The 69,266-nt window shown below is 43.9% G+C and overlaps 6 protein-coding genes across 8 annotated transcripts; 5 read left to right on the top strand and 1 right to left on the bottom strand.

The window, feature by feature from the left end:
* The first annotated feature begins 15,728 nt into the window (after positions 1-15,728).
* Positions 15,729-28,344, top strand: LOC114848341 (serine palmitoyltransferase 2-like). Its single transcript, XM_029138765.3, has 12 exons — positions 15,729-16,171; positions 17,209-17,400; positions 18,265-18,419; positions 18,858-19,006; positions 19,644-19,768; positions 20,127-20,220; positions 20,988-21,093; positions 21,483-21,702; positions 22,709-22,835; positions 24,371-24,506; positions 24,673-24,802; positions 26,625-28,344. The coding sequence occupies exons 1-12, from the start codon at positions 16,016-16,018 to the stop codon at positions 26,730-26,732; spliced, it is 1,698 nt and encodes a 565-aa protein (XP_028994598.1). The 5' UTR covers positions 15,729-16,015; the 3' UTR covers positions 26,733-28,344.
* Positions 28,345-29,281: 937 nt separating this feature from the next.
* On the top strand, positions 29,282-32,205 carry LOC114848345 (alcohol dehydrogenase 1-like). The gene is made up of 9 exons (XM_029138766.2): positions 29,282-29,435; positions 30,071-30,172; positions 30,372-30,513; positions 30,625-30,712; positions 30,855-31,074; positions 31,178-31,438; positions 31,514-31,646; positions 31,728-31,866; positions 31,959-32,205. Exons 1-9 carry the CDS (start codon positions 29,418-29,420, stop codon positions 31,990-31,992), a joined length of 1,137 nt encoding a protein of 378 aa, XP_028994599.1. The 5' UTR covers positions 29,282-29,417; the 3' UTR covers positions 31,993-32,205.
* Positions 32,206-36,619: 4,414 nt separating this feature from the next.
* On the top strand, positions 36,620-39,501 carry LOC114848175 (alcohol dehydrogenase 1-like). The gene is made up of 9 exons (XM_029138467.3): positions 36,620-36,772; positions 37,179-37,280; positions 37,744-37,885; positions 37,964-38,051; positions 38,149-38,368; positions 38,472-38,732; positions 38,806-38,938; positions 39,027-39,165; positions 39,252-39,501. The coding sequence occupies exons 1-9, from the start codon at positions 36,755-36,757 to the stop codon at positions 39,280-39,282; spliced, it is 1,134 nt and encodes a 377-aa protein (XP_028994300.1). The 5' UTR covers positions 36,620-36,754; the 3' UTR covers positions 39,283-39,501.
* A 797-nt stretch (positions 39,502-40,298) lies between these two features.
* LOC114848176 (alcohol dehydrogenase 1-like) lies at positions 40,299-43,565 on the top strand. 2 transcript variants are annotated; one of them, XM_029138469.3, is made up of 10 exons: positions 40,299-40,372; positions 41,220-41,276; positions 41,524-41,625; positions 41,782-41,923; positions 42,027-42,114; positions 42,243-42,462; positions 42,545-42,805; positions 42,876-43,008; positions 43,151-43,289; positions 43,381-43,565. In XM_029138469.3, exons 2-10 carry the CDS (start codon positions 41,259-41,261, stop codon positions 43,406-43,408), a joined length of 1,131 nt encoding a protein of 376 aa, XP_028994302.1. In that variant the 5' UTR covers positions 40,299-40,372; positions 41,220-41,258; the 3' UTR covers positions 43,409-43,565. The 2 variants fall into 2 exon arrangements, with proteins under 2 accessions (XP_028994302.1, XP_028994301.1); XM_029138468.3 differs by having other exon boundaries at positions 40,324-40,426.
* Positions 43,566-45,957: 2,392 nt separating this feature from the next.
* metap1 (methionyl aminopeptidase 1) lies at positions 45,958-55,231 on the bottom strand. The gene is made up of 11 exons (XM_029138466.3): positions 55,097-55,231; positions 54,154-54,205; positions 53,870-53,979; positions 53,615-53,675; positions 50,140-50,231; positions 49,548-49,631; positions 49,245-49,383; positions 48,471-48,602; positions 48,223-48,366; positions 48,070-48,135; positions 45,958-47,602 (listed from the first exon to the last, which is right to left on the bottom strand). Exons 1-11 carry the CDS (start codon positions 55,211-55,213, stop codon positions 47,439-47,441), a joined length of 1,161 nt encoding a protein of 386 aa, XP_028994299.1. The 5' UTR covers positions 55,214-55,231; the 3' UTR covers positions 45,958-47,438.
* On the top strand, positions 55,212-61,138 carry eif4eb (eukaryotic translation initiation factor 4eb). 2 transcript variants are annotated; one of them, XM_029138470.2, is made up of 7 exons: positions 55,212-55,370; positions 56,255-56,358; positions 58,316-58,411; positions 58,514-58,577; positions 59,440-59,553; positions 60,270-60,409; positions 60,484-61,138. In XM_029138470.2, the coding sequence occupies exons 1-7, from the start codon at positions 55,212-55,214 to the stop codon at positions 60,596-60,598; spliced, it is 792 nt and encodes a 263-aa protein (XP_028994303.1). In that variant the 3' UTR covers positions 60,599-61,138. The 2 variants fall into 2 exon arrangements, with proteins under 2 accessions (XP_028994303.1, XP_028994304.1); XM_029138471.2 differs by lacking the exon at positions 55,212-55,370 and adding an exon at positions 55,462-55,481.
* Positions 61,139-69,266: the final 8,128 nt, after the last annotated feature.

Genomic DNA, 69,266 nt, shown 5'->3' with positions numbered 1-69,266 from the left:
GCTGCTATTTCTATCAAAGGCTGCACCTGTCGACAGGACGCTCTAAAGACTCCGTCTTCTCATCCTGCTCCCGCCCTCCCCGCGCCTTGCTCTCCATACGTCTCCCACCTCTTGGGTTTTCAACCCTGCTCATTAATTCACTACCTGCAGCGATGAGAGCGAGAGAGAGAGAGAGAGAGAGAGAGAGAGAGAGAGGGAGAGAGGGAGAGAGCAGAATATGAGGAGTGAAACAGAAACACAAAGTTCAGGAGTTTAGGGAACAGCGATGCACTGTGATAGCCAAGTGTGTGTGTGTGTGTGTGTGTGTGTGTGTGTGTGTGTGTGTGTGTGTGTGTGTGTGTGTGTGTGTGTGTGTGTGCGTTTATTACCACATTTTCTTTAGTTTCTCCTAAAAACACTGTGCAAACATGCTCCTCGTTCGTATTTTAGGCGCAGCTCTGTGGGTTCTGTGCGACGACACAGGGGAGGGAGCTGCAAAACGTGCGGCGCGATGATCAAGGTGGCGTCGCCTGACAGGTGCAATGACCCAGAAGTGCCAGTCAAGCGCATTCAGCGATGGCAGAACGGCCTAGAGTGGGATTCAGCCATGGAATGCTGGTTTTGTTACTCAGTTTCACAGTGTGAGAAATAAAACGTCTTTGTGTGTTAGACAGTCCGTCAGACCAATCAGTTGTTCTGAAGGTGTTGCCTCTGGCTGGGGGAAGTTTTGGAATAGTAAATTGCTTCAGACCTTGGAGATGAAGCTGTCTAACCAGTCATTTTGCTCATAAGGCTTGAAATAATGGTGGTAACTGTGTAACTGTTCTCCACTCAGTCATGAATGCAGTCCTTATAACTGAACAGCGTCATATGTTAATAGCTGATATGAAACAACATCATGGCTACAGTACATATGAAAAATATTTAGGCTGAAAAAAAATTGAAATTGCTCAATATTTTGAGCTCAGATAATGAATCGCAGAACAGGTGAAACTGAAAATGTGGTCTATTGATGTCTACTGTAAGTGCATTAGCACCTCACAAGCATAAAGACGCGTTTGATCGAAAACATAAATGTGCACGTTTCTGTGTGACTGATATCTTTTTCTATTTCTGCGACATCACGCGTCAGAGCATCTTTTGCTCTCGCTGCTCATGATTCGCAGAGCAACTCAAATATTGACTGGCTGCCTGTCGTTCCAGCTTTTTATTGACCAACCTCTGTTGTTTCAGATTTAAAATTGGATTGTTCTTGAGACTGTCTGAGCCTCAGAACTCCCCAACTCTTAACCCTTCGTGTGCCCAACATGTTTAGTCTACAGAAGTTAAGGCAATAGAATATTCTGCATAGTAATCACAACTAAGGTTTAGTTCCAGGATGTCAGAGAATCCCAGGAGTGCGTAACAGGCTGTAAAACTTTGCTTTGAGGTTTTGTATCCTAAGCCTTAAATTTGGTTTGGCAGGTCTGTAAACTGGCAAAACACAAAGTGACTAAGTGTGCAGAGCTCGCATTAAATGACACATGAAAGTCTGCAGCAGCAGAAGCGAGAGAGATTATGTTGCTGTCATAATGTACTTAAAGACGCTACTTATAGCTTCCAGATGATGCCATTTAAACAGTGTGACCCTCCGCCCACCTGCGTTTACCATAAGCTCACTGCGGCAGGTTGCCAGTGATTGACGAGTAAAAGTGCAAACGGGGACTGATCCCACTTTGAACTGGGCCCAGCTTTTCTCCAAATGACCCGTCCACGAGGCCAATGACCGTTATTAGCTCCGACCCGTCGCTGGGCTCACGCAGAGCAGGAGTAAAGAATCAAATGTGCTGATTCCTCCTCAAATGTAATAAAATGGTTTGCATTTGACTCATGCCTCGGCTTTAAATGCTTTCCTATAATGTTTTTAAGCTGAGGTTCATTTGTCTGCCCTGGTTCTGGTTCTGCCCTGAGTCTCCTCCCGTCTGTTTGGCCATTTCAGGCTTTAATTTCCCCTGAAACTCCGTCACCTGTTCCTTTCTTTTCCCGTCATCCCCTGTTTCCAGCTGCTTTTATCCAGGTCATTATCAGTCTCATCCACTTCCTCATATGTGCTGCTTCCATCCTGCTCACCTAAAAGTGGGAGCAGCGATATCCCAGAGGACACACATCCTTCAAGTTCTGCTGTTCGATATGTTAAACTTGCCTGAAAAGCTTTTTCAGACACTGATGACACTTTTCACCAGCTTCATGTCCTACTTTGGATTTCAGAGAAACAATGTGCCTGAAAAAATAAATGCTGGATTTTGCTCCTATTTACTTCAGCGTATACAGTAGTACTATATGTTCTAAAATGCAGTACAATTATAATGAACTACATATTTTTATAAGTAGCGAAAACATTACATGCGTTTGCTTCCTTTCCATTTATGTAAGATTATGTAAGATTATAACAGATTCACCTCACGCCCTAATGCAGCGCTGGTGCTGTCACTCACAGCAAACAGATCTAATCCAGTGCATCAGTAACAGACTGCGTTTGCTAATCGCGGGTTGTGTCTTTATTATGGCACAGAACACAGATGCCCAGTGGCATCGCTCACATGCTCTCACAGAGAGCTTGTGACGTTGTGTAACTCAATTAGAGCCGAGCACAGAGCGGTCGGGACAGAGGGCAGGATGTTTACCACCACGTTGCATCACTCCATCAACCACACACTTTCTCGCTTCCCGTTCAGCGCTTCCAGAGAGGACAGGTCGGGACTTCGTTGGCACTTATTATGGAGTCAGAGCTGTGTTCGCAGAGTTCAAGTCAGCAGGAAGTGCCCTGAAAAGGCAATTGTGACCAGCATTTAGGAGCGTGAATGGATCTGCATACAGACTCCCAGCACCCTGAGGACAGGCCACATGCTCCGTCTGCTGTTTGTCGTGAAGGAGGGACCGTCTTTAACCCGGCGGTTTTCTGTCTTCCTCGCAGTTGTCTCAGACGTGTGATTCAGTGATTTTCACCACAGTCTGCTTTTAATGCACGGCTGCCTGAGGGACAGAAGATCGCAGACACTCTGGTGGAATCAGCTCTGGATGAGAGTTTGAGAAAAATATTCTGCAGGCATTGAGGGCACATTTTGCACAGTAATGAACCTCACCCTGTCCTGGTGTCGTTACCCTCAGACTCATATGAGTTAATTATCATCAGACTGGCAAATACACTAATAATAGTAACAATACATGATGTGATACATGAGTGAATATATAATGTAATATTTCATCCAGATGTTCTGAGTGAACCTGAACTGGGAACTGCTTCTACAGGAATAGATCTTTGCAGCTCACAGATTCAAACCTATATTTTCAATTTCACAGGGACCCAGTGGAGATTGGGTTCCTGGGGGCTAATGTATGACGACCATGATGTTAGACACACACCTGGAGGCATACTGTATTGTCAGGTTTTAGGGGACTTTGACAGAATAAATGGCTTAATTTAAAATTAGCATTAGAGTTTTTTTTTCTTTTGTCATTGCATTGTGAGAAATGTCCATGTGTTTGCTTCTGTCATGTTGTGTTTTGTACCTCCAGGCCCCTGTAATTAACTTTTTCTCAAATATCCTACGCCATCACTGAGAAGAACCATATCAAATAACAACTTCCTTCCTCTATTTTTCATTATGTGCCCTGGTGTGAAACAGAAACCATAAATCACTGTGACCATGGTCTCTTTGTTTACTTTACTCATACTTGGGAATCAAAATGAACTTTTGACAGTGATTTATAGTTAATACCTGACACAAGTAGCAGGTTTACTTGCAAACATATATATGGAACTATGCAACATTAGCTCCTTATGCAACATCTTCTTTAAATGAGTCAATGTGCAGTAATACAGCAGACCAATTGAACGTGCTGGGCAGTGGAAACCTCCGTTCATCATCTGTGTCTCTACATCAACAGACCTTAGTTGTTCTGCACTGACCTGCTTCACACAGTGAATCAGACACAAAGTTTAATACTTAGTCTACAACTGTCATTTTCTCCACAGTGTGTTGTGTTCTGACTTTGGCAGTAGATTAGCATCATACTGTACCTATTTACCTGTTTGTGGAAGTGAAGTTTGATTTTATAGTCTCACACTAAGATATTGTTATAATCTTTTATAATAATGTTATATTTTCTATTATTAGAATATCTTCTACTATTTTGCCATGACGATTCTCAATGTTGCCATTGGTTATCATTGGTTAACAAATGAATGAATCATAAAAGTGTCAAAGACAGTGAATTAATTAATTTATTGGCCATAATTTACATTATTTTTACTTTTCTTTTTTGCTCAGTCTGCAAAAATAACATTTCTGGTGTGTAACTGTCCCACAGCCTGTTGTTTACATCATTACACATGGACAGTCTGAGCTAATGGACTCTACTGTTGGCTTATTACATTTCCATTTGTCTAGAGTGAGACGAGCTCAATATTACAAATCAGATGCTCAATGTAACTACTGGATATACAATGAATTACAGATTAGAGGTGACAGCAAAGGGCCCCTGCAGGGCTGCATTTGTTTACACTCATTACAAGTGTGATATACAGAATTAAACTAAGTAGCAAAAACCGCAGTGGAGTCATGGGAGAGTCCACAACACAACATGCTGCATGACAAGACTTTCAAAAGCAAAGCCCACAATCCACACAATAAACTGGCGGATGTAATATGTGAATACAGGATAATGAAGCTACAGCGTAGTAACGTTAGACTCAACATGTTCCCTCTGCCTCAGATGCACAAACACTGACACAGACAAACAAAAATAGATGATTTAATAAAGTAAAATGAAAAACGCAAAAGAGTAACCGGACCCCAAAGGAAAATAAAAACTAAACTTTACTGCTGAAGCAGAATAAGATGTAGAGCACAAATGCTGAACTAAAGCCCACTGCTCATGAAGGACAGGAAACAGCAGCACACACTGACCAACACACAAGCCATGAACACGCGCCGGGACACATCTGATGAACCGACAAAGACGCAACAGGCAAATGAGAAACACACCAAACCGTCAGGTGAAAGTCAGGTGTTACGACCTCTGACCGGACTCTGCCTCCACTCATTCACACTCACCCCCTCTGTCCACGGCCCTGACTCTGGCCCACCTCCTCCCTCCTCCTCCCTTCTGCCTCCTGTCGCCTGATTGATTGACTCATTCCACTCACCTCTTCCACTCGCCAGCTGCTGCAGTAGTTGGTCACCGTTACCGTCACCGGTGCCATGCTGTGTTCTCTCTGCCGCTCCTCCCCTCTGATCCCACATCATCCATTGTTTTGCCATTGTTTCACAGCCCTCTCCTGTTAGCCATGCTCACCTGTAACCAGGCTCCTTGTGGGCCACCGGATCCAACAAATACTGAAAATGTTTTGTCTTTGCGTGTGGGTGTTATTCACTGGTGTATATTTCTTGGATTATTGCCTAATATAAAAGGAACTTTACTGTAATTGCACAGAGATGAGCCCTATTCTTTACATTCAGATTATGTCACCTGTAGAACTGTATGCTTGTACTGAGGTAAAAGGATTTTGAAATATGAACTACATACAGTACAAACACCTTTTTTTGAATGGAATCTGTTGCAGAAAGACTGGAAACAACCAAAGTAGATTTTTACTTTTAAGGACTCTAGAGGCCGACTCCACAACATTCACTTGTTTTTTTAAAACTGCATGTAAATAAACTGTAAATTTTATTGTTTTTGATTGTATGTTAACTGTGAAATATCTTGGGCAGAACTCATTTTTAGTAAAAGAGGTTGTTAGAGGTATTTTTCCTGGTAAATAACATCTAGGTAGTGATCTTACAAAGATGAGACAAAACGAACTGCAACTACAGTAAAGTCACTAAACCATTGCAACACCCCTTTGCACATTGATCCCCCAGTGGTGATGAGCTCTGAATCTGCCTGGCTTCAACATGCACACAGTGGTTGTTCATGCTTCCACACACACGCACTGGGCTTCAGAGAGGAACAAATCCTCTTGTGTTATTAAAGAGTCGGCCATTTTAGTCAGGCCCAGAGATTCACTATCTCTCGGTCACAGCTGATGGGCATCATAGAACGATCTCCAACGCTGCGCTCGCATGGCTGCCGCCAGTTTGAGGCCGCCTGCGTCAGTGTGATGGATGAACTTTGCCTCCGACTCGCAAATGGGACCCCCTGAATCAATGCTGTAAAACGGGTTATGACGTTATTTGTGGTTTTGTCTTTGCACGCTCCTTTTTCCAGCCTTGTGTGTATTCTGCTGTGCAAACCTGAAAGGTGTCATGACTGCTATAAATGAGAATGTAATGGAGAAACGGGGTTAAAGCATTCCTGAGCATATGTTGCAGATAAACAAAACTCACCAACTTTGTGGTCCTCTGCTAAATGGGACTCTATCATTATTTACAATGGCTTGTGACTGAATGACAGTTTTATAGCTTTATTATTTTCTGCACTTTTACAATCTCGCACCATGAATCACACACCATATATTAGTCAGCGCACCCACTAAGGGTTAACAATCACTACAAAATGATTGGGCTGCACTGACTCTCGAGTCTCTGTGACCAATGCATTAGATTCTGCTCTCTCTCTCTCTCCCCTCCCCCTCCCTCTCTCTGAGGTGACCACGCAGGTGCACATTAATGGACAGGGAAGATTTGTTGGATTAGAATGAGGCTGACTAGATTGGATTTCCAGGGGAATCTAATTTCAGTCAACTCTAATCTGAGGAGAAAGGGGAAGCGATGGAAGGAGGGGAAGGCATACCAACCGTTACCGCGGTTACCAAGGGACGTGTGGGAGTGTGTGATGGGAAAGGCGGTGCAGAGGATCAAACTTTCCACGGTGGTGCTTTTTAACTGTGCCACTTGGAGTGTGCATCTGAAATGTGGTCGTGTGCGCGGAAGTGGATTTGGTTCTGTGAGGATGGTTGTGAGGTTTCGAGGAGACTTGGTCTGACCCCTGCTGCCAACAACTGGTGCCTGGAATAACATTAGATTAGAAAAACCCACAAACTCCTCTGCAGCACAGCAGCTCCAAGAATTATGTCAACAGATTAACTAAAGTCAAGTCCAAACCTCCAGTCGCTTTCTATCATCTCCTGAGGGAAACATGTGGTTCAACAGGCCGGTCGTGTGAAGCTGGATGTAACAGCTTTATTTGAAACAGTGCAGTAATGGCTATAATGGAGTATTTGTGTTGCACTTTACACTGTTTAGTTGGCGCTGCTAAGTACTTGTGCACTTTATGAGGGGTTCTCTGTTTAGCTTTTATTAAAAATTGTTAGCTCTAGAGTTAAAATTAAGTGCACTGTGATCCAGAGGAACATTGTTTCCTTTCACTCTACACGACTGTTTAGATTGAAACGACAATAACAACCTATAAAAAACAGTCCCTGCTTTAAAATGAAAAATTCACTGCATTTGAATGACAAACACAAACAAAACTCTTTTGTTTTCCACTTTTGGTTTCACTTGTTTTGGTTGGAAAACATTACATTTGTTTAAAAAGCCTAATTAAATAAATGAACTTTTACCCTTTTTTTCTTTCCAGGCAGAACAATCCACACAGAGATCTACACAACCAGCAAAGACATGAAAACGGTTCCACTGATGAACAGAAACCCAGATTTTACTTGATTGGATTTAAGAAGAAGGGAGAGACATTTGGGTCAAAAAGGGAGAAGGAGGGAAAACCTATTTTCCATCGCAGCACAAACAGACTGTCACATCTTTGTTTCCGTTTGATACGGAAACACAGAATAAAACGAAACACATGGAAGGAGGGAGGGAGAGGAACAGAGTGGAGAGTGGTTGAGCGATAGAAAGCTATAAAAGTCCCATTAAGCTCTCAGCCTTGATTGCTCTACAATTAAATGTCCATTTTCTTTGCCTACATAGACAAGGTTGGTAACTTCACTTGGGCAGTTGGTTTACTGAGTGTGCTGGTGTGTGGGAGGGCGCACGGCCGGCGTAAAAGCCGGCCATTAGCGTTCGAGTCCGAGTGTTGTTAGACGCTCACACTTACACATCAGGGCGCCGGCTTCCAGGAGGCCGCCCCATTGATTTCAGGTCAACGCCAGTTAATGAAATAAAGGCTCAGACAAGTCCAGAGTCCAGTTTCTGTCATCACAGTGTGTGTGTGTGTGGACTGTGACATGGGAGAGACCTGAGAACCTTTAAAAACATGTCACCACGGGAGCACATCTGAAAGAATGGGAGAGGCTTGATATTGTGAGTGAACACTAGCAGTCGAGGCTTATCGCTAAACAGCAGCACAGATGCTCATGGAAGCAGCGTGGACGGAAGCTTTAATCTAATCTGAGGACTGATGACATGTTTTTGCACCAGAGGAAGCGGTAACAGGTGAAAAGAGCATGCACAAGTCCTGGGTTGGACATCATTTCCAATGAGTCAGGCCAGAGTGAAGGGGGGAGGGGGGGGGGGGGGGGGGGGGGGGGTGCTGTCGCAGCGTGCTTCTTAATATCACGGCAGAAACTGCAGTTTTACTATAAGTGCATTAAAGTAATTCATGGATATCGTTCAAAGCGAAAAGTGGAGCCATTTTGAACAAATAGCTCAAAGCTGTAAACGGATTACTGAACAGTTGCTCACTTTTTCATGTGAGGTATAAGTAAATATGGACTGAAGAGAAAATGGCTTCAGCCCGTTTACTCCTGCTGCCACCGTGGCCTTAATCTACCTGAAAAACACCAGAGAAGAAGAGAGCAGAGGGCACAGAAACACTAATAGACGAGGCAGTTTAGACAAGAAGGCAGCAGACGCTTTGTTGGACACCTGTCAGCAGAGCAGGGAAAGGAATAAATACGGTAATAAAATAAATCAAATAAAAATAAATGGGTATAGATGGGTTTCTGTTAGGAAATGTTCAAAGCCAAATGGTTGCGAGCTGGACGACCTTGAAGCTCAGGGTGGTGACTGCAGGTGAGTTGCTCCGATGACAAGTTCCTGAAATGAACAAATGTTTGTGCATTGTTCTTTGGCTTCATTAGCGGTGCTTAACAAATATTGCTCATCCAAGTTGAATTTGCAGATTTGTTGTATTTTTACACGCGCTGATGTTTTCCTTAGCTACGCTTACTTCTTTTGTAGCAATTCTTAAACATGTCGTACTTTATTATAACCCGCAAGAATCCCAAAAATTGAAAAGCTTTCTTTTTTATTTTCGACGCTATCTAGTTATTTAGACCCGAAGCGTCTCTAGCGTTGCAGTTTATTTTTGTTTCTTGAATGAATGGCCTCAAGACCTCAATTCACCTGAGTTCGGAGCCCATGTGCCGTTCGGGTTTTTTTATAAAACGTAGCACTGTTTGCATTCCAGTGAAATATGAATGTTGTGTTAGGAGACATTCGCTGTTGTGTTAAGCAGATGACTCTTCAGTGCAGCTTTGTACGAGTCAGGACATGTTGTAGAACGCACAATAATTTAGAACAATCTAAAACATTAAACCTCCAACAAAGTGGCAAATGGGCCAAAGTGAGAAAGAAAGACGTGCTCACAAACTGTGGGAGGTACTGTAGAATGTGGATGGCTGCTTCAGGAACAGGCTGGCTCACTTTTTATTGATGGTAGGACAGTAGAAGAAATGCATCAAGACCAGCTGGAAGGAGATTTGTCATGAAGCGGGTCAACAATCCAACACAAATAGTTCAAAAAGACAACTGGCATCTAATCATGTCTGGAAGACGGATGTAGTTCAACCAGAAAAAAACAATGTAAAATCTCCAAGGGAATAATAATCCATTGACTTTTGAAACAAAATGTTTTCGTAATACCCCTTTTCACAGAGTAACGTTGTGTTTAGTTTGAGACAGTTTGCTGTAGTGAATGTGAGGCTACTTGTTCCAGTTTGCATGATGAAACCAGACACCAGGAGGAGGGCGAGGTGTGCTTGCCTCAGTTGGACCCGTACGTCTCCATATGTTTGCTGTACGGCTTAGACACTGGCAGCCTCGGTAACACCACAAGCTGTTAAAGGCCTTTCACTCCTCCGAGGCACAGAGGTCCGATTAGAAAGTAGCACCGTGGGCTGGACAGCTGTTCCTGCTCCCCAGAGGATGAAGCTTGCTAGCATGAAATGAAAAATATGGCCTCATAATCTAAATTCAATTATTCAAAATGTTATTTGGAATTTAAATATTTACATGATACTATCATCGACAGCTCCTGTGCTGTAATTAACACCTGATTTACCGTAGAGTCCAACAAGTTTTAGAGCCAGTGCTCTTGCATAACATATCAAGCCATGAGTTACTGTTGTGTAATGAAACTGAATGATTCATTACACAGAGCAATGGGGCGTCATCATTTATTTATTTTTTCATGCATTATTTAATTACAATTTGTTGTGTGTTGTTCAGTTGTGTCCTGCTCCTTCCTCTTCTGAACGGATCCATTAAAATATTACCTATCAGCACTCGGATGGAAGCGTAAGTCACTGACTCACAATATCACAATATTTGGTCAGTAGTGAAAATGAAAGCGTCCTGTATTTACAGCTTTAAAACCACACAGTCACATCCCAGAATGCCATTCAGTAACAACAGCCTCCCACTTCTTCATCGGCTCTGGTCTTTGCTTCTTTATGTCTTACAGCCTCATGAATACTGAGCAGCGCATCAAATATTTATAACAAACACACACAGGCCCCGGATACAGACTCTTAACAGATGAACTGCATACATGCTGCTCCCCCTCCGTCTCACGCACTTGAACGCACCCCTACCCACGTACGAGGACGCTGCCGCACGTGTTCACATGCTGCCAGAGAAGCAACCGGCTCAGATCAAACGCCCGTGAAAGTTTAATGCGCACACTCCCAAACGGAGCCGGTGTGTGTGTTTATGCGCGTGTGAGACGTTGACTCGCAGCCATTAAAGTTTTAAGCCGCAGGATGTCAAGTGGATTTATTTTATCGAGCTGTTTGTAGCACCTGTATATTACACTCCTTAAATATTTAAAGGTGCGGCCGGTGTCATCACAGGCAGGTTGGGTTAGCAATAAAGTCTTAGAAGTCGTCAACAGGGAGAATGCTCAGTAATATGTCTCTTCAACATGTTATTTCATGAGCTGAATGCTAATATCTGTCAGCGCACCTTAGCTTAAAGAGTCCACCCACTAAATACACCTGTTATGTTACAGTCTAATCAGTATATTAACATATATGAATATTTTGCTTCATGAATAATGGAGATGCATGACTTGACTCTGTGCAGTATGAGCCTGGTTCCAAACCAATAACCTGTTGACCCACCAAGCAGAGACGCAGGGAAGCGAACCCTGCAGTGGCATTAGCCGCGTACTGGACAATTAAAGACTCATTGGCCGGAATTCTCCAAGTCCCTCACAATCTTAGCCGGAGCAAATTAGCCCCGAGAATTAGACGGCTCCTGCGGCGCAGACGGCATGCTGAGCGCTAACATGGTTCTGAGAGACGCCATGAATAATTTAGGCAGAATCCCCAATAACTAAATGAATCCTTCATATTTAATGTATTAAAAGCTCAAATTTAAAAACATGAGGCCTTGAGGAAACAATAAGGAATCAACAGCAGCAGATGAAGTTGTATTATATGTAGTTGATACAAGCAGAATTAATTTTCCTATGGTTTGACATGTAAATCTCTGTTATCTAAGTACTTGACTGGTAGCGCACATGTTGAGGTAAAAATTCCAATATTTACCTAATAATCATAAAATCACGATGTCTGTATGAATTTATACGAAAAACAACTACTGACAGCATAGTTGAAATGCATTCATGTACAGTATTTTAGGTGTCTTTAACATTAAATACATAAGTTTAGTTCTGAATATCAAAATGAGTGGGAGGAGAAAACAGGGAATTAAAAGAGATGTGAAAATAAGCACAGAGTTTAACTTGGACTCGTTGCGTGCGTTGAGTTATTTCAGGCCAATTTAAAAAGCTTTTTTACTGTGGCAGCTGTTTTGAGTGAGACATGGAGAAACCTGCAGGAAGCTTCGGATGCTAGGACGATCTCCACCAACCAGCTCCACCTCCCTCTCTGCTCTCCCGGCTTCTCTTTAATCTTCCCTATTAATGTCATTGACTTCTCCTTCCTCTGTCTCTCGATCAGCAGAGTGAAGTCCTCCCTTCACTTCCCTTCATTCCCTCAGGGGCCCTGCTGAAAAATAGGATGCTGACCCCGTGTAACAAATATTCATTTGTTGGTTATTATGGAATCCCCACTGTGGCTCTGGTGTAAAATCCAATGACTTTTCAAAGTATACCAGCCAAACATATAATTCTTTGTGAGTGTAAAGGTGCAAACAGATTGGTTTCACACTGGTTTCCTGGATTTCCAATCTTCTGAAGAAATCCCATGTGAAGTTGCTAAGTTTCCTGACCTTCACTGCCTTGGACACGTTCGCCATAATATTCTACAAAGTCAGCTGCCATTGGCCTGGATTTGATGAATGTGCCGCCCTGAGGGACTTTTAACACCACTTATGTCACACCTGGATGGAACTGCTGTACATTTAACCCTTTCCTGACAGGCCTGACAGCCAAACTGTCCTGCTGCACCCTGTGATGCTAGAACCGATGGCCTCATTCTGTGGGGAGGCACCAGGCTGTAAACGCTGTAGTGTGTTATTCTGGGCTTTTACTGTGCTGAGGATGACCTGAGCAGCTAAAATAAATGTGTCCTCCTTTACAGGAGCCCAATGTGAAGTAAAAAATGGGTATAGATACACAATGCCAGCTAAGTATAACAAAGTTCTTTGCGGTTTCTTTACATCCTCATGTGCCTTCTTTTTGCTCTCACACAGCTAAAGGTCTGGGCTCGAGGGGAGGGGGGGTGTACGTGCACAGATGAGCCTTTAAATAATACTGAATTTCTGACTATTAGAATTAATTAAACTTATCACTGTAATCTATCATTAAAAGGCATGCGGGGCTATTGTGGGTCTCCCTTTATTTGCAGATTAAATGGATTCAGACAGATGTGCAAGAGAGTCTCTGAGGGTGGAGAGCTACAGCAGAGCTGTGTGCAAATCTGCCTTGCTTTTGACTACAGTGCATTTATGTTGGTATTGTGTGCGTTGCAGTATTAGCTCCATACTGTATTAAAAATAGACCGGTTACATTGTTGGTTAAAGTATTACATGCAATTGTTAAATATTGCAAAATGTAAACATGACAAAACCACAAAAAACTATATGGAATCAATTAATCAATCAACAAATGCTCTCACAAGTCACATGTGTCTAATTCCTTTCAAATCAAAGTTTAAGTTACATTCATTACTTTTGTTCCCCGCAGCTCTGATTTCGAAGCTGATGTCAGATCTGTGATCAAAACGTTGCAAAGAAAAAGGCGTCACAATGTTTTTCTGTGATAACGTAATGAAACGGTCTTGAGTCAGATCAAAGATTACACACCAGTGTTTTTTGTAATTGTTGAGGGGTTTTTAAAGATAGAATCTGGATAATTATTTTCCAAAGCCTCAAGTAGTTCAGACCTGAAAGTGTTATTTAATCCTTGTACGTGAATGCCATCTTGTGACGGAAGATGATATCAACCTATCTGTAATTCCAGATGTTCCGTGTGATAAATTACTTATCATTCTTTTATCAAAGCCTAGCGTGTAATCCTTCATGACTGCTTAAGATATGAGATGGTAAATTCATATTAAGGTTCATTACTTGCTGTTCTGCTTCAAGTATCTGCATTTGAAGCTAAGTCTAAGCCTCTTTGCCAAGTTATCAGATCAAGAGCAGAACTGGATCACAACAGTCCTGTTGTTGTAACAGACATGGCTGGTGTGAAATGGGAGTGTGTACATGCCCAGTACGTGCACTTACAAGCACCTAGTTTTCAACTAATGGATGTTTCCACCATCATATTCCTTCACAACTCATTTTCCACAAACTGCTCCCAAAGCAAAATCCTAAGAGAAGGCAACGGTAGGACAACAGAGGAAGAGGAGCTAAGGACTGATGGTGCCTGGGCAAAGACAGAGAGACACAGGAGACAAAAACAAAGAGAGGTCGACGTGGGAGGACCAGAAGAAGTGAGGAGGCAGATTCAGTCCCAGGACACCTAATTATAGTTCACAGAGCTCAGGCCAAGGCTACTTTAGGAAGTCCTAGGTTGGATTTGGTGTCTCTCCCTTCAGCCACACAGCATCTCCACATACAGTCTGCTTCCTCCAGTGTGTGCTGCCATCTAGTGTAAAGAGAACAGCGCCATAAGCAATGTTTCCCTCTAATTTGTGTCTGAGCAAGCACACAACCCCACTGAGCCCCAGTGGTCACTGTGAGCAACATCAGACAGGGACACTGTGGTCACTCCAGCATTGCATCCAAATCGCATGATTTATTAACGTCAAATTACAGGATTTGCATTTGTGTTAGAATGCCAAATAGAAGACAATATAACCTTATAAAACTAAACTTAGAGTGGTGAGGTGGGGGATTGAACCTGAGACCTCCCTTTTCAGTGGTGAACACTCCAACTGAACTAACAGGCCTTCTGTGAAACCTCAACTTTTTATTTGAATGTCCATTATCCAGTCACATTCGGGGTTTGGTCAAATGATTCTTAACTTTGAACATACAATCCTGGTCTTTAATTCTGACTGTCCCTCTGCCTCATATTGAATGAAGGCAATTACGTGCAATTTGATTATTACTGATACTACTTTATTTGCTGTATGACACACATGTACTGTAGAGGTACACGCGTCCAACAATACTGTGAGTTAGAAGGGAACTTCTGAAGACTCGAATATTTCTTTACTTACAAAACAAAACAAAAGCTCCCGTGACCGAAGCGAGCGACTGACTGGGAGCGATTGAAAAATACCGGAGCGGAGTACGTGTAGTGACGCTGATTTGACCCCTTTTGTCATTTACGTTGATTAACTGCGTAAATACGTCTGTGAATCCCATTATTGGCTGGAGCAGCCCGTCATCGGTCAATCACTGATTCACATTGCAAAATAACACAGAATGATTTGTTGAATTTGTTTTATTTCAATTCCGGTTGGATTTTCTGTGCGCAATTGCGCACGCGCACAGCTTAGGGGGAACAGTAACAATAAGCATGTGAGATATTGGTTATTAATGGAATGTTCTATATATGCATCTCCACTGTTGAAATCCTTTAAACACTGTTTAAATCACTGTTGAAATCCTTTAAACACTTGAGGTACTGCAGTTGGACTTGTATTATTATCTATAGTATATATACATATATATATATGGTATTATATGTAACAGCATATTCTATTGTATGTTCAAGTATAAATTAACAAATGTTTTAAGCTTTCTTATGATCAAACAACACAAATAACACAACATGTAAATATTAATATTAATGTTAAAACATTGTTATAACCACAAATTTGGGGATAAGATTACTTTATTCATCCCACACTGAGGAAGAGCATTTGTAAGATAAATTTATTCATAAACTGATTTAAATATTTTATTTATTATTAATACAATATTTTATTAACAATTCATTTATTTATTTGAACATCCAAATAGCCATCTATAGTCCTAACTTGCTTTCCTTTACACAATTCAACTCTTCTATCACTGGGTTTGATAGCTTATTCATTTTGTAATTAATTTTCCTAAATTTCGCATAATTCAATAAAAATTCCACGGTTTTTATTTCTCACTCGAGCTCGCGTGAATAAAGCCACGCCCCCTCATAGACGTTGCTGCTGTGGCCCCGCCCCCCGATTTGTTTGATGGGTGTTGATTTCCGGTATTTAGCGCCTGCTTTTTCAGGTTACTCAGCGTGTGTGCGTGCGCGCGCGCGTGCATGCGCGCGTGCGTGAGTGTGGGTGCGTATATGTGTGCGTGTGTGTGAGGGAGAATGTCAGAGAGTTTGTAGTGTTGGATTTAAACGCTCCCAGCGCGGATACTGTCACCGCTTTGCACCGCAGGCAGGCTCCGTGTTTCCTACATGCAAGTTACAGCGGCGCCTCCATCATCATCATCATCATCACCACCACCACCGCCGGGCTACAATGACGGAGAGCTCCGCGACCGAGCTCGCCAACGGTGGCGTGTGTCAGCGAGTGAGGAACGGAGTGAGAGCGGAGCGGAACGGCTTGGCGAAGAGCATCCGCCGCCGCCGCGAGCGGCGGACCAAGCGGCACTGCCAAGCCGAGGAGGAAGAGGAGGTGAGGCCCGCGATGGGACGGGAAGGAGAGGCTGGAGGAGCGCGTGGACCCGGAAACACCAGGATGCGCTAATTGCTGTCACGGCCATTAAGTCCGCGGACACTCGCCGTGCTAATGAATTACCAGATACAGTGGCTGCTTCAACGGCGCCGTTGCCACAGAAACAGACGAAATGATCTGATGGGTTTTGAACAGAGGATTGAGCGATTTATCACGAGATGGAGCGAGTCAGAAAGTTTGCAGCTTGCGTCCTTATCGCACCATTTGTAGCAGGTGTGAGTGTTGTACTGTACATTTGTCTGTGGCGCGTACTTCATTCATTTGGGCAGCAAAGTCACAGAATTGTTATTTTTTATTATTTCCCCATTCATTATTATTTCTCCATCATACGCATGCGAGTAACAAATTGCTGTTTGTGGAGAAACTGGCCCAGAGCAGCTGTTTACTGAGGCTGCTGTTATTGTACCAATAAAGTGGCGCCAGATGTTTGATCAAAGTGGGTTAGTGGGCTAAGAACTTGATGGTTCGACTTTATCAGCATACTGTAGCAATGTATATGTTTTTGGTCTAAAATACAGATATTATTTTGCTCATGTTGCATCACGGATCACTCTGCTCTGATTTCCATTGACACAACTTGCTCTTCACTTTTTTGCCAGTCAAATGTGTCGTTGGCCTGTGACACTGTTTTCTTTCATATGTTGCTCGTCTATAGCTGAACCCGGACTTACCATTGTTTGGCCACACCTAACCTAACGTACATCACCTTTATGTGACTCACAGAACCTTTACCAGCTACAGTAAAAGAGAAGACAAACACAAAGTCTTAACAGGAGAAATTCACTGGGTTTAATAGAGTTTTACTGTGTGTAAAATACACAGCTCAGTTCAATCATCTTTGTCTTTATCCTGACCCTCCATATGGGTCTGCTAAACATTGAGTGTTTTGCAACCACTGAACATTTGTCAAACACAATCGAAGCCCATCTTTGTGTGATTTTTGTGTCAGTAAACCCTGTGATTTCCACCCTGCCCAGGTCCCAGCGTTGCCTCATGCCAGGCTGTACAGCCGGCCCTTCGTGGAGTCCTTCGAGGAGACGCCCATGCTCGTGGCGGTGCTCACCTACATGGGCTACGGCATCCTCACCATCTTCGGCTACTTCCGTGACTACCTCCGTCACTGGAGGATCGAAAAGTGCCACATCGCCAGGGAGAAGGAGACGCAAAAGGTTAAGGAAGCCACAGACACGACATGGCTGTTTAAGGGAAACCACACAACTGAGTAGCAAAATAAATCCGGGAATGAATAGACAGACATCTACTCATTCAGGCGTAGGTAGAGCAACCTTTATCGGTCTAAACAATGACCGCGGTGTGTAATTTGAGTAATTCTTGTACGGGGACTGGAATGTTATTGTTGGTTTGGTAGTGACAATGGCATGAGAAGAGCTGTTTTTAATGGAAAGGAGACAAAAAGTGTTTCGGGTGAACAGAGCTGATTTGGTAGATGTACTAAATGTACGACCATTAGTGATAACATCTGGGAAACAAGCGTTTATGATTTCATGAAGCAGCTGATTCCAAGCTTTTACACAGTAGACTAAAATGTTTGTGCTTCTAGCTGCATATTCATTTAATGTAATAAACTCCCGCTCAGGAAAAGCAGGTCCGTGTAGCTGAAAAACTGAATGATTTATAACACACAGCCAGTTATCAGCTCATTTGGAAAATGTCCTTGAGCACTCAGATTGTTTTTAGTGTGTTATGTAATGTTTGATAGAGAAGCCCATTGTTTTAAGTATTTGGTTATATTGAGGAAAGGAAGTTCGAGGGGTAGGTACAGTATAAGGAAGCAACCTCCAATCGCTTCCTCAGTGAACCAAGGAAAAGCATCCACCTCATGTGTAAAAGCAAAGATTACATTTGTGGAGATTAAATTCTTTTCTGGGTAAGCTCCTCAAAGAATGCACGGCACGCAGTCTCGCCCAACAAGCCCAACATACACACTCCATCTCAGAAACCCACATCCTGCACCTCTCTCACTGTGCAACCCCCCCCCCCCCCCCCCCCCCCCCCCCTCCCCATTTCTCCAGGACTTTGTGCCACTTTACCAGGATTTCGAGAACTTCTATACCCGAAACCTTTACATGCGGATCAGGGACAACTGGAATCGGCCGATCTGCAGTGTCCCTGGTGCTAAAGTGGACTTGCTGGAACGAGTGTCCCACGACTACAACTGGACCTTTCAGTAAGATGAAAGAACATTTATTCAATACTATGCATATGGTAGCTTACTGAGGTCCTCAAACAGTCAACACAGGAGACAATAGTCCAGGCCCAGTCCAGACGTACAGTAGCACTGCAGTAACTGTGCCAACACTCTTATCTCCTACAAATACCACAAGTCACATTTCACCTTAAACACCTTAAGCAGCACACTGAGTAAACCTACTTGTGTGTAAAACGTGCACTCAAGCTCACGGCATCACTCATAGTGAGATCTGACCACATTACTGCATAAACTATGAAACCCATTAATATGTGCTGCTGTGGTCAATATTCATGGAAGGGGCTTGAAGAGTCTCCACAAAAACAGGACACATAAATATATAAACTACTGTAATAGGAAAGCATAGAATATGTTTGGAAGCTTCCTATTCGTCATCATCATCCTTCTCTGTTCTAGGTTCACCGGGCGGGTAGTGCCGGGCGTGATCAACCTGGGCTCATACAATTACCTCGGCTTTGCCGAGAATACGGGTCCATGTCTTGACTCTGTAGCCGAAGTCACCGAGAAGTACGGCGTGGGCGTCGCCAGCACGCGGCAGGAGACCGGTAGGAACACGGGCCAGAACGCTCCAGACCTCCGTTAGTGCCATCGCTGCTGTTAGCTGAGCGTCGCACACTTTAGTGGTGCAGTGGAAGCTACAGTACAGAGAGCTGCTGCCACAGCGCTAGTGTCATGAACCCAGGCTGTAAGTAAGCTGGGAACTAGGTCTGCTCCTCAGTACATTTACTGTCCATCCCTAAATCCTGAAGGGCTGCATCTTCTAATCTGAATTGCTGATTATTTTGTTATACAAATACAGATCTTCAAACCAATACAAGCTGAAGTCACAGCGTGTTCCAACCACTGGTGTCTTTAAAGCCACTGTATTTTTGTAAGAATCCTAGTTGGACAAGTCAGTCTAAAAGGAAGCTGATGTCAGTTGTGACAATATTCCAATCTGAACCACATCAATGAATGCCTCAGATAAAGACTTTGAAGATTTCGCAATGTCCTTGTCCTAAACTCAACTGGAATGATGTAGCAGAAAACTTGTGAATTGGCAAAAGCCCAAAAAGGTCATTCTGTGAACGTGAAGAAGCCTTTTGTTAAACACGTCTGAGGCACTTGCCTGATACTTAAACCGAACCCAATCAAAAAGGCGGAATTGAAAGCGGCGCCGCTAACTTTTTGTCTGCACGTCAGGAAACCTGGACCGACACGAGGAGCTGGAGACGCTGGTGGCCCGGTTCCTGGGCGTGGAGTCAGCCATGGCGTTCGGGATGGGCTTCGCTACCAACTCCATGAACATCCCGGCGCTGACTGGAAAGGTAGGAGTCCACATGTGGAGCAGGGAACGTCAGCAGACCCACACTGTCCTTATCTCCACTCACTTGCTTCCTGCTGAGGTTTCCTCTATTTTCTTCCTTTATCTGTGTGTTAGCACACAACCAGCCTTTGTCTTCACTTCAGGACTAAATGCTTCCTGTTAACATTGACTGTGTGTCATTGTGAAACTGAACGAGTTGTGTCAGTTTTATCACATTCTGGCTGCTGATGTTTCAACATTAGAGGAGCCGAACAGTTACTTGCTGTACTGTAATAATGAACATAAAGCAGCACGTATGTTTATTTACTTCACGTGAACCTGCTGTATCTGCCAGCTGATGTTGGTCCGGTGTCCCACAGGGCTGTCTGATACTAAGTGATGAGCTGAACCACGTCTCTCTGGTGCTGGGAGCCAGACTCTCCGGATCCACCATCCGAGTCTTCAAACACAACAGTGAGTCCATGCTGAGAAGTAATGTAGCTCTTCCCATTGGTTTGTCGTATTCCTGCACGTATGGGACATTTATTACCTCCTCAGCCACTAAATTAGCATGTTTCCTAGGTTTATGTCGTTTGATGTACTGTATGTAAATATATTCATATTGAGTTAGTTTAGCTTTAGGGTGAGCAATAAAACGAATGGCCTCACATGTGGTGTTTAGTTGTGACTGTGTGTGTTACTAAACATGGACTGTACTCCAGCAGCGGGAGAGATGTTGTAAATTAACATTCACACCTTTTATGTGCGTGCTCTGGCTCGTTCCTGATCAATTTAGAAAACCTGACCAACCTGAACCGTTCCTTTTTGTGCTACCGATGCACAGCAAAGAATAACACAATAACATTTTGTTAACATTTTCCAGGTAATGTTACATCGTCATTAAATAGTTGTTTAGTTTAAAATGGCATGAGCATCAAATATAATCAGGTTTTCCATATTCTGTGGTCCACTCGCTGCTTCTCTGCTGTCTGTGACTGCTGTGACTTCCCTATCAGCAGTAGAAGAGTATGTGGATGGAACATTTGTTTTGATTCGAGGCAGATGCTCAATGTAAATGTTCAGAGACCAGATGCTTGCGGGTGAGACGAAGTGACCCAGACCATCAAAGTTTCATTTTCAATCTGTTTTTCATTTACATTCAGTAAAAACTAATCTTTCCAGATGTCAAACACGGATACCACGACTTTACTTTGGACTTTAACTCTCGACTTCCTCCTCAGATATGCAGAGCCTTGAGAAACTGCTGAGAGAAGCCATAGTTCACGGGCAGCCTAGGACCCACAGACCGTGGAAGAAGATCCTCATAGTGGTGGAGGGCATCTACAGGTAGGTGACTCCAGAAGGCCCTAGTGGCAACGGGTCTGGACGTGAGCCAGTGGATCCGTTCTGCACCGAGCTGCACCACGCGTCTGCACGAAGAGGCAGAAACCTCCGATCGATGGCGCGCGTGGTTCCATTAGCTTCAGCAGCACGGACCCTCCGGGGACGAGGCCGCTGCTTTAATGGAGCTGATTCAGTGCTTGGTTAGCTCTTAATGTTCTCACACGCAGGGAGTGAACGCAGTGCTTGACTGTCAGCCCGCGTGGCGCCCTGCCTTCCGCTCAACCACATTCAAACCACATGTGTCATTTAATTGCTTTCCACTCGGATAAACACTGTTGTGCTTCTGTAAGAGATGACGGGAGGTTTGACACTGACTGCGCTCCTCCACGCAGCATGGAGGGAAGCATCGTTCGGCTGCCGGAGGTGATCGCCCTCAAGAAACGCTACCGGGCCTACCTTTATCTAGACGAGGCCCACAGCATCGGGGCGCTGGGCCCGAGGGGCCGAGGCGCCGTGGATTACTTTGGCCTCGACGCCTGCGATGTGGATGTCATGATGGGCACCTTCACCAAGAGCTTCGGCGCCGCTGGAGGCTACATCGCAGGGAAGCGGGTGAGGATGAAGGAGGGTTTCACCTCAGTTGCTTCACAGAGGATGCTGAGCTGGAGCTCCGGACGGGGTTTTCGCGCTCAGACTGTACAGTTTATGTGCTGCATTCCTGACATGCTGTACTAGCCCTGATCCATGACATCACAGCGATGACACAAACTTATCACCACACAAAGGCGCTGACCTCATACCATAAACAGCCTTTTGTTTTGAAATGTTTGGATGTCTGCATCAGGGAAGACGTGGAAGTAGTGAAAGTGTAAAGCTGTTACCGGGTGTAAACTAATCTCATCTGTCACCAAGCCACACAGAGTCAGTGACACGTGTCAGCTAAAGAATGCGGTTGATGACAGGCTGGGTATTGACAGTAGCTCGTCATCGTCAGCTTAATCCGAGACATTTCTCTGAACTTCCTTGTGCACAAAACAGTTTTGAGCCCAACAGATTCATATACGTGGACGGTGAACTGTAATGATGATGGTTCTGGCTTCCATATAAAATGCATGCGGATCCCCGGTCTCTGCTGCAGCTGTGTGCCGGTCCTGATTGTGTTTGGGCCGTTTTGCCTCCACCAGCGCTTTCGAGAAATGCAGGGCTTGATTAACTGGATTCAGGCCAGACGATTGACTGGGCGACTGCAGTTCACCGCCTTCGCAGGGCACCGCCCTCAGAACAAGCAGGGCGAGGAGGACAGCTGCAGTGAAGTAAAGCCAGGGAAGGAGCCAGCACCTGGTTTCAGTGTGAAGCACTCGGCACTGTAATCACATCTAGCTTGTTCCATTTGATCTCATGAATGAAGTAACAATAACAATGTTGTTACTCTACAAAACTCTTTGGGCTGTGTATTTCTTATTGCAATCATCAGTTTGTTTAAATGACTAAGTGTAGAAATGAGTCCCACCTAATCCCCACTAAGACGCCCACATGCTGCATCCTGCAGAGATTAGACAGTAATACAACAGCGTGTGATGTGCGCCTTCTCTCATATGCTGTGTCGTTCTGGCTTTAGGAGCTTATCGACTACCTGCGCGTCCACTCCCACAGCGCCGTCTACGCCACCTCCATGTCTCCTCCTGTGGTGGAGCAAATCATCACTTCTATGAAGTGCATTATGGGAGAGGATGGCACGGCAGTAGGTGAGTTCACAGTGTTGGTTTGTTTTACAACAGGTGTGTCGCAACTTTGGAAATGAAATTGCTTGCAGCCTTGGACTCATAGTAAATGTACAAGTCTGTGAATGGTTGGAAACGGGAACCTCACTCAAAAACAGTTGGAGGTGTTTTGTGTGTCTGGATCACAGAAGCACATTGAAAGTAGCATACAATTAAAACTATATATTGATAAGTTGTTTAGGGTAAAGGTTTAATTTTAATTGCTGTGCTTAAACCTAAACTAAGTATGAAGATGAATAGTCGTCATTTTCTTTCTTCAGCAGCTGCACAACTAATGAGCGCATCGCAATAACAAAACAAACTGTGTGTGTGTGTGTGTGTGTGTGTGTGTGTGTGTGTGTGTGTGTGTGTGTGTGTGTGTGTGTGTGTGTGTGTGTGTGTGTGTGTGTGTGTGTGTGTGTGTGTGTGTGTGTGTGTGTGTGTGTGTGTGTGTGTGTGTGTGTGTGTGTGAAATCAGCTCCCGTTGGGGTTGTGTAGCACCTGCGTTTTGTCATTAGTATGTTGTGTAACTCTCACTATCAACCACCAGGTGCCAGTGCAGGCCTGTTAAATCAGAGGCTGCAAACCAATAATGTGCGTGGCTCAATTGCAGCAAATGCTTCTATTGATTTGTTCCTCTGCTCTGCTGCTAACCACAGTAAGAACCACGAGCTCTGAAAAGAACAGGCTTCGACGGTGCACCTGCAGATGCTGCATTCGCCCGTGAACGCCATGATCGCAAACGCAGCCTCGAGTCTGAACGCTTCCTGTTCCTGTGAATGGACGCTGCACATTACAGTCTGATGCTGGGCTGGTTGCAGCCTGGACTCTTTGAGTCTTGAGTAAAATGCCGTCCTTGAGCTTTTGCTGGACACGTTTCTGTCGCTGGCACAGACGCCTGTCACTTGTCTGGTCAGAAGACTCCGCTGTGGAACTGGATCGTCTTTGCATACATCTCCACTAGTTAGGAATCTAAATTTGTTTGCACACTAAACAGAGTTTGAGGCAAACCTTGCTTTTCAAAGAACCCGTTGAAAACATCTCCTGTGGGAGAAGAGAAGCTAAAAACTTGTCTCCCCATGCGCCTGGATGCTCAGACGCTCTTCTTGTGAATTCACTTGTTTTTCTTGCTGCTTGTCAAACTTCCTTTTTGTTTTTTTTGTTTTTTTTTTGTTTTTTTCCAAAGCATCATTAAATCATCTCCAAATTTTGAATTTCTTGTTTTTTTCAACCAGAAATATTAAATCTAAAAGAGAATACACTAGAGAGAGAGAAACAGGGAGAGAGAGAGAGAGTCTTTGTTTAGCTCTGACACTTCATATACATTTTATTCATAAATAACTAGAGATGAAGGATTCAGTCCTGCTATAAATATTCAAATATTAATAACACAAGACTGAAAGGAGAATATATGTCATGCTTCAGTTCAACATCTGTCTGAGACTGTGTGTGACATGTTCCAGCCTTACATGTTCTAGCTGCAGCGTGACTGTGGTTCTGATGTCTGTCATGGTCCCCAGGCAGGGAACGCGTGCGGCAGCTGGCAGAGAACACGGTCTACTTCCGTAAGAGGCTGCGAGAGATGGGCTTCATCATCTACGGCAACAACGACTCTCCTGTTGTCCCCATGATGCTCTACATGCCGGCAAAGATAGGGTGAGCCGCACAGTAGGGAGCCTGGAAGTCCTCACTGATGTGATGGGCTCCGTCACCACAGTCTGTCTGCTCATGAGCTGACCTCCTCCTTTGAGGACTTCTTCATGTCAGGGTAAGCGTTGCTCCACCTGAGCCGCCGCTAACCGTGACGCTCTCATCTCCTCAGAGCGTTCGGCAGGGAGATGCTGAGGAGGCACATCGGCGTGGTGGTGGTGGGCTTCCCCGCCACGCCCATCATCGAGTCGCGGGCCCGTTTCTGCATCTCCGCCGCCCACACGAAGGAAATGCTGGACAGGGTAACTCTGGCTTTCTTCTCAGCATGCAGCAGGCCTGACCCAAAGCATAACGCTGATTTAGACTGTGGAGCTCTGTGGTGATGATGCTAAATGTAGTCCCAGGTTACACACATTAAACTAACTCCATGACAGTTAACTGTAGATGTGACAGCAGGTCAGCGCCCAGACTGGCTCATCGCACTGTGCTGTAACATCATGGCTGTTTTACTGAAGGATGCTGTAACGTCCTTTCACACTGCTCAAAGCTCAGCAGGGATCAAGGCGACGAGTCCGGGGCAGCCTGAGAAGTGAATGAGCCTCTTTAGAGGCTGAATGCCTGATTAAAGTCGTGTCACACTGAATGACACGCTGATGAAGAGACGTCTGGAAAAAGTCGAGTTGATTGTTGACTGCGGGTGAAAGCTGGGGTCGAGTGTCTGTGTGTGTCTGTGTGTGTCTGTGTGTGTGTGTCTCTGGTCAAAATCCTGGTCACTTGTGGGGCCCTTTGGCGGGGCCTCACAGGCCTTTTGAGGGTCAAGATGTGATTTTAGGGCTGAGGTTAGAATTGAGGTTTGGTGTGTGTGTGTGTGTGTGTGTGTGTGTGTGTGTGTGTGTGTGTGTGTGTGTGTGTGTGTGTGTGTGTGTGTGTGTGTGTGTGTGTGTGTGTGTGTGTGTGTGTACGTGTACGTGTGTACGTGTGTACGTGTGTACGTGCGTGTGCCACCCATCCTTCTGCTCTGGCTGGCGCCGCTCGTCTCCTCCTCGCTCTGGACCCGCCTGCCTCGCTCTTCCAGCCTCCTGTCTTAAACTCCACCTTGCTTCTCTCTTCCTCGCCACTTGCGACCGTCTCGCAGGGCTCTGACCCGAGCTTCCCGCCTAATTGGCTCTCTGTTGTGGCGCTGGCGCTGACTGTGTCTTCAGGAAGCGCTGTCAGTTCTGTCTGTTTCCAGGACCTCTTCTTGTTCTCTCCACCAGCAGACAGGCAGTGGGAGTATTGTCGAGCTGTAGCGCTTTCATCTGTCATGATGTTCCAATCTCCCCGTTACCCTTCCTCTCTGTATCATTCTCCCGCACTTTGATGTGTCATGTTGATTTCGGTGTTTCTTTTATCTGCTCGCGAGCTTTCAGTTTCATCTCGTCGTTCACACACATGTACATATAAAGTGCACTTGTTTTATTTTTACACTTCTGAAGACCTTTCATTTGACTTCACGCGCTGTTAAACACCGGTTATCTTATCTAGTCCACGCCAACGTAAAGTCACACACACCTGAAGCTTTAATTGGGCCTTTTAATGGCCTAATGGTCAAACAGGATATGAAAACATGAAAGCATCTTGCTCACAGACAGTGGGTCTCAGTCAGTTGTCAGGTGAATAGCATGCTACGCTAATCTGCTGTCTTTTACAAATGTAGTTTTTCATTGTCAGTTATTAGGTTTAAGTTATTTATACTGTATATTCCCATTCCCATGCATATTGTTTGTTTTTATGCATGTGCATACAAAAGTCCAGGGCACATCACTGGATGAACTCACTAAGCTAATCAGCCACGCAGTAGCAGTTAAACCTCAGTTGTTACTGACATCCCGCTTTTAATATGAGAACGAATGGAGGAAGCGAATAACGACTGTCAGACAGTGTGGGCGCAGTCTTCATGCCCGTCGCATCTTCCAGTAACATGAATGAACGCTGTGGCTACAACTGCAGCCCTAAAGCTGGCGTTTCAATCCTTCAAGGACAGCTGTGTTTTTCCATTAATAACCTCAGCCTGGTGCAAGTTTGCTCCATCCCCGCGCCGCCCTTCACGCTGACAGCTTTTTTATTGTATAAATGTCTCCACAGGCTCTGAGTGTCATCAGCGAGGTAGGGGACCTTCTTCAGCTCAAGTACTCCAGGCGCAGGAAACCGCCGCCTTTTGACAACGACGCGTGCGAGGACATTGACGACTGATGAGCCGCTCCCGCCTTGAAGGAGCGCGACGCCGAATGAACCCCGGGAAACAAAGGAGGGGTCAAGATGGATCACGAGTCTTCCACGAGCAATGAGATGCACACAGGTGGCCCCTGTCACTCGCTTGTCATGTAACCACGCAACGGGAGGAAAACACTTGACTATTGGCTCCTTCTGTTTTGCCTTAGAAAATACAGAATGTGTTGGACACGAACTAAAAGAAACAATTCTCGCGTTTTAATTAAGACCCAAACCATCAACTTCTGCATCTAACATGGAATTCACTATAGATCTCTAAAATCAGTCATTAAATAAAGGCAGAAAACACGGTTTTAGCGTTGGAACAGTTCACGTTTATCTGCGCGTTACTGTTTTATGGGATTTTCATGAATGTAAACGTTTGGCCACATTTCATCATCAGCTGAGGTCACTGATGAAGTCAGTCACTAACAGGAAGCCTGTGAATAGGCTTTTTACCTGCGGCGAAGAGAGCTCCAGTGTGTAAATCTACAAAGTTGAGACGTGCTCAAAAACCGAACTGGGAACCTCGGTTTGTCCCGCGTGTCATCAGCTCTGGTCTGGGCAGCGTTGCTCCAACGTGCCTGAATCCAGACACAAATGAACAACTGTTTCTGTCATCAGGCCGTGAGCGCTGTTTGCAGATCACGCGTATCTGCATCCATTCTGAATGCAACAATAACACCCCTGTTTGGAACATAGCTCTCATACATCAAAGCCCAATTACACTTGCACAACATCTAACTTTTGTGCAGTGATTGCCAATTTAAATAACTGTTACATCCATTGACATTGCATATAATTACGGTCTTCTTGATTCCCTGTTGACATCGTTTAAGCTTAGGATCAAATTCAACTTGATTATGGCTTCATTCCAGTGCTCCGACGTCACTCACCTCCCCAAAAAGTCAATGAAGTCTTACATTACACATTAAAAAAGCCTTTTTTTATGAATATAAAGACTGAGCGTCTGTTTTATACTGGGAGGATTTTCTTTCAAAGGTTGAAATTCTACTTTTATTGTGTTCATTCCCAGCAGAGCAACATTTAATCTGCTGATCCAAACACCCGTGTGGATCAGCTTCAACGTTTACCTGATGTTCACTTTATCTCCTGGGTAATTATTTGCAGCTACCTTATCGCTCGGTGTTTGATTATTTTGTTTTTATGCCTCGAGGAGAAAAACTGCTCAGTGTGGCGTGAGCCTTTAATAAGTTTAATGAGTGTGTGACTGGGGACGAGTGTTTGCACTGATTTGATAGGTTTTAGACATTAATGAGCGTTTTATTTCTCCTTAATTTCTGTTTTTTTTAAGTTTATACCTTCTGAACTCTTGATTTATTCATTCTTGCTGCTGCTGCTGCTGCTGCTGCTGAGATTTGAGACAGTTACGATCCTTAATTAAGGCAGCTATGAAAACTATCCTACATGCATCCAGTCGCGCTCACATGAACACTGAAGCCTCAGCTAGAGCTCGTACAGTCAGCTGCACGGTGACGCACAGTAACCTGCTCTGTTCGTGTCTGTGCCAGAAAAGTCCACTCCAGATAAGTCTGGCTCCAACATCTCGGCACATCTGTTCATTAGGGGAACCTTTATTTTTTAGAAACACATTGTTTTTTTTTTCATAGAGGAATATTGTAAAAATTCTAATACTTGTAGACAAGGAAATGTACTAATAGAGTAATTTGCACGTGATCTATGCTGTAAAGAAGACGTAGATTTTACACTGGAGCTACTCCTCTGCTGTTTCTCTACTTCATCACATATAACCAGATGAACTACAGTGCAGCTTTAAAACCACAACCTCAACTATTTAGAGCCATTTTCAGTGGTGATGCATGAAATGCTGCAGCCGCTATGGTTTATACTGAAATGACGCTGTTGAGAATTTTATTGGTTGTTTGCTTTTACTGCATTATTAGCTCGTACACAGCCAATCATTATTTTTCTTATAGTGCCTTGAAAGTCATTGAACGGTTCAACAGTCACGCTTGTTTATTCTCAAATGTGTGATTTGAGTGATTGACATGCATTTATCATAGAAAATGCAGCATAGCTTCAAACTCTACATATGTACAGTGTCACTTACTGTATGTGAACTATTTAAACGCACTGATCACCTGCTTCGCACATTAAACACGTCTTTCTAATGCGTTTCGTTTTGTCAGGTTGCCTGTGAGAGTCCTGCTCTGGCAGCTGTTTTAAGGTTGGTGGCTGTGGGCCAAGCTTCCAAGCTGCCGGGCTCTGTTGTTAGGTTTTCCTTTTAGTCGCTTGTAAAATCAACACTTTTAGTTAAATCTATGAGTTAACAATGTTGTAGATAAGCAAAAGTGGACCCTATCATGTTCCATGTTTCACTCATAGCGGTACAGTGATTTATTTTTTTACTTTATAAAAAAAAAAACTTTAATTAATTATAAAAGATGCACATATATTACAATCTATTTACATTTGCTGTCATTCTACACTAAACTTTCAGTTTTAAGTAAAAACGGATTGATAAGGGATCGAGTCCCTGCCCAGAACGCTTGCATAACCAGTTTTTTCTTGCAGCAGTATTTAAAGCCTGGGGTCCCAGCGAGTCCTGTCCTCCTCATGCTCCTCTGTTACAGTAGCACTTAGTTCTTCCTCAGCACATCTGTTTACCGCTCGTCTGCTGCAGAAATGGCCACAGCTGGTAAGGTAGGTACACAGCTGGGTGGGGTTGATTCAGGCAATTCCAACTTTTAAATACAATCACCTTGGTGAATGTGATGTTAGATCAGAGTGTAATAACCAAGGGAATAAATGACATCAGGGCTTTGCATTTGGATGAATTTAAATTTTTTTATTTAAATCAGCTTTTTCGCTAGAAACAAATGTGCAACATTAAATAAAATGCAGCCTTTAGTCTCAGTGAGCGTTTGAAGTTATCCAGACGCCTCCTTGCACAACTGTGGATATTGGCAAAGTCAGACGGGGAAGGAGCCAAAAACAATTGACTGGAACCTCTGGGACGAACACACAAGTCCATCCTGTGATTAGCGATCGGCAGCGGCGCTTCCAGCTGTTTACCAACTCGAATATTAAATTATTGTATACTCCTAATACGTCTGCCAATAATTAATGAGGACTTTAAACACTCATGTCATGTTATGTTTGCTTTTAGCAGGAGCAGCTGTATCTAAATCACTTAAACCATCGTATATTACAATAATTAGTGCTTCATTGAGCAAAGAAACCTGATGCTACACATGTTCGTGAAGTTGGTTCTGGTGATGTGCGTCTCCCATCGGTTCCCTGTGTGAGCAGTATCTGATCATCTGACTGTTCTCTAGGTAATCAAGTGCAAGGCTGCGGTGGCCTGGGCGCCCAACAAGCCTTTGGTGATGGAGGACATAGAGGTGGCCCCGCCCCAGGCCCACGAGCTCCGCATCAAGGTGAGAGGGAGGCAGCGCTAAGAGGGCGTTAGTGAGGCGATCGTCAGTCTGCTTGAGTTGAATACTTAAATCTATATTGTTTATCAGCATAATACAAAACTCTATGGATACTTAAAACTGGAGTTCTTAGCTTTCACATCACATGCAACTTCATGAAAAGCTTACTTATATTAATAGTAGAAACTGATTATGACTGTAGATTGTCGCGACCGGCGTGTGCCACACGGACCTGTACCACCTGTTTGAGAGCATGCACAAGGACGGCTTCCCAGCGGTCCTGGGCCACGAGGGAGCCGGGATCGTGGAGAGCGTGGGGCCTGGAGTCTCTGAGTTCCAGCCAGGTCAGATGAAGCTACGGCTTTAATTAACACTACAGTGACTGATGCATGAGACTAAAGTGCTTTTGAAGCAGTTCAGTCCGCCTTTATGCTTTTTTTTTTTTATTACTTTAGGAGACAAGGTGATTCCTCTGTTCATCTCCCAGTGCAGGGAATGTCGCTTCTGTAAGAGTCCTAAGACCAACCAGTGTGAGCAAGGATGGTGAGCACAAGCACCTTCATAGCTGTTTATTTCCTTCAGTCCAACATGTTCTGTTTTTTTTATTCTCTTCCTTCCCTCTAAAAGTCTTATTAACCCTTATTTAGCCAATAGATTTACATGCAGGTTGCAATTCTCTACCCAGGGCTGCCGATCGTTACGATGTGATGGCATTACCAGACTCCAGGTTCACCTGTAAGGGCAAGAAGATCCTGCAGTTTATGGGAACCAGCACTTTCTCTGAGTACACGGTGGTGAATCAGATGGCTGTGGCCAAGATCGACCCCGCTGCTCCTCTGGACAAAGTGTGTCTGCTCGGATGTGGGATCTGCACAGGGTTCGGGGCTGCAGTCAATACTGCTAAGGTCTGTTCTGTATATCTGAATATCCACCCACTGCAGTAAAATTGTGTTTACCCATATTTTTAGAGGTTCTGGGTAGTCGTAGCCTGAGTCTGTGTCCGTTCAGGTGGAGCCCGGGTCCACATGTGCCGTGTTCGGTCTGGGAGCTGTGGGTCTGGCTGCAGTCATGGGCTGCAAGTTTGCAGGAGCCAAGAGGATCATCGCCGTGGACATCAACCCAGACAAGTTTGAGAAGGCCAAGGTGTTCGGGGCGACCGACTTCGTGAACCCCAAGGACCACAGCGAACCTGTCAGCAAAGTGCTGTTTGAGATGACCAACGGAGGAGTGGACTATTCCCTGGAGTGCGTGGGGAACGTGGAGGTCATGGTAGGAATAATGAGAATCCTTCATCAGAATGATGGTGGTTTGATGATTTGATACAAACCACCCGTCTGTCTGCAGCGCAGCGCTTTGGAGTCTTGTATCAAAGGTTGGGGCGTCAGCGTGTTGGTCGGGTGGACAGACCTCCATGACTTCGCCGCCCGACCCATTCAGCTCATCGCTGGCCGCACATGGAAGGGATCGCTGTTCGGAGGTGAGATGCGTGTCAGTCACACGAGTGGAACCAACTCATGTGTTTACAGGTTGGGAGATGATTTGAACACGTGTGTGTCAGGGTTCAAGAGTAAGGACGGCGTTCCTGACATGGTCAAAGCCTACCTGGACAAGAAGGTGAAGCTGGACGAGTTCATTACCCACAACATGCCCCTGGAGAAGGTCAACGATGCCATCGCACTGATGAAGCGCGGCGCATGGTAACGATGCTGACTTTCATTCATGACATGATGAATAGCTGCACCCATTGAGCAAGGTTTTAAGTGTCTCTTGTGTTTTTTTTTCTCTTCAGCATCCGCTCGGTCCTGAGTGTTTCTCCACAATGAAGCCTTTGTCTTCTTATTTCAGCCAAGATGAGTTAATGACCTGCAGCTGTGATAGTCCCAACGTTCACAAACACACTGCAAGACATATAAAGACGTCCTTCGTGTTATTACATATACAGTATATGCGTGTTACACTGGTTAGAGATAGATTTCATGTAACTAAAAACTAAACATGTCAAAGTGTTTATGAGGCCAAATAAATGATTGAACAGACGTGTTGTGGGTTTGTTGTGTGTCATAAACACAGCATGTACTGTATTTGTCTGACATTGGCTTAATTCACTAAATTGCTTATTGCATTGTGCAAGTGTTCAGATTCATGATAGGAGCCAGCCTATTGTGTCAGTGTTTGCTTTACTTGGCAGGCGGAGTGGAACCATTATTGTGCCAGGACTGAATCCACAGTTTGTCCCTCACATGTTCTACTGCGTTCAGTAGTGGAACAGCCAGTACTCTACAAATTAATCAACCCCACTGAAAATTGGGTGCGTTGGCAAATGCGGCTTATTGCTACTCACAAGGAACTTTTAAATACTGTAGCTTAACACACCTACAGTATGATAAGATATGTCAAACTTTATTGATGTTCTTGGGGAAGTTGTGTTCTCTGCTTTTAACCCATACACACTCAAGGAGTAGCAGCGAGCAGGAGCTAGTGTGATGTGACTTGCTCAAGGACACACCTGGTGGGATTAGCTGGATTTGAACAGGCAACCTCCTGCTTACCACGTGAGCCAGACCACCTTTTAGTAGTACTATTATGTCAAAACGGGTGAACCCCAGCAGGACATTTTGTTAGACCAAATGCTAACAGCTCCGTGTCAGGAATGCAGGTTTACCTCTACAGACACAAAAGTGCAAGAAAGCTCAGCTCCTTTCACCCCACAAACATTCAAATGAGCCTCTAATGCTCGGTGCTTCTACTGAGTGAACATCTTTGAGGCATTTGAGCCCCATGGATCAGTGTTGGGAAGAGCGTCCTGTACCGATGGTGATGATCCGGGGCTGGAAACCTGAAGCACGACTGGTGTATTCTAGTACATAAACATCATGCAGTCCACGAAATTGGACTCGAAAAATAACCACTACTTTTGTATGCATCCCTTGACAAAAGTAGTACATGCAAGTACATTATTTGTATACTTGTTTTAAGTTCACTTTTATATATATATATATATATATATACCTGTTCCTAGGACTGCACTTTTCTGGACTGAGATGTCGGATGTTTTTCCAGGGATCTGTTGTAGCCACTCCTCCAGTTTGGGGGTCACAGCCCCCAGTGCTCCGATCACCACAGGCACCACTGTGGCCTTTACCTTCCAAGCCTTCTCCAGTTCTTCTCTGAGCCCTTGGTATTTCTCTAGTTTCTCATGTTCCTTTTTCCTGATGTTGCCCACGTTTGGTATTGCCACATCCACCATTACAGCTTTCCTCTGTTCTTTGTCCATCACCACAATGTCTGGTGATCAAGTAAAAGTCTAAATATGTTGGTGAATAAGTTATGAGTTCCCTGAATGTATGAGGCAGGAATACTAATGCAAATGCATAGCGTTACAGTACATGTGCGTTGTACTGTGACACTGATGTCATGATCAGGAGCATGTCGTCCTTCACCAGCAGAACCGTAACCTGCCGGCAGGCCCCGATCAAAGTAAATGCTGCGAACCAAATAAACGATCACGATTTCTCAGACTAAGCTTCCTGCCAGGTGTCTTTGGTATCGGTGACATCTTGAGAAACTCTGCAGCAACACTGGGCATCTGTCTCCTAGTAGACCGGTGTTGTTCAATAAGAAGCGCCGTGATTCTGCACTGAAATCCAAGCCTGTCTAACAACTGCATTACACATCAGGCTGTTTAAAAGCATTGTTAAAGCAAACGTGTTTATTGTGGTCTGGTAAACAATCACACAGAGTCACAGTGGTAGCTTTAATGGAACATACCAACCTTAACTCCAGCTGCATCGTAACGTAGCATAGCATTGCTAATAGCTTGTTGGCTAACATGCTACATTAACGCCTGATAAAAACACCAGTTTAACGTTTGCGCAACTGCATCACCTCCGCAAATCACGAGAGTAACATCACACTTCATACACATGAATATGAGCCGTCATGTCTGTCTATTAATTAAATATAATTAAAGTCATCAGTCAGTGGACTAACTTGTTGCTGTTGTGTACTGCTTTTGGAGCGTTCAGGATCTGCTGTGTCACGTCAAAGGACTGTGACAAGTGTTGATCTGTCAGCATTCAATTAGTAACTACACCCTTAATGCTGCATTGTTAACGGCTGGTTATTATTGTGAAGTGAGGAAAGAACAGAACATTGCGAGCTGCCTTTTACAGATCTATCCATTTAAATGATCACAAGGAGGAACTAAAGGCAGTGGACACAGTCACACAGCTTAAATCTACTTGAGTCAGATCTCACTCTGTTTAGATGAACATCCTTCTTCCCATCACAGTCAGGACGGCCTCAGGGCTGTGACCACCCTTTCACACCCCTCGGTTCCACCACTGCGATCAGAGCATTCAAAAGCAATTACACAAACATTCGCTTGGAGCCAACTGGATGATTGTGTAACTGCTTTTCTCTTAAAGCATCACTTCATCTGGTCCCACAGCTTTGGTAGTTTGACTTTTCGTTGCAGTAAACAGTAACTAAGTGCATCCTTTGATGCCAGAGTGGGCCGGACAACATCTGTGTCTTAACTCTGGTGGTGTGAGAGAGGATGCTTGTCCTGATTTGACCTGCAGTACAGACTTAGAAACTATACAGTACAAACTCATAAAACCCATGAATGTCGGTGGCAGAAAGAGGTTTAGGATTTTATTAGTCTCAACAATGATTCACTTCACAGTACAGTAGTCAGCAGATTATAGCATAAACCACACTAACGTGGTACTGTACCTTTGTTCTGGTGGAGGCGACCTGCACCTTCACATTCTGTGCAGTCCAAGATCAGTGACAGGTAAAATCTGGGCAAGACTGATTTTCCTTTTTTTATTTGAAAATGCCACAGATTTTTTTAAGTCTACACTAGTCTACACTATAACAATTCTGAAATGCACCTCAGCACACTGAGTTCCTCCCATCCCAGACCCAGGGAATGCGTCAGGGACCCTGTGCTCGCTAATTCGATGATGCCACGGGTCGTCAGGTCCAAGGCAGCAGTGGCCATGGGTGATCGAAGAGATCGAGGCTGCTTCACCTCAGGCCCTCGAGGTCGGCATCGAGGTCGGCATCGAGGTCGGCATCGAGGTCGGCATCGAGGTCGGCATCGAGGTCGGCATCGAGGGCGGCATCGAGGTCGGCATCGAGGCCGGACGGACACCCTCCACGCGGACACGCGTACATGCACAGTCTCACTGGACTGAAGGAAACTTGATGAGTGGTTCCACCACAGCAATGACCTCTGCGCAGGCAGGCGCCGTTAAGGACTTTTGCAAGAATGGTGAAGTAATGTGTTAAAGGTCGCTGAATGGGGTCAAGGAAAGTCGGTTTTAAGGAGCGGTTGAAGTTTCTAAATGGAGACACAGCAAAAGACAAGCGTGATTTAGCTTGATGCTAACGTGAAGCTGCAGAGCTGCTTCACATTTATCCACCAGTTCCGAAAGTCATCACCTTTTATTCTCTATGTCTAGAATTTAGTTGCTGACTTTTCCTAGACAGTGTAACCTGAATTCAGACTTTTTTCAAGAGGCATTTTGCCAAAGCTGACAATGTGTTGTCCTGGACACATGTACTGTACACAGACTGGAGCACAGTGGCTGAGACATGCCAGACAGGACGATTTGTTGTAAAGTTACCGCTTCCACTGGAGCCAGGAACCGATCTCTCCCACACTCAGGTTTCCCCTGCAGGTTTCTGAATCCGTGTGCTGTGTGGCGTTGAGTGGGGCCCGTCTAGGAACATTTGCTGTTGCGTAACCTCAGGGTGAGGTGGAGGCCACTGGAAGCATGACTGGACGCGCTCTTGAGGGATTGTGCAGGGTTTCGAGTCTCATCGTGTTACTGGCTTGTTGTGACAGAGGGGGGTCTGCAGTCCAGATGTGCACGTACTCCACCAGGTCCCGATCCGCATGTGGCATTGCATTTAAGGAGGTTTAATGTATAGAACACTAAACACTGCACAGCTGCTGCTTCAAACAAGAGCTGCTCCGCGTTTCACAAGCGATCAAATGGATTCTTTCCACTCTCCACGACTGAAGAAGCGAACAAGCCTCTGAGATCTGTTATATATAGACATAAAACTGTGGCAGCAGCTGCTGGGCCCGCTACACAGAGCGCTGGCTGAGGCTGTCGACTGCAGAAAAACACTGATCCGCCACAGTGGCAGTAAACACCAGGCTTCTAATTTATGAGTGTGCATCAGAAGCTTCTCACGGACGTTCTACCCAATTATAACTTCAGCTTAACTGACTCCAGGTTCAATAATGGAATAATAGAAAATGGAACCAACGCATGTGTTCCGACTAAAAGCTGCAGAGTCACCGGAAGCGCACATGTGCATGAGTTCCTGCTCCTGGACTTTGCTTTGGTTTCTAATTTCCCTGTTTCCTACGTGCTTTTATTTATGGAGCTTTTGCACCTGTTGGCCGCTGGTCCGCTCACTCGCTCGCTCGCTCGCTCACTCGCTCACTAACTCTCTCCCTGTGGCGCTGATTACATAAGCGCCGCTGCCTCCCTCGTGTTTTAACTGTGCCTTTCTCTTCTCGACGTATCTCTCAGTTGTGTGACGCTTAGCTTCGCTGCAAACATGACCACAGCCGGGAAGGTGAGTACCAGTCAGCAAATACTGGAGGAAGAAGCCTAGTCATGATGTTTTTTAACGCACAGGAGCTTTAAACTCTGTGTATTAGTGTTAAAGTACTGAGACTAAGCTGCTACATGATGAAACCACTGCTACAGTATAAATACATATGTCTGTACTTTGTGCAGTTTAACGACCCGGAATCAAGTCAGAACTGCTTTTTTCTACAACATTAATGTAAACACATAAAAAAAAAGTTGCACAAGTTTCCAGCACTTTTGCCTCAGTGCGGTACTCTTTTTTTTTAACTTTAGTTGAAATAATGCAGACAGTTTTACATAACAGTTGTTATTGGCAGCAGCCGTGTGTGTGTGTGGTAACAGTAACAAGCGGCTGCTGCGCTCTGACTCCAACAAACCCCCCTCTCCAGGTCATCAGGTGCAGGGCGGCCGTGGCCTGGGAGCCCAAAAAGCCCGTGGTGATGGAGGACGTGGAGGTGGCCCCCCCACAGGCCCACGAGCTCCGCATCAAGGTACGAGTCCTCTCAGACTCCCATCACTCATCACTGCGAAGCTGAGATGAGTGATGGGGAAGCTCAGCAATCTGCTGCTTCTGGGCAACGCAGGAGGAGGCTGATCTGCTTCCCCGTCCTGAAACCTGAATGGATTTCTGATTTATGCCAGGAGATAATTACAGTACAGTAACGCAGCTGACAGGAAATGATAAACAGGGGTTTCTGACGCTCGGCTTATTTTATATATTAGTGTAGGAAATTTGATCTAATAATGTCATAAAGACAGTTTCAGTGCTGCAGCGATACCTTCTAATCAATTATTTTAGCACATATATATTAATAATTAATTAATGGTGTCTAAACGTGAATGAGCCAGTTTTAAACAGAGCTCGTTTGAAAGTAAAAAGCTTCAACTCACTATAACAAACTCAGCCGACATCAGTGTCGACTCGTGTTCTGTGTGCGTCTGCCGCTGCTTTAGATCGTGGCCACGTCCGTGTGCCACACGGACCTGTACTACCTGTATGAGACCGAGGACGAAAACAGCTTCCCCATCGTCCTGGGCCACGAGGCGGCCGGCGTCGTGGAGAGCGTCGGACCCGGAGTCACCGGGTTTCAACCAGGTGGGTTTGAGTTTGCGGTGTTTGCTACTGGCTTGTTGTGAGATTTTGGAAGGGGGACCCTTGTTTTGGTATTTCCAGGAGACAAAGTCATCCCGCTGCCCAACCCCCAGTGTGGAGAATGTCGCTTCTGCAAGAGTCCAAAGACCAACCAGTGCGAGAAAGGATGGTGAGCGCGGTTTGATGCTAAACAAGGTGGTTCAGCGTAAACGTGGGACAATAACAGCAGAGAATCTATGCAACAAGTGGTGCTATGTCTATTTCAGGGTGGCTAATACCTCCGTAGTGCTGTCGGATCCAGACTCAAGGTTCACCTGTAAAGGGAAGAAGGTGTTGCAATACCTAGGGTTGAGCACCTTCTCTGAGTACACGGTGGTGAGCGACTTGTGTGTGACCAAGATCGACCCCGCTGCTCCTCTGGACAAAGTGTGTCTGCTCGGATGTGGGATCTTAACAGGGTTCGGAGCTGCAGTCAATACTGCTAAGGTCTGTTCTGTTTGTCTGAATATCCACCCACTGCAGTAAAATTGTGTTTACCCATATTTTTAGAGGTTCTGGGTAGTCGTAGCCTGAGTCTGTGTCCGTTCAGGTGGAGCCCGGGTCCACGTGTGCTGTGTTCGGTCTGGGAGCTGTGGGTCTGGCTGCAGTCATGGGCTGCAGTGCTGCGGGAGCCAAGAGGATCATCGCCGTGGACATCAACCCAGACAAGTTCGAGAAGGCCAAGGTGTTTGGGGCGACCGACTTCGTGAACCCCAAGGACCACAGCGAACCTGTCAGCAAAGTGCTGTTCGAGATGACCAACGGAGGAGTGGACTATTCCCTGGAGTGTGTGGGGAACGTGGACCTCATGGTAGGAATGCACTAGACTTCATGATCCCCCAGAATATTCTCACAGCATAATACTGGAAGCTGTCTGTCCTCAGCGCAGCGCTTTGGAATCCTGCGTGATCGGTTGGGGCGTCAGTGTGATTGTGGGCTGGACGGACACCAGTGAGATTTGTGCTCGGCCGGTCCAGCTCATCGCTGGACGCACATGGAAGGGCACCCTGCTGGGAGGTGAGGTCATCATCAGCGCCGACCTTTCTGCAGGCTCTCGCTGTCATAAAGGGCCTTTCCACTGGTCTCCCTCTGTCCTCCCAACCAGGGTATAAGATTAAGACTGCTATTCCAGAGCTGGTCAAAGCCTACATGGACAAGAAGCTGATGCTGGATGAGTTCATTACCCACAACATGCCCCTGGAGCAGGTCAGCGATGCCATGGAACTGCTGAAGCACGGAAAATGGTAACGGTGCTGCTGTCGCTCGGCCTTTGATCACCTGCTTGTCAAGTGGTTTCGCTTGTCATCATTTCATCATTTGTGCTCCTCAGCATCCGCTCAGTTCTCAGTCCTCCACAGTGAAGTCACCGTGATGCCTTCAGGAACACTGGGATCGTTTACGTTCTGAAAGTGTCTCCAGACCCACCAAACAACACAAGGAACATATGAAGGAAGGATCCTGCACGACATGACATGACTGACCCACGAACAACCATCGCTATTCAGTATTGTAGATTGTGACTGAAAGAATCATCTCTAAATAAAGAGTCAAAGGAAACACAATAAAGGGTCCAATCAGAAGCAACTTCCCTGTTTATGTTCTGCTCCGGTTTGGTTTAGCGGCGCTGCGGCGTCAGCAAAACTCTGCTCTGGTTTTCTGCTTATGAAACTCTCATTGTGCCTTATGTGTGTGTTGTCATCATTCTACAACTAAACGCTCTAGGAACATTTTCTATTAACCTTTTTGCATTACGGTTATTTCACTAAGCTCTTGTGTTCACTTTATGCTTATATGACACCCCAACCTTCACCCAGTTGCTTTTCGGACTGATTGTTTGTCTATCCTGACCTTTTGTCAAGCTAATCCGCTTGTTAAGTCAATCATTACCCACACACTGGGTTACTTTATTGGATTCTACTGATGAAGGTAGACTTTATTCAAGGCAGCTTAAGTTATTAGTTAAGCTACCACATTCATACAATGAGCAGGTAGGGATTGAGCCAGTGCTGCTATCATAGAGGTCAATAATCCACAGCTCCTCTGATAAAACACTCATCTAGTCTTAAGGTTCAAAGGTCAGAACTATGCTGTTCTTTGACCTGTAAACCTACAAACCTTCAAATGCCAGGATGACTCTTGTTTTGTTTAAAACAGCAGACGTTCCTAATTCTTATACATCCAATAACCTAATAATTATTCCCCTTCCTGATAAAGGAATGTGAACTGGTTCAGCAGGAATCAGACGGGCGGTGTTTTGTTTCAGACGGAGGAATCTGTTCCACACTAATCGGTTTCTATTAACCGGCCATGGTTTACACAAGCCCACAAAACGACCCGCAGGCTCCAAAATGGGAGGGGCAGGAGAGGAGAGTGGGCGGGGCCCAGCGCTTTAGGGTGTTTGCAGTGTGACTTCATGCAAAGAGCCAAGCTGACACGCAAGAGCAGCCACAGGTAAACCTCCGACAGCACCGACAACGAGGCGCGGAGCGAGACTTTGGCTAAAATGTAGGACTTTTATCCTGGTTGTAAATATGGTTTTAACTCATGGTTCCTGCTTCTCTCCTTGGGCATAATGCTAAATATGTGGTTTCTTTGCAACATGAACTTCATTATAAGTCTTCAGGAAAGCTTGCTGCACATATTGTAGTTTAGGAGGTTGCAGGTTTGAAACCACGAGTCTCTGCAGAAGAAGCACGGATTGGAGGTTTGCATGAAAAAATCTTTTCATGGATAAACACCCTGAGGTCAACAATCTGTTATCAGGCAGGAAAACATTCTATCTGGGGAGCAAACAGGAGGAGCAGCGATGCCCACGGGGCCGTCAGGACACGGCCTCACCGCAGATTCTTAGAATTATTTCATTTCTAAGATTCGCTCCAGTGCCTTGTGACACTTTTAAGTTAAGACACATCTTTAACAAATGACATGCAAATATTACTGCTCACTAGTCCACATTCTTTATAACAAAGACGTTTAAAAAGCGATCAGTCTCATGAAAGATCAGTTAGTGTAACAGGACCATCGAGACACTGAAATGTTACATTTGTGCTGGATGTGTTTTAAATGTTTACTTTCATTTAGCATTTTGTTGTAGGAGGTGTTTATAGGGCTGTGTCATAGGTTATAGTCAGGATGCAAAGCTGAGCTGAAATAACATTTCAATGCTCAAGTCAAAAGGTGGGATACAGGCCAGCAATGCTTGAGTCCACAGTAACGCAGAGCCAGCGTAGGGACTGAACAGGAAGCTTTGACTTCACCATTACAGCCAATAACAGGTCCTGTACTTGTCTCCTCCCAGTTGGCCAGTCCTCCCAGTTTCTGTCAATCAACAGTTCCAATGGCCACAGCTGGAAAGGTAAGGAGTGTCTGCTTTCCAGTCCTACTGTAATTGTTGCTGTTTGCATTTGTGAGACTCATTTATCATGTAGGAGACAAACTATGGCTGTAACTAGACAACTACAGTACCATGTAAGCTCCATAGCAGGATTCTCCTCTGGACTTCAGAAATAGGTCGCGGCACAGTTAATCAGAAGCCCGTCCTTTAAATAGCAGCAGCCCCCGGTTGTTCATGTCACTGGGTCGAATCGTTTGTCATTGTGTAGGTCATCAAGTGCAAGGCTGCGGTGGCCTGGGAGCCCGGCAAGCCTGTGGCGATCGAGGAGGTGGAGGTCGCTCCTCCCCAGGAGAATGAGGTCCGCATCAAGGTGAGTGGCAAACGTGAAGACCAAGGCCTCAGCGGCACCGTTTGGTCCACACTCTCCTGCCCGATGATCAATTCAGGGATGTCTATTAAATTAAAACTGACCTCCAGTCCCACTATCACACTCTCATTCCCCCTAAGTTAACTGTCTGTGATGCAGATCATTGCAACTGCCGTGTGCCACACGGACCTGTACCACCTGTTTGAGAGCATGCATAAAGACGGCTTCCCAACCGTCCTGGGCCACGAGGCGGCCGGCATCGTGGAGAGCGTCGGCCCGGGGGTCACCGAGTTTACGCCAGGTCGGTTTTCAGCGGCCCAGCATTTTGGGGAAAACGCCTATTTGTGTCATTTTTGGGAGAGTAGTCCTAATGAATGATGACTTTGAATGAAATTTTCTTTCAGGAGACAAAGTGATTCCTGTTTTCCTTCACCAGTGTGGAAAATGTCGCTTCTGTTTGAGCCCTAAGACCAACCAGTGCCAAAAGGCTTGGTGAGTTCCCGATGTTCTCTGGTGATTTGACCTCCTAAAGGGGCTTCAGCCCCATTGAACCCAGACATGTAGCTAAACTTCGTAGCACACAAGCAGCAGCCTCTCACTTCAACCTTTCTCTTGCACAGGGATGTTGTCCGTCCTATTACCATGGCGCCGCTGGAGTCCAGGATCACCTGTAAGGGCAAGAAGATCCTGCAGTTTGCAGGAACCAGCACCTTCTCTGAGTACACAGTGGTGAACCACATGTCCTTGGCCAAGATCGACCCCGCTGCTCCTCTGGACAAAGTCTGTCTGATCGGCTGTGGCATCTGCACTGGATACGGAGCAGCCGTTAACACTGCTAAGGTCTGGAGGTCGGGTTGTTGGAGGCAGATGACCCTCGTCATCGTGTGTAAAACCACGTTGAGCAGAGTCTGTGTCCGTTCAGGTGGAGCCCGGGTCCACGTGTGCCGTGTTCGGTCTGGGAGCTGTGGGTCTGGCTGCAGTCATGGGCTGCAGTGCTGCGGGAGCCAAGAGGATCATCGCCGTGGACATCAACCCAGACAAGTTCGAGAAGGCCAAGGTGTTCGGGGCGACCGACTTCGTGAACCCCAAGGACCACAGCGAACCTGTCAGCAAAGTGCTGGCTGAGATGACCGACGGAGGAGTGGACTATTCCCTGGAGTGTGTGGGGAACGTGGAGGTCATGGTGAGAGCTGTCGGAGCACGTCAGCTTTATGGCCCCTCCTCCTCGCGCTGACTTGGCTCTTTCTCTGCAGCGCAGCGCCTTGGAGTCCTGCGTCGGCGCTTGGGGCGTCAGCGTGATCGTTGGCTGGACAACCTTAAAAGACACCTCCATCCAACCGGTTCAGCTCATCTCTGGACGCACCTGGAAAGGATCCCTCTTTGGAGGTGAGGCACAGGATGTTGCAACAGGACAAACATCTGTGAATGTATCAGTCATAAGCAATGGGTAGTTCCTAATACATTTGGGTTCGCGTTGTGCAACAGTTCCTCCAGTGGGATTGTAAGCAAGGCTTTTTTTGTGAGCTAGGCTTTAAGGGTAAGGTCGACATCCCTGGGATGGTCAAGGCCTACATGGACAAGAAGCTGAAGCTGGACGAGTTTATCACTCACAACCTGAAGCTGGACCAGGTCAACGATGCCATCGAGCTCATGAAGACGGGCAAATGGTAAATGTGCACGTTCCCACTGATTCACTGATTCAGCAGTTTTCTCCTGGGTGCATCTCTGCTCACTTCATTCCTCTCGTTTGTCCCGCAGCATCAGGACAGTCCTGACTACGTCCTAAACACTGCTTTCAACCCAAGTCAGAAGTATTACAGTAATATCTAACATTCGCAAACAACCTTTACTGCGGTATTTTACTGCAGTTAAGCCATAATGAAAACCTTTAGACTGTGACTGTAGAGCAAAAACGTTCTCAAAGTAAACGGTCCAAACAACAACGTCTGCAGCTTCTTTTTAGCATTCTGTCTGTAAATCACACCATAAACCCAGATTCACTGTAAATTGTGTTGCATTATGTAACATGGCAGAGAATCTCATAACACATTTACGTCAGGAGCCAAAGGATTTATCAGATGACTGGACTTGCTCAAGGCTCCTGAAGACCTTTCAAACATAAATGCTTCTTCAGCCTGACTTGGTGTGGACCAGTAAGAGCTCCGACCTGAACACAGTAGAGACGCTGTGGAATGAATCTGAGCCATGTCTTTAGAATATGGCTGAAGGGAAGCGGTTGCATAAGGAGCAGTGATCAAACCCATGTGGTTGAGGTTATTGCTGCCAAAAGGTGGTCCAACGCATTATTGCCTAGTTGCCTGGAGGGATTTAGACTCTGGAGGGATCAGTAACATAAGTCAAGTGACTGGTTCCAACTTTAGCTGTTAAATCCCACCACCAACCAATGAGAGTAGGACGAGTGCAGGGACTTAATGGATGTGGGTGACTAGTGGAGGCATGAACGTGCTGCATGCAGCCTTCCACCCAGGTGGAGAACCTCATGGTTCTGAGCCTCTTCCATTCGAACCGACCAGTGCTGAGAGCTTCACATATTACTGAGGGGATCCTCAGTGTGCCGCTGTTTGTCTGATGGATTAATTGGTTATTTTTTACCTCTGCTTGGTGCTTATAGGCACTCTCGTCAGAGATCATTTCCTAAAAGACCAAAAGGATCTTGAGAACAGGAACTCAATGTTCTTTTAATGAGTTCATTTTTATTATTTTCTTCTTAGCAAACACTAGCACATTAAAGTAAGTTCCAGGCCACTACCTGCTTTGTCATACTATAAAATAAATCTATCAAATAATATTATCCTTTACAAAACAAGGCCTGGTTATTAACCTGAGTGGAGTAATTTAGATGAATAAATTAGATTAGAATAAATTAGATTCAACTTTATTCGTCATTACACATGTACAAGGCAACAAAATGTTGTTTGGGTCTAACCAGAAGTGCAGTGGGTTCTATTGAGGAGAGCAGTGCAGATTAATGAGATGCAGAGTTCAGCAGAGAGACGGCTCTGGGGAAGAAGCTGCTTCTTAGTCTACTTGTCCGCTGGCTCCTGAAGCGCCTGCTTCAGGGTGGGAGGAGTCTGTGGAGGTGCTGCGCCCTCCATAAATACGAGGTAATGTGAGAAATCACGTTATTGTCCACAACCATCTGATGAAGCTCACGTCAGTCCTTTGCTCTTTCTAAAGAGGTTCATTTATGATTCTCGTGAGAGTCGCCACTTTGCTGGAGGTGTATACAAACCTCAGATTAAAGCTGCTGCGTTTATGACTCACGCTGCCCTTTGAGAAGCTCACCAGTGGTTTTGATCTCATGTCCACTGGGAGCTGTTCAGCCGGTTTGTTATGATAATGTGCCGAGGGCTCCGGGCTTCCTCTGGCTTTGGACGTGATGCGTCACTGCTGCCCTCTATCGAGGGCAACCTTGAAATGTGATCGGCGGCATAAGACAGGAGGCCTTTCTTCATTTATAACCACTTATCGTGTCTGCGTGTATTTTAAGCTTAAGATCAGAAATCCACAGTTTCCCCTTCGCGTCATTCTTTATTTCTAGGAAAGAAAAGCCTGATCTCCCTCCTGTTTGCTCAGCTCAGTTCTAATAAGTAATCATTTCAATTCCCAGTTCGAGTCAGTTTTATTTGAACAATGTGCAGACACCTCTTTGATCAGTATTTCCCCTCTGAAGAAAACACACATGCACAGCACGAACACAGTGCGAAGGAAACACAGAGGATCCAAAACAAGATTATTCAGAGAGATTCTTTGATCTAGACTGAATGAGTAATAACAACCACAACCATAAGCAGCAGTGTTGGATGGTTGTTAATCATTAAGGTCTTATGGAGTAATCTTATTTTGAAAAGCAGCACAAACACCAGGACAGAGGCCTGACGGATCTGCTTAGGCTATAGCCAGCAACACGACCTTGATTCTACTCCCCGGGGAGCACTGGGCTCCTCTCACTGCCGATTAGCTCACATTAAAGTTGTTCACAGCATCTATATTTCATTTTAATTCTAAATGACATTGTCACATTTTAAGAAATTAGCCATAAAACATATCTTAATGTGGAGGCACAAGGTTAAAATGGTGTTCGCTTCTTTTAACTAATTAATCTAATAATAATCTGCCTAGTTGGTTTTGTTTCATAGTAAAGAAATATTGAGACATAATAGTAATTAGTGGTAAATAGATAATTTCCATCGAAGAAGGCACTGCAGTAGTTCAACTTAAACAATAAAAAAGTTAATATGTTGAATATGAACCAGATCATCCCTTAAAATGTCTTTTTTTTTAGGTTTTGCGTGTTTAAGACAAACTCCGAGCTAGAGAAGAGTCCTTTATTACTTTGTTAGCAGAAATACAAAGACAGCAGAGAAACCATGATCACATCAGTTCTCTGGAAATGCAGAAGTAGCGAGTGCTTTGCACCGAACGGTGACCGTGCAGAGATAAGGGGGAAATATCATTTATCCACGACGTGGCATATCCAGCACTTTCTAATTAAGAGTCACACATTAAGGCTCAATTTGCTACACCAGGGCTTCTGGACACAAGACACCAAAAGACTGTTCAAGCAGGATTAACAAGTCTAGCACTTCAGTGTTGTATTAAATGCCCTGTCATGTTGGCCACACACACAACAGAACAACTGCTTCAGACCTGGAAGTACTCAACCATCACATTATTGCCCATTTTACAACCAGTAGAGGAGTTGATGATCGCTATTATTGGTAAACATGAGAAGCTGTACGTGTGAACTCGTCATGGTGCACAAGACCCCTGGTTTGACCACAATAGTAATATTTCCCCCCTTGGTTTTAGTACATTACCAGGTGACATGCTGGTAAGTGACTGTTATCAGATTCAGCAGTTTCTTGCTGCTTGTTGTTACTTTAGCTTCATAATTACTAGGCAGATGTGAGACAGTATTACGCTACCTAATACCATTTCATTACACACACGTATGTTTGTAACGGCCAATTTGTACATTTGGAAACCATCTGAAAATTATTTCAATTAGAACCAAACTGAATCATCCAACATGGCAAACAACACTACGCTACACTCCTTTAACTTACACTTTCATTACAATTGTGTACACAAACACAATCTGGGTGTTTGCTGACGAATTACTATTAATCCATATTTAAAATTTTAAATATTACAAATCATGCAGTAAATGTTAAAGTACTGCTTAGAAATGCAGGATTGAGCGACTTAAAGTGAATTTAAATAAAACCAGATTGGAACTTATGTTTGGTTGGTTGTGATTGGTTTGCTGGTGAACGTGCACAGCTTGTTGACCCTGTTCCTGCAGCTCTTCTAATTCCTTTCAGCCCATCTCTGGTAAATTCAAAGCGATGAAGAAAAGACGACCTCGTGGCAGTTTGCTTTTTAATCTGCCCTGAGCTCCACACACCAGACAACAACTATCCAGCAACTACAGGCTCTGGGTGACATGACCAAGAGATGAGAAAAAAGCCTGAGGTCAGACCTGACCAATAAGCAAAACCAAAGCTCATAAATACTCTCATTTCCTTCAGAGGAAACACTTTCCACGAATAAGGAAATCCACATTTGATATAAGACACATTCAAGTACTTCCATTTAGTTTGAGGAACCAATATTTAATCCAAAGAACAATGAGCACTGCAGTAACACTGAGCTCTACCAGTGGTGCCTCTTGTTTGTGGTGTGTGTGTGTGTGTGTGTGTGTGTGTGTGTGTGTGTGTGTGTGTGTGTAACCCAGAGGTGCTGGGTGTTTGGATCTGCAAAGTCCAGTCCTAGGTGTGTTCTGGCCTGGCCTACATTTGGTTCAGGAAATGAGCGCGGCCGTTCTCAAGGCGTCGGGTGAGGATCTCGCAGCCGGTCTCCGTCACCAGCAGGGTGTGTTCAAACTGGGCCGAGCGCTTCCCATCTCTGGTCACAGCCGTCCAGCCGTCAGGCCACGTCTCGTCTTGCCAGCCACCTGAGAAGTCACAAAGCTTTAGCATCACTTAAACACTTTACTTCAGGCCAAGCAGTGGCTTAGTGAATCCCTGGAAGACAGGAGTGCCCAACCCTGATCCTCCAGAGCCACAGTCCTGCTGGTTTTCCAACTCTCCCTGCCCCAGCTTATACAGATCACCTGGAGCAGGTGTGTTCAGTCAATCAACAACTGACTGAAACACCTGAACAAGGTAATCAGCAGAGAGAATTGGAAAACCAGCAGGACACTGGCTCTCGAGGACCAGGGTTGCAGAACCCTGCAGTGAGGTATGACTTGTGTAGACAGTACAGATTTAAGAAAGGTGTGGTTTTCCTAAAGTACAAACACTGATTGATGGTTTTAATGACAAGAGGTGCAAATGAGACTAATCTATTGCAACTCCAGTTTGAGCAATTGTGTTAAATGCAAACCATTTTAAATTATAATACACTCAGTGTTTTACTCACCTTCACATATCATGGGTTCGATGGTGAACACATGGCCAGGCTTCATAACTCCAACAGCTTTATTTTCTGGGGAATTAGTTAATGAATACAACAACCACGTCATCACTAGGAAACAATTGAAGTAAAAGTGTTGTGTGTTTGCTGATGACTCACTGGCATAGTGTGGCACGTTGGGAGCAGTGTGGAAAAGTCTATGGATGCCGTGGCCACAGTAGCTGCGCACCACAGTGAAGCCGTTGGCCTGAGCGTGCTTCTGGATGACGTTACCTAATTCTCTGTAGCGAACGCCAGGCTTTACTGGAAAACAGGAAGCAGAAGGGATTAGAGTAGTGAGTTTATTAACACTTTAACAAGTCTTTCCAGGTCTTTAAAAACGTGTGGTCTATTAGTGTGGTTCCTACCGGAGTCGATGGCTTGCATAAGGCATTCATATGTGGTCTGGACCAGCTTCTTTGCTCCCTCATCCACCTCTCCAACAAAGAAGGTTTCATTGAGGTCACCATGGAAACCGTTGTGGTAGACAGTGATGTCCACTGCATAAGAGATGAACAATGTTACAGCCATCATGTTACCTGACAAACTAGATTATGAACAACACAAACACAACCATTCTAAGTAACATGCCTGAAGCTTTTAGTGATGGTGGATGAACATGTGCCTTCACAAAACATCGACCTACTTGCGTGCCATAAAAACTTCCCCCTTCTCAAACTGCTGATGGAGCCAGTGCTTGTCAGCTAACTGGGACTCTCCCCACTTAAGGTGAAAAACAGGGCTGAGAATCTGACTAGCCAGGTCCCACTGGTAAAGGTTAATGAAACAATTTGTCTTGTCGGACCATGCGGCGAGAGATGAGTTGTTGGCAAGTATTCCATCAGACGCTCTGAGGGGAGTGGCGGATGGAAGACGTCGTCTTCCCAGAAATATTCATAAAAGGGCTAAAAGTGGCCAAGCTCCCGCTGATACCATTTCAGGATGTTGATACAACCATTTGTCATGCAGGAGCCCTCTGTTTTCCCTCAACACAAAACACTTCCACAAATCCAAACTTCAGAATAGTAAGGATGTCGTCTTAACATAAAAACAAACGTGTGGCAGAAAAAATGCTTTATTACAGAGTTCGATTGTTAAATAAAAGAGTAGAAGTTAACCACCGTGAGTCATTGGTGACATACCATTGAGGATATCCCCTTCTTGCAGTGGTCTTCTGTCTGGGATGCCATGACAGATGACTTCATTGACAGATGTACAGCAGGATTTGGGGAAGTTGTAGTAGTTCAGGGGGGATGGGTAGCAGTTTCTTGCTAAACAGGCCTGAATAATCAAAGCATGTTGGTTAGAAAGACAGAAGGGGAACAGCATGGCGTAGACGTACATTATGGGGTTGTTCATTCATCTTTAGCATGATGTGGACATACACTTGTTTAAACTATAACCTGTTCATGTCTATAGAAAATGTTAACGTGTGAAATATTTACCACATGCACAGCATGATCGATTTCTTCTGTTGTAACACCGGGCTTTACCATCACAGCTGCAATGTCCAGGACTTCACGTGCCAGCTGCAAATAAAACATACATAAGAGAAAAAGCTACAAACAATGACAACATTGTGACAACGACAGCAACATTTATCAGCAGGTTGGGTGACAATACCAGGCACCTTCACCACGCACCTGCAGCAAAAGTCTAATCAGGGTTCTGCATATTGGTAGAATAAAAAAAAAGGGAGGAAATGCAGCAACTGTCATTTGATTAGACCTGATGTACTGTGCTTGGCTGCACAGTGCACCAAAACAGTGCCCATCAGATCTTACCAAAATAACATGGTGTAAAAACTACTGAATATTTGATGTGTGTGACATGAGCCAGAGGTAGAAGCTCACACCTCTCAGGCTGTAACAGCATCTGTGGTGAAAGGAGTGCATCCTTTCTCAGCTCTCACATCTCCCTGTTTCTTTTTATTCCATTGTATTTATTTTTTAGGCTCAAAGAAATTGATGAGATTAATGAACAGAATCAGAATCGAAGCTGCTGAAATTCAAAATGGTATCCAACACAATTTGTTACCTTGCACACTACTCGCATGCCTTCAATGTCCTCTGGAGAAAGGATCTTGATCTGTGACGTCCCTTTCAGAAACTGCTCAGACTCAGACATCCCTGTGGGGCATAGGTGAGAGCAGGCAACCAGCATCATTCACACATCAATAACCGAAGCCGATGCACTAATTCCAACAGGACCTTGAAAAGCGGCTGCATCTAGTCTATCACTTTTCAGGTCGTCAGAGCTGGATTTAAATGCATCTAATCAGTTCTGTTGTGTTGGCCATAATGACATAATATATAATAAGTCTTTATTCATCATATGCAACAGGGTACAATAAAATTTGTCCCTTGCATTTAACCCATCGCCTTGGGGAGCAGTGGGCTGCCACACAGGGCGCCCGAGGAGTAAGTGTGGTGTTTTACTCAAGGACAGACCTGGAGCAAGAGGCGGGCTCAAACCGGGGACCTTCTGCTTCCCAAGCCATGAGTTTTAGCCAATGCAGAGTGTAATAGTTGCCATGTAGATGCTTTATGTCAAGTCTGAAGGAAGGCACCTAATGCTGGATCAACCATTAGTATCAAGTTTTACCTTCTGTGGTGTCAGACGTCTGAAAGCTTCAACAGGTCAAACATTGCATAATTAATTTAGCTTCAGAGACGGTGAATGCAAAAGATCAGCGCAAACTAATTTCACTAGTGAATCGATAGTCACCTCAGCAAAAGCTCTATTCTAAAGGCTAAGCTCAGCTAGTAATGGTCCTGCACTGTGCCTTATTTTAGCCATTTTCTACTTCTTATTCATATCTATATACAATTGTGTTTTACCTTACTACATTGCATACATGACACATCTAATGCATGTACAAATATTTTATTACAACATGCTAAATTCCACTGATCCCATAACCTTAAATGTGTATTGCAATGCTGCATAGCTACTAAGATAAGCTGCTCCTACAGAGAACTCACTGCAGCATCAGCACCTGAGGAGAGTCGGGCTCTAATGACATTCATGCTGTTGACTCAGAGGAACAAAGGAGGACTGTTATCTAGGGAGCCAAATGAAACCAAGTGTCAGCTTGTCAGGACAGTTTGAACACACGCTGGTCAGAGCAATGGAGCCATCAAAAGTTGGCTAATCTATTATTTATTAACTCAACAAGATGATGGCTGGGTGAATATGAACAGTTGCCTAGCAACACGGACTTTAGACACATTTGTGTACAAGTCAAGTACAGCCCTCCTACTGACCCAGAGAGCCAACCGTATGAGTGCAACAATCAATCACACTTACTTACGCTTCGATACGGCTGCTTGGAAAAGTATGTGCACCTGCCATAATGATATGATGTTCATTTTCTTAAACATGCAATAATGCTATCAGTAAACACTGGACAGGTATAAAGGAATAAATAAGCAGATATAACCTTTAGATTTGATTGAGTTCAATAACACCAGTATTAACAAAAATGAGTTTGTTACAATTGTCAGTTCCTGAACAAGTATCCCGGGAGAACGAAAGGAGACTGTAACCATGACTACCTGAGCATGGATCTATGCAGTCAGATGACAAGGATGTAGAGGTTGCCATGGTTGCACAATGAATGACTTGCTCAGAGACAGAGACGTAAATAAGACAGGCCACAACTGTGGCTGTCTGGTAATTAATACAGAAATAGCACACGGTCATTAAAAACACATTGTGGCAGCAGACCTGTCAGCAGGTTCACTTTTACCTGAAATAAATCTGTGGCAGAGTTTGGTGACAAAGGCAACATTATTGGCCCGTTTAACAAAGGGAGAAAAGAAAATCGATGACTGTTTAAGCTTTGAGAGAAATGCCATCAGGATGAATCTACCTTCATAAAAGTCGATGATTCAAATACCAAAAGATCACAACAGGCAATTGCACGCATTTATATGCCCCTGTATATGAATAAAATCAATGTTTAATGAGCACAATTAAGCAGTATTTCAAGATGCAGTACTGAGACAAATAGGCTCTAGCGTTACTTTATGCAGCTGGCAGATTGCAGCCACTTGTTTACAGCATATAATCGTTCAAATTCCCATTTGCAGACTTGCACAATGACTACACTACATTTCATCATCTTTGTAGTCTTACATTTGTTTACAGATTGTAAATTATTATTCTAACAGATTTGTTACAATACTTGGCAATCCCAATAATAAGGTCTCTAATTTTTTTAAGAAATACAAACAACTGTTTGTTTTCTATAATATTTACATCATTTTAAGAGTTGAATTATTATAAATTTGACTACATAATCACTATTTGGGTTGATGCATTTCTGTAGACTCTGTGGCAGTTTTAGAATGTTCATGTCACACCAGCTCACCACCACAGGTTGAAATTCATCACTAATTGGCAGTGTGTGGACAGTTGTACATGGATGTCAAAAATGCTCCCAAGTGGTGTATAGAGCTTAAAGCTAGTCGTACTGAAACCATCAAGTTCCTAAGAGACTGTTGCGAATGTTGAGGAAAACATGCATGAAGATTAGCGGGACACTCTGGATGCTCTAGCGGCAAGCTGGTATGACCAAAATGGTGGTTATGGAGAAAAATAATAATAATTCAACCTTTAAAATTAGGTAAATGTTATAGAAGTTAGCAGTTGTTTGTATTTCTAAAAAAAATAGGAGACCCTACTTTTTGATTGCTTGATGTTCAAGCAGGCTATGTGCATAAAACAGCGATAAATCAGCATGTGAACTTCATCCAAGTAAAAAACTAATTTCCTAATGCTACAAAATCTGCTCCAACGACGCGCCCTATTGTTGATTTAATTCTGCCTTCAGTTTACAAAGTTGTAAAATACTCCACGACCTTTTAATCGGTGGATACATTTTTGCTACTCAAGCAGCAGACCAATACACTCCCAGCACAGGACAGAGTGTTTTAGCAAATCTTTCATTGCCACCATTAAACTGTACAACTCAATGGTTAAACAAAGTTGGTCAGTGATGGCTTGGATTTGATACAAGTTAAACTAGCCAGAACAATAATCCAACTATCAAGCTACAATATATCAGAGGTTAGAAGCCCCAATCTTCTACAAATGTTCCTTCTACATTTTTTTGCCCAATTAAAAGGAAAAATAAAACCAAACCGACTGGGACATGCTTCATTATGCAAGATAATAATCATCCAAAACTGACACACACATCCATGAGGGCCAAGTAGAGGTAGGTTTTAAACTGGTCTTTGTAAATAGTTAAAACAAAAAATAAATTCAGCGGGTCAGTTACTGCAAGCAAATTTATAGCAATATCTCCTAAAATGTGATGTTAATCTCTTGCCTCATTCAAATATTTATCATTTATCATCCAAACCCAGATGTTTTCACTCACTGTTTCCATAAACTGAGGGATTTGCGTAATAGATTAAAAAAAATTAAGCATGAGCTTACGCTATTCATGTAAGAAATGAGCCAATACAGCAAAAAATATATTGTGAGATGGAAGCGCTGTTACCTCTGGGATGATCAGCATAGTCTGGTCTTTGGATGTCACTGGGCACAGGCCTCATGGGAGTCTACAGCAAAGACAACACTGACTTAAATCAAGACAATATGACAATTTGTAATCTGAATTTTGTCTGCCCATTCAAACAAACAGGTCTTATACGTAACCATTATATACAAAATGGTGGCACTAGTTATTCATATCTGCACTTTAGTTAAAAAAAATCAAGCCAAAGGTAACGTTCATTGAACATTTAGAACTTACCAGTGGGTAGTGAGGGTGTAGTTTTCCCGTGTAGCGGTAACCTGGCCACGGGTCTGTGTTGATGTCCTTCTCCACACAGTTCTTAGATTCATTCTGGTTCTTTTCCTCCTCTGAGAAAAAAAAGCACCAGACCTGTAATGCATCTCGTACCTCTGTGTCAGCTCAAAGCACATTGTCTACTTGTTTTGGTGCTGTGGTTTCAAAATGCTCAACATGTCTATTTGTTAATAACTTGAATAAGGCAAATGGGTTCATGCCAACAAATAATGATTAATAACACCTACTTGCTTTTTTGTGCAGCAACTTATGAGAAACCCAACTTCCTTTGAAACATTCCTGGAAATCAAAAAAAGTAAGATATGAATAAAAAAACAGTGCAGTAGTAGTTATGTTGCTGTTGTGTATGTATAAAACAGTGAAGGAAGAAAGGTATAGGATAGAAATTAGCACAATCCTGCAGAGGCTTATATTAGCTACAGACTTCCCCCTACAGTAAAAGGTTACTGTAGTGACAACAGGTCTGTCAGTAGTAAAAGATGCCATTGGGTGCAGACCAGCCATGCTCAGCTGATCGTTTGTGTAGTAAGAGAAGGGGAGCGTCTATTAATAAGTCAACCAAGTATGCAGCCTCCCGTAGAGGCAGTTCGTCATTAAACTGACACGTCCGTGGTGGTGTTGGGTCCCGTACAGTAAGAAAGAAAGTACTAATGAAGACGTAAGACATCGTGGCACAAAGTGATCGTTCAGGCAGCTATAACTCTCTAGTACTTTCAAACTCAAGAATCACTACTTTGCAGTCTGCTGCATAAGTCGCATGTGAAAGTCACATTTACATGCGTAGTTTTCATTTAATTTTTCGCTGTCAGCATGAATGCGTGATTCATTCTGACCGGGCATGGAACATCCTTCACTTTAGCCAACAAGCCAGCAGCTAGCTAGCTAAATGTTTTCACTGGGCCTAATGTTGTTTTTTTTGAGACGTGCCACCAGTCAACGCCAAGTCACGCTCTGTATTATTGACCCCCGTTATTCCATTAGCGTTACACCTCCAGGACCTACTCCAAAAATTAACTTAAGTCTTTATAAGCGTTTAGCGGTTTACCACGCACGTACTGTAGCTCTACGTCCACCTAGCTTGACAGTTAGCAGCCTCGTGATGAGACACAGGGCCCGGGCGTCCAGTTACAGCGGACATTCACACCAGACAAGCCCTAACAGCAACAATACCTGCGAGCAGAAAAAGGACCCTTGAATTCCAAGCTTGATACATGTGGGACACTGAAGTTTGGCATCTTTGGTGCAGCCCACTGTCTCACACTCCCTTCTAGCGTCGGTGCTCGCCATGCCTTCGTCTGCAGCGGAGGGGTGGAGTCGTGGAGAAGCAGCCAGCCAACGGCCGCAAACAGCGCATGTCCGCCGTGACGTCATCACGTCGCCCAGCTCGGTCCAATCACCCGAAACTTTCCAAACAGAGATTTGTAAGATGGCGACCGCCGAACCGGTGAGTACTTTCTTTAAAAAAAAACACATCAACACATTTAGGGGGCTTTTTTGCTTTCAGTACTAGTCCAGGCCGGGTCTAAAGTTACTGTATATTTTTTTACATCTAATGGTAAAACAGAATGTGCCGTCGTTGTTCCCACACGTGTTGTTTCGACCCGTTTTAAGTTTGTCTTCTGTGCCACGACCGAAGCGCTTGTGTGTGGACATCTCCCAACTTTAGGGCTGACGTTACAGTCGACCCACGGGCAGGACGGGGATCCACGCGACCTACCATTTTCACGTTAGCCCCCCGCGCTGCCGCTCAGGGCAACGACAAAAGAAGCGCGAGAAGCGATTGTGCGTATTTAGTGCCGTTGTTGGCACAGGACACCGCATCGTGGACGAGCGGAAATTTGTCCTAGTAGTTTAAAATTCCAGCTGTCAAAGTGTGATGACAACACTTTCTGCTGACCTCTAGCTGCGGCACGTCACGACTCAACTTCAGCTAGTGTTAGTTTTTTTTTTAACGGTTATTCTTAACGGCATGTTACGCCCGAGTTGTTATCGCAAGTGAACTTGGTTCAAGTCGTATTTAGGGTTTTCTACCACATGCCAGGTTCGTGTCCTAGCGGGTGTGAGTGTGACTCATCACATCCATTTAATCCCCAGCTTTACTGAGTAATGTTTATAAAGTCCTAGAACTAATCCTACATTATAGTTGTTTTGTCTTTCTAAATACTAACTGCCTGTTAAATCAACTACATTATATAAGTAGTAGCGAGACGGATTCCTGGTGACTGTTACAAGATATTTACTTCAAGCACATCCATGATTTGCATTGGGAACAGGAAGCCTCTTGTCATCTTGCCTTATTTGCACTGCTTCTGCCCATCTCCTTTTTAGGAAACTAGTCCAAGTCCGACCAATCCCGATGAAGATGGAGCTGAGGAGACTGGACAGGAGATTGTGAGCCCCGAGGCCTACATCAAACACCCCCTCCAGAACAGGTCCGCTCTGCACTTTAGCTGGTGTCATGTCATGTTTATATCCTATTCCTGGGATGTGTCCACTCCATGAGCACATAAATGTCACCTTGTTTTTCAAAAGTGACAGACATTTTTGTTTTGTAACATTTACCTGATAAATTCTACATTTGATTTAGATTTAACTACATTCTAATGTCAGCCATAGTTGTAGTTTGCTAGTTTTATGTCTACACTTTGACACCGTCACAGCAAACCAAGCATGGCTTCAACTAAGAATTACTCCCATTTTTAATTGATACGTTAATAGTTTGAACCTATAAATATAAGAATGAATATCACCGTCTTAAACTTCACATTGCGGATGTATTTGTCTGAAGTCCTAAGCTAAAGGCAGGTAGTTTAATCCCACAGACGTTCGTGAATGTTGGTGAGCTGTTGGTGTTTTTAGGTGTTTCTGAATCGCGTGGAGGTGTGAGTAAGTGCTTGTCTGTGTCTGTGTATGTGGCCCTGGCGATCTGTCCCGTCACTCGACGGATTGACAGATGGGATTATTTCCAGCATCTATTGGCATCCTGCAACCATTACAAGGACCAAGCCATGAGGGAGGGGTTTCCTCCTTAATAATACTGTTTGTGTGTTTTAATGTTCGTCATATATCAAAGTAAATTTTGTCTCACATCTCGGATTCAGTTGGTGAACTAGATATTTTCCACACAGCAACACTGTGATAGTCTGAGATGGTCTGCTGACCTGTCCTGTTTTTCTCTCAATCCATACTCCAGCAGATCCAGCTCCCCTAGGTACTGAATACTAATAAGCAATGAATGAATATTTTATAGACATTTAAATTCCACACTGATATTTATGTCCAAAAGGGTCAAATACAAAAGCCAAATTCAACAGAAACCCAGTCAGCTAAAAGAAAAGCTGAGCTTTAAAGACTTGATTGATGCCTTTTGAATGTTAAGTACAATAGGAACAACATTACTTTATGTTGTTCCTATTGTACTTCTCACTAGCTTATTTTACTAATTGTTTTATATTATTCTGCACGGCAGTGGGGTGCATGAGTTTATCCCAGCATGCATTAGACACTTGCAGAACTCCATTAAAGAGCCTGTATACTATACACTGCCTCAGATTACCACCTATAAATATTAAAGGCTTTATCCTAAAAGTCACAAAGGGAATACACAGACATGACAAAAACCAACCCCAACATATTCAAGTCCTGAAACCCCAGCGACCCAGAGACAACAAGGAGACAAACATCATGGTTATTTGTGGTGGAAAGGTTTATCATTTCAAGTAATAATATGGATAGAATGTTACCAATTTCTATTGATCAGCTCTATGCATTAGCTTGGAGTGTTTTAGCTCTTTGCCTCCTTTGGGTCCTTCTACAGTATTTCTTTACATTAAAGCTCTTGGTCTACACAGTTAATCCAAAACATTACATTTCTTCTGCTTTCGTTTTTTTTGTAGAATTTCTTGTGTTTCAAGATTTTTGTTTTGTTGCCCTTCACTTCATACTTTTCACATTTTCATGTAGGATTTGCTTGTACAGCCAATTCATGCTAGAAATGTTTGTAGATGTATTTAACTTTCCTCCTCTTGTGCATCTCACACAGTCAAGAAATGTGACTTTTGAACTGACTGACAATTATCTCATAACCATTCAGAGCTTGTTTTCCTTTCATGCCCATAATAATACCCTCACTTACAGTTAAAAGGCTGAAGTCGGTGGTGCTTACACTCTATATACAGAACATGCTCCTTTATCAGCAAACCATCCTGTCCAAAGTCAGCAAAGCAGGTCTGAATCATGATACTCGCGTGTTTTACAGATGGTTCGAACTTCTTTTGTTGGATAGCATCCGGCTCAATCTTGGTGCTTTTGCTTCTGTTGCTCTTTGTTTTTTATCTCATGTTAGCGACCTGTTGCATTTATTCACATTCCCCTGTTTTCACCCAACAGATGGTCTCTCTGGTTCTTCAAGAATGACAAGAGTAAAACATGGCAGGCCAACCTGCGTCTCATCTCCAAATTTGACACAGTGGAAGACTTCTGGGCGTAAGGAGCCTTAAATCTCTGTGTCTTTTTGTTTCCCATGCTTTCATAAAGTGACTGGCAAAGTAAAATGTATTGAACAGCTGGCTTTTCTCCTGCTTTCAGTCTCTACAACCATATCCAGTTGTCAAGCAACCTCATGTCAGGCTGCGATTACTCTCTCTTCAAGGTAGGTTTGATTTATTTACCAGTAAGCAGCAGGCTGTGAGCAGAGGAAATGCACATACTGTTTTATTGTTATCCTCTCTGTAGTACCTGCATCCACAATAGCTGTGTTTTATGTTTATTCAGCATTGGTAGCAATTACTGTACTGTACTGTGTATAGTACAGTAATTAAAAGAATTAAAAGACCACTTTTTCATTATTAATTGATATATTATACTGCTCATTCAATTATTAGGGTGAAAAAGCTTTAGTTGCATTTATTTTTTTTTTCATCTCCATACAAATAAAGCAAGTCTGCAAGATTTTTGTGGCAGCAGATGCGAATAGAGCTCCTGGAAGCGTAACAATATCTCAGGTGTAGATGTAAAGATTTCCAGTCAAAAGGTTTGTTGCTGAAAGGAAGACAAAGACAGAGGTGTGCAGAAAATGTGCCTCTACCAAGTCAGAGCTGAGCAGAGAGTAAAGAGTAAAAGAGCCTGTTTTTCCACATTTGATGAGAAATGTGGGTGTATTATTTTTTTAGATCATTGAATGGCAGGAAGCTGTGAGCAGCCACTAATTAATACTATGATTGAGACCAGTTATGATGATAAATAGCAAATCAATGAAGACCTTTAATTTGTGTTTGCTTATTGAAATAATTTCCAGCGGGGAAAAGTAAGTCATGAACGGGGGGGGGGTCAGCACCTTGTAGCTTTTAAACCTAACATAAACACTGTAGTTTGAATGTTTTTAACTTGAGTTTTCTGTCACTCTTCTAGGGTTTAACAGCAAATTTTTAATGTGGTTTACTACATGACATCAAACATTGGTTGGTTGTACAGCAGCTGGCAGTGTGTACTGACGTTTTGAACCATCGCTGCAGGACGGCATTGAACCCATGTGGGAGGACGAGAGGAACAAGCGTGGCGGGCGCTGGCTCATCACACTCACCAAGCAGCAGAGGAGATTAGACCTGGACCGCTTCTGGCTGGAGACTGTAGGTTTTGGCCGAGGCTGTTGCTATTTGTAATCTTCACAGTCTTGATACTTGTATAAATGATAAGATTATTCATTTTTTGAACCTCTTCCCAAAGTAGCATCTTTATTAGCTGCCAGCAGCCATAATTAGTTGTTCCGCTCTGTCATTAGTCTTTCATTATTTGCTGCACTCCTGATATGCTTTATTACATCCTCCCATGCCCTGTAAATCCATATGAGCCAAACATCACATTGTTTATTCACATTTTTCTGTTGCACAGAACAGAATCAAAGTGAAGGTACTGACCCGGCGAGTTCAAAGCGCAGTCAAATGAAAGCGAGTGAAAGCTAGCCTCCTCGCTGCTGCGCCTGCCGTCCTCTCAATGTTGAGCTCTGGTGCTGCTCTCAAGGTCACTACAGTAATACAGACGTAGCAAGTGTTGACCTGACTGTGAGCGAGCACAGCCCCTGCTGTAGCTACCCATAATAAGGCACTTTCTCTCTGCGACTTTCCTTTAGTCAGTTTAATTTGAAGCGTTCATGATCTCTGATATGGATTTGTCATGAAGGGTGACCCCTAGTACTCATCCATCCTGCACTAATGTCTCATTTCTGTTACCTTAAAGCCTCCTAGTCGTAGTTTGCCCTCATCCTGTGAGTTTGTGAATCTGTTTGCCATTAGACTTCTATGTGAATAGGATGATGGTGATTGTAACATTGTTCCATTCCTCTCAGCTCCTGTGTTTAGTCGGCGAGGCCTTTGATGACTACAGCGACGACGTCTGCGGAGCCGTGGTCAACATCCGCACAAAAGGAGACAAAATAGCCGTCTGGACGTCAGACTACGAGAACCGGGAGGCCGTGACACACATAGGGTAAGGCAGGCTTCCCTCTCTCTGGAGCCGATGGCTTTGTGTGCGTCCTCTCACGCCAGTCATTCTCTGAACAGGAGAGTTTACAAGGAGCGCCTGGGGCTTCCCATGAAGATGAGTATCGGCTACCAATCCCACGCAGACACAGCTACCAAAAGTGGGTCAACCACCAAGAACAAATTTGTGGTTTGAGAAATGCCCTACGTGCCTCTTTCATTTCTTTGTCTTATTTGTTGTTGGTGCATATGTTTACTTTGCTGCAAAGACTCTGCGAAATGCAATCTGGAAGAAAAAAAAATAAATCCAAGACTACATGCCAAATGTTCTCATACCCAGCATAGGACTTCAACAACAGGAAATAGCCCACAGTAAACAGATGAATATGAATCTTCCAAAACACTAACAATAAGAGGAATAATAATGAAAGTATTTAGTGCTGCGAACTCCACTAAAGAAATTTGTGTTGATTTTTATGAGAGTCCTAAAAATGCAAAAACTGCATTTTTTTTCTCTCTATCATATTCTACAGCACTATTGGTTTGCTGTAATCTTTAATGACATTAAACCTTATTAATTTATTACTTTAATTTTCCTGCATATTATTAGATTCTTAGAACATTGTTTTTATGCTTATTTGCCTTGAACCATTGCACGTAATCAACCTTTTTAAACTATTTCATGACTCATATTCGAGTGTTAATATAATTAAAACTTTGGTTTTGCAATTATCAACTGGCTCCATGTTTTCTTGTTTGTTTGTTCAGTCATGCGTTTTTGCTTTTTCACTGGAATGAAGGTTGTAGGGTTTGCTAATACAGATGTAGTTCAGCTAGTTCGAAACCCGCCAAGTCTTCACGCCGCTCGACAGAAGATCTGTTAAAATGTCAGCGTAAAGGGATCTTGCATGGAAAAGGTTATTTTGGTCACATGACTTCACGTCTTGGTTTATTGCCATCATGGCAGTTTTAAAAATGTCGCTTCCGCCTGACAAATGCCATAACGTTGTGAAGGATCTGCGTTGTTTAAGCCAGCAGGCGAAGCGTCTCCTTAATCTGATGAAGCTTTAAGTGATTGTACGACATTCTTCGAGTCCTTGTTAGCGTTGTGTCATGGTTATGGTAGTAACCTTTAAAGGGCAACTGATTTCCCTGCTGCGATCCTTTGCATGTATGCACAGTTACATGCAGTAGGTAATTATTCCTGCCAGTTGTGCATTGTTCCGCACATTACGCAATAAGAGCGGAACCAAAAAAAGAAGAAGGATGTCTGTGTCTAAGTCCAACTCTGGATTTCAGTTAAAAGACGACCAACAGCCTCAGGGGACTTTATTTAGTTTCTTCAAAAAATTACACTTAAGAAAAACAGACATTTACATTTATTGTGGAAAATTATCCAGAGTTATTTCATATGTAACGTTTCATTTTCTTAGCTGTTGTAATGAATGCTTCTTCCATGAAGATGTATCGCTCGGATCGGTGCGGTTTCATCTTAATTTTTATTTTACAGGATGTAGATCACAAGGTTTGAATTGTATCGTTTGAAAATGAGAAGTCCTTCATCTGATATTAATGAGGTTTGTAAAATATTCAAAACTCGGGAAAATGTAGATCATAACATATTAATGCACTGTAGCAAAGTCGTGTGTGCTGGTCCTAATCTCATGGCTTATCATGAAACCTCTTCCTGATCTGTTCTCCACATACACGCAGCACTGCCCATCAACACCGACAAGCTGAATATTTCCAGTGTTTTTATTATGAATAATGTCTAATGTTCCAGCGTGTGCCGTCAGGTGAGCATGAGGCTACTGACACGGTGGCTTATTAATAACCAGGGTTAGAGGCTCTGCAGATAGAAACACGTCTCTGGTCTCCAGTCGGCCGCTCCAGCTGTAGAGCCTCCTTATTTTCCAATCAGAGGCACTCTGAAAATCCCAAACCCTCCAGCAAAAGACATCGGGTCAAATCAATTGGACAGAAATGTGTTATCCAGCAGGGGAAACACAGAATGAAGGCTGGATCAGCATAGGCTTTCAAAAGAAGAAAATGCAGTTAGAGTAATTTGTTTTGGAGGTGAGGTATCCCTTCAAACAGCCACCGCACAAAAAAGCATTACTGTGGAATATTCTTCTGTCAGACTCGATTTTGGGCTATGAGGGGTATTTCTGTTGAAGCCGAGGCTCGGGGAGTTATTAATACGTAATAATTTCACTGCTGTCCATCACTTTACACTGGAGGGAGCTGCAACCCCATTTACCTTCAAACTGGTTGTTTGTTGAGGCTAACAGACAGTGCGGGGATGGATGTGTACAGCCTCTGAGTCCACGCGCTAACAAGCGGTGATTGAGGAGCTCAGCGTCGGGACGTCTGGCAGCGCAGGAAAATCAACAATAGGAGATGAAATATGTTGCGCGTGTGCGGAGGTGAGGGGGGAATTTCCAGACAATCAGCAAAAGCATCACACATCCAACAGGATGTTCTTCATACTGGGTGAATACTAATGTACGAGGCCTTTCTCTCCGCGTGGAGCATCAGAGCAGTGCGTTTTACATATTGTGAATGTTGCCAGCAGCTATAATTAGCACATTATTGTGCGATACTATTATATCTAAAGGCTGTGGAGCTTTATCAGCTTACTGGTCTATAGATGGCTGATCAATTTCCCCAGGGCCCATCGGGGGCTCGTTCCTCTCCCAGCAGTGTAAAGATCAATTGCCGGATTTATTAGCCCAGATTAAATGAATGAAGATGTAATGAGAGGGGCCGTTGGCCGCGCTCAGGCTTTGTGATGCAGAGTGTTTGGATTACACCTTAAAGCTTATAACACGTAGGCAGAAGGAGGACCCACGAGACGATAGACGATCATGACACGAGCGCAGAACCCAATCACGCAGCATAAAGCAATCACTGCACGCCCGTGGGGTTTTCGGTATCGATCCCGGTCCCCGTGCCCCTGTCTGAGCCACGAGAAACACCAGCGCCTCACCTCGCGCTAGCTTCACACGGCCGACTCCCACTGCACTGCTTTATGGATTTTAACATTTTATGGACGGCCTCCGAGGAACTTCTTAAACTAACGCGGAGTTCTTTTTCGTGGCTTTCAACCGTCTGTGAGATTGTTGGGGTTGAGATAACTTCCCGTTCCCTTGAGAAGCTTCCAACCTCAGCTGTTGTTTTTCACCTAGTCACACCCAACGCATGGAAAAACAATGAAATGTTGCAACGGGCCAATAAAACGTATTTTTAACCTTTTTGCCTTATTGTGCAAAAAATGAGCATCCAGAGGACACGGAAATGCTCACATGCCACCTAAAATGCATGAAAGATTAGATTTCATTTGACTATTTCATCCAAGATTATTATTAGATTATTAATATTATACTAGTGGCTGCTTCATTGTTAACAGAGGTGTTTGACACTCGTCTCATAATTATCTGAGACTCTCTCTTTACTCCTTTTGTAATTTCCCACCCTGTGCTTTTCTTTGGTGCTTCATGAGACTCCTACTCATTGAATCATTACTACAAACCAAAGTGGCCTTTTCTTCCTCTCTTTGCTAATTGAAAAATTGACATTTCATTTGCATTGTGGTAATTAGCACAATGATTCGTTTCTTTAATATAGTGATTTTTGACCCAATCCTCAGGACCCAAGTGGTTAATTACGGCTAATTACATTTGCCTGGTATCGCCGGTGTCAATTAGCTCCTCATTAGGTGACTGACACAAAAAAAACAGCAGGATGGAGAAAGCACTAGTTGAAAAATAAAACAGGAGAAAAGGAGATTGAGCACCTTCCAACGTGCTTCAAGATGTTCAATCAATACAGTTCCTCATAATTCGTGCTGCGCATTCATCGAACTTTCAAAGGATGGCAGGGTTCACACAGACTGGAGGTAATTAGTGCAGCCTTTGTGTAGTTTCATGGTGGTTGCACTTGCAGTTATGTATTAAATTGTCTAGTAATAATAACCCCCGGTGCAGCGTTTGCGTCATTCATCTGAGACAAATGAGCTCGAGACGTTCTGTCATGTTTCATTGGTTTTCCAGAGTCACTGAGGTGAATAGTTTCCCAACTTTATTTTTTTGTTTTGATACAACTATTATTCACTGGCAAAGTGAAAAATATGCTGCAAGCTGAGTAATGGCAGAAAACCTGACGTACGTACATTGTTCGCTCGTAATTTATTCATTTACGCAGTCTCCTACATTTCTCATTAAATTATGACCAAACCTCCGACTAAGATATTGTACAGATGGTTAATCAGCTTGCTCATGCTCAGTGCAGGGTGAACTGCAAATTAGAAACACTGACCCTAATTTAAATGACTCAGAATGACACTATGAAGTTTAAAAGTGCAATAATAACTGGAATAAGTAATTTATTGTTACTATTCAATAGCAAGAAAATTAAGTTTGGCAAAAGCGAAGGAAGCCTCTTTGTGCTGTGTCTCAATCCCCCCCATCCCCATTGTCTGATGAAGGGGTTTATAAGAAGCTTCAGCTGCAACATTTCTTAATGCTGAGTTTAACATAAACAGCAGCTCTTCAACAATGACAATACAGTAAATGTGTGTTGTGATTAAAAACCAGGTCAATGAGTGAGTGAGTTAATGAGGAGTGAGATTTAAATTTAAATTTCAGACTGAGGCCCTGCACCACAGCTACACACAGAGAAGATTGTTCTCAAGCCACTCAGGGATGAACCCTTAACCTGCATGACAAACAGCGGATGGGAGAAATAGTATGTAGCTTTTCATTTTCATAAACTTAAACAGCGACCACAACAGCCTAAACTTTTGTTTTATATCATCATTAATGAAAAGATGACAAAGACAGAAGCAAGAAGGAAAACATCTTTGAGGGGAGTGTTTATAAGAGCAAATAACTCCATCTATTATATTACAATTTATAGTACAGTAAAATATTTACAGTATGTATATAAAAAAGGTGACTCCTGCCTTGCACAGCATGCGTCATATCTTCATGTGTGTGTTACAGCAGGAATATTTCATTATTAAGCAACATTCGGCCTTTATTTCAACAGTCATGACTTTACTGTTACAGCTGCTGTCGTGTAAACCCACAGTGACGCCTCTAGTCTCTTCCAGTAGCACTACATCACTGAGAGCTTTCCCAGTGCATGACTACACTATTCATTACGGGGCCCTGGAGGGAACCACACGCCGTGGACTCTATTCTTTACAGCCTCAGTTCATTCTTCGCCGTTAAACTGACATTTTATTAAAAATGTTTAACGAAGGCTCCATTTGTTGCCGCTTCTGCACGACTTCGCAGGCTGTCGCCGTCTCCGTGCTCTTGGCTCGTGTTCAGCAACGGATCCGGGCTCCAACTACTCGACGCCCACCTCAGAGACACTTGTCATATTTTCATGGTTGTTATCTCGCAGTGAGGCCCAAACAAAAGCATTTGTGCAAGACTGAATAAAGGACTGGCTTGTGTGAATCAAAATGTTCTGTTCTATAGAATTCATCTTGAAGCCCATTGACACTGTAGTCAGACATCAGACATTGTTGATTTATTTCTCATTCTACTGCATTGTTCCTCTGTACAAACTCAACATCCAAACGCTTTTGATTGATTGGCTCTGACGTGATGGAGAATTCAGCTGTTGCCCTGACACCTCATTAATGGCTCATTTATAGGTCTGTGATCTGAATCCTCATCTCCTGATCATTCGCTCTGTTTTCTCATTTACCAGGTTTTGGTAGGGAAATGATTTCATTACACTGGGCCGCCTGCTATTACACAGGGTCACTGGGTTTTGATGGTCTCTCCCGACCAACTCGCCTCCTACACTGTGAAGCGAATGGGAGATGTTCGAACGTGTTGGAGGTCACTGTGCACTTGACCAGTGCCTGCTTCACTAAACAGATTTTACTCTTAATCTAGTAAAAAGCCAACTTTGTCCTTCTGTCAGTCAGAGACTAATTTAAGGTAATAACTATACATACGTATAAGTGGATATAACTCATCCTGCATTTAATTCTGTTTGAGTTTACTGTAACTGTAAGTGTGAATGTACAGTAGTGTGTTGTTTTAGATGGGTTCTTAAAGCCTCAGACCATTTTAATCACACATGCTAATTAGTGTCTGACACAAGTTACAGGCGAGCACAAGCAAAGTAAACTTAATAATAAAGTCTTTAAATTAAAATATAAACCAGGCAAAACCTGAGACGGGTCAATGCAGCCACATGACTTGATTTCACATTTGATCTCATATTTGATCAGGTCACTGAGGTCGCCAGAATGTCACCCAGATATTCTACTGCTCTTGTCTGACTTTGAAACAAGTAAATTGGAGCAAGAGCTGGTGCCTCCGCGCCTCTGATCTGTGCATCATGTGGACAGGACTCACAGTGGGAGGGTTGAAACATAGTGTAGAGAGGCACAGTGTCTGTCTATGGACTGTGGTCTATGATTGGCCAGAGCCAATTAAGTCATTGGCCCTTTATGACATCACAAGGGGGAGAAATCCTGAGCCCACTGTTCTGTGTGTGATGTTTGCATAATAGCTTTAATCTGCTCAGAAAAGAATAAAGCCCTGTTGGTCTTTCTGCTAGGCTAGGCTAAGCTAAGCTAAGATAAGCCAAGCTAAGCTAATCACATGTTAACCGTAGTGCTATTATCAGACTATTAGATTACTAACTCAACAGTGGTGCAGTATTATTTCATAGGGCTATGAATAAGTGAATTTCCTAAAATGTCAAACTATTTCTTAAACAAGGTCTTCATAGTGACATTTAGCGGTTAGTTTACATTATTGGGCCATTACTAAATGTCAAATAACATTTGACTTTTTACTTTCAAATCCTATCAAATGAGCCACACCATAGCCAACATCCCTGCGTTGTGTATTTAACTCGGAGCATGACCTTTAAACAGATTTCACTGTGGAGATACACAACCTGACTCAGCTTGTGGACACCAGCAACCACCGCGGCGGAGCGAATCAGCTCGAGGCGCTGCTGCTCGTTTAAGGGCAAGCTGTCACACAAGCTGACATCTCAGGCGAAGCCGCCGTGGTCCACGGGACACGGGACGACCAGGAGGCCGGCGCCGCCATCAGCCGGGGACAACGCAGCTCCGCGGAGGGCAGACGATCCTGCGGAAGGTGGAGGCTTTACGTAACGCGCTCAACGTGCACAGCTGCAGCAGGAGAAGAAGTCACACAAAGCATCTGAACCCTGTTATTACCATGTAGAGACCGGTCCAGTGTCACGTGGGCTGGATCAGACTCAGAACACCTGATCTGATGAAGTCAAGGAGGCCTTTGAGGTGGAGCGACTGGTGTGTGTGTGTGTGTGTGGTGTGTGTGTTTGTGTGTGTGTGTGTGTGTGTGTGTGTGTGTGTGTGTGTGTGTGTGTGTGTGTGTGTGTGTGTGTGTGTGTGTGTGTGTGTGTGTGTGTGTGTGTGTTTGTGTGTGGTTCATCAAGCGTGATGTTAGCCAGATGCTTGTGACCCCGAGGATCCACTGCCACAAGTCTGTGGGGAGTCATGCTGAGAGGAGGGACTCGCTTTGCCTCTCATCTTTATTAGACCCAGTCATTACTGAAACTGGAACTTGTTCATTATTTAATTATTTAATTATATTGCTATCACTCTCCCATTTTTAACAAGAACCGTTAAAAAGGGTCGGGTGCATACAAAAATAACTTGCCGGGTTTGTTTGTCTTGCTCATGCTCATTTTTCTATAATGCTGGGGAGGGAGGTTGAAGCAAACAGATTGGTATTAAGATTCAGAACAAATTAGATCATTGCAAAAATGACTTTTGCTTCATAAGGCATAATTACTGTCATCTACTTCTGGCTGCGTGTGCACCTCATTTATGAAAAGCCTGCCAGTCGCAAATTACGTTTACAGTCTCCTCTTGTGACCTTTTAGACAGATTAAAAAAAAAAAGAAATTGGAAATGTCACATACCCTATGTTTTAATCACAGAGGATATTAATACAGTGGAATAATGGTTTGTGTTTATCCATCCAAAATGTCAAAATAGTTGCTAATATTCGTATCCGTTCCCTCTCTGTCACTATTTGCCCTCAGCCAAGAAAATATCCAGTTCATTTGGAGAAAAGTCTGCCGTGATGGAACTCAACTCAAACTACCGCAGCAGAAAAATAAATCATGTAATATTAGTAATATTTCTGCAGCTATAAATAACTTATACCTTTAAAATAACAGGTGGTTCACCAGCAACACATGAATTCAACACTGTAGAGCTTTTTTTTGGCAAAAGCAGCATATTTAAATTTAGTCGCTGACGGTTTGAATGAATGTTGTAATGGTAATTTTGAATATTGCTTTGCTATTAATATGATTTTTTTTATAGTACAATGAATAATAACAACTTCAGACAGAAAAAAAATCATCTGGATCTTGTTTTAACATAAAATCAATAAAGTGTTGATATCAACCATTCCAAAATGAACCTTTTTGGACTATTTGTCTTCATTGTCATAATGTTGCAAGTGAAGTTTTACAAACTACTACTCTATTAGGTCTTTAATCCCAGAGTCCAGTTTGGTTAACATTTTTGGAAATAATGTGATTATTATGTTATTATTATGATTGCGTTTGTACCAGCTACTAGAACACTGATTAGAAAAACTGAGCAGTTCTTTCCTGTTTAAACTGACGTGATGAGTTGCAGAGTTGTTTCTCAGCAGAACAAGTGTCAGAGCTTTTCAGAGTAAATCTTCTGTTATTTAAACTTTGGGGCCTTGTTCAAGCTTTGCCTGTCAAATCAAAGGATTGTGTTGAAAAGCCCTAATGGGGGATTAATTCCTTCCATTTATTGGGATTGTTTTGTTCCTGTTTATTAAAAAAAAACTAAA

This window comes from Betta splendens, chromosome 22, assembly GCF_900634795.4.
Source record: "Betta splendens chromosome 22, fBetSpl5.4, whole genome shotgun sequence".
In the NCBI taxonomy this organism is placed as follows: domain Eukaryota; kingdom Metazoa; phylum Chordata; class Actinopteri; order Anabantiformes; family Osphronemidae; genus Betta; species Betta splendens.
The sequence above is the reverse complement of the archived record's forward strand: the minus strand, read 5'-3'. Positions and strand labels throughout refer to the sequence as shown.

What these genes read in the sequence shown, in the direction of transcription:
- LOC114848341 (XM_029138765.3), top strand. Translation starts at nt 16,016, where the DNA reads ATGACGGAGAGCTCCGCGACCGAGCTCGCCAACGGTGGCGTGTGTCAG. An exon ending in AAGCCGAGGAGGAAGAGGAG is followed by an intron (nt 16,172 to 17,208) that starts GTGAGGCCCGCG and finishes CACCCTGCCCAG; the next exon opens with GTCCCAGCGTTGCCTCATGC. An exon ending in CCGAGTCTTCAAACACAACA is followed by an intron (nt 20,221 to 20,987) that starts GTGAGTCCATGC and finishes CTTCCTCCTCAG; the next exon opens with ATATGCAGAGCCTTGAGAAA.
- LOC114848345 (XM_029138766.2), top strand. An exon ending in CTGCAGTCAATACTGCTAAG is followed by an intron (nt 31,075 to 31,177) that starts GTCTGTTCTGTA and finishes GTGTCCGTTCAG; the next exon opens with GTGGAGCCCGGGTCCACATG. An exon ending in TGGGGAACGTGGAGGTCATG is followed by an intron (nt 31,439 to 31,513) that starts GTAGGAATAATG and finishes GTCTGTCTGCAG; the next exon opens with CGCAGCGCTTTGGAGTCTTG.
- LOC114848175 (XM_029138467.3), top strand. An exon ending in AGTCACCGGGTTTCAACCAG is followed by an intron (nt 37,886 to 37,963) that starts GTGGGTTTGAGT and finishes TGGTATTTCCAG; the next exon opens with GAGACAAAGTCATCCCGCTG. An exon ending in CTGCTGAAGCACGGAAAATG is followed by an intron (nt 39,166 to 39,251) that starts GTAACGGTGCTG and finishes TGTGCTCCTCAG; the next exon opens with CATCCGCTCAGTTCTCAGTC.
- LOC114848176 (XM_029138469.3), top strand. An exon ending in AACCAGTGCCAAAAGGCTTG is followed by an intron (nt 42,115 to 42,242) that starts GTGAGTTCCCGA and finishes TCTCTTGCACAG; the next exon opens with GGATGTTGTCCGTCCTATTA. An exon ending in GAAAGGATCCCTCTTTGGAG is followed by an intron (nt 43,009 to 43,150) that starts GTGAGGCACAGG and finishes TTTGTGAGCTAG; the next exon opens with GCTTTAAGGGTAAGGTCGAC.
- eif4eb (XM_029138470.2), top strand. Translation starts at nt 55,212, where the DNA reads ATGCCTTCGTCTGCAGCGGAGGGGTGGAGTCGTGGAGAAGCAGCCAGC. An exon ending in ACCGCTTCTGGCTGGAGACT is followed by an intron (nt 59,554 to 60,269) that starts GTAGGTTTTGGC and finishes CATTCCTCTCAG; the next exon opens with CTCCTGTGTTTAGTCGGCGA. An exon ending in GAGGCCGTGACACACATAGG is followed by an intron (nt 60,410 to 60,483) that starts GTAAGGCAGGCT and finishes TTCTCTGAACAG; the next exon opens with GAGAGTTTACAAGGAGCGCC.
- metap1 (XM_029138466.3), bottom strand. Translation starts at nt 55,213, where the DNA reads ATGGCGAGCACCGACGCTAGAAGGGAGTGTGAGACAGTGGGCTGCACC. An exon ending in TACACCCTCACTACCCACTG is followed by an intron (nt 53,676 to 53,869) that starts GTAAGTTCTAAA and finishes TCTTTGCTGTAG; the next exon opens with ACTCCCATGAGGCCTGTGCC. An exon ending in CTATGCTGATCATCCCAGAG is followed by an intron (nt 50,232 to 53,614) that starts GTAACAGCGCTT and finishes TATGCCCCACAG; the next exon opens with GGATGTCTGAGTCTGAGCAG.